This window comes from Panthera uncia, chromosome A2, assembly GCF_023721935.1.
Source record: "Panthera uncia isolate 11264 chromosome A2, Puncia_PCG_1.0, whole genome shotgun sequence".
In the NCBI taxonomy this organism is placed as follows: domain Eukaryota; kingdom Metazoa; phylum Chordata; class Mammalia; order Carnivora; family Felidae; genus Panthera; species Panthera uncia.
In genome coordinates, this window is record NC_064816.1 from 15,087,959 (window position 1) to 15,148,601 (window position 60,643).

The following is a 60,643-nucleotide window of genomic DNA, read 5'->3' on the forward strand; positions in this document are numbered from 1 at the left end:
TCCGCTCCGCCCTCCGCTCCGCCCTCCGCTCCGCCCTCCGCTCCGCCAGGCCCCGCGCGCGCCCCAGCACACTTCCGGCCAGCCGGCCGCGCCCCCTCCATACTTCCGGCCCGCCCCCAGCCTCCTCCGCCTCTCGCGCGACTCCTAGCGAGCGCCCCGCCCCCTCGTCCGCCGCCGCCGCCACCCCTAGTGGTGGACCCGGATCTTTCCTAGGGTGACAGCGAGGGGCGCGAAGCCCCGCGACTACCGTCGCCCCTTTTAGCAGCCCAAAGCCAGCACCAGGACCCCCGACTTAAATTCCAATTTCAGACAAGCAGCGAATCAACTCTTAGTTGATTACACTAACTTTAGTGTAAAATTCGCTAAGAATATCATTCGTTGTTATTGAAATTGGAAGTGCAGATCCAGACGAACCTGTGTTTCACCTGGCAGCCCCACTTGGGATCGGCGGGACCAGCGCCCAGCGAGCCGGCTGCCTTGCTGCCTGCCTGGTGCTCCACTGAGGCCGCCCTGTCTCTACACTATTTGTGGGCGCCTGGGGGGGAGGAGGGCGGGGAACTGCTGTGAGGCCTGTTACTACCAACATATTTTAAAAATAATTATTATTATTGGTGTTTGGCTCCTTTTTTCGCCATTAACAACAGAAATAAACGTGTGTTTTGAATTTTAAAAATAAGAAACTTGAAGCCCAAAGATGCTCCAGGAGGGGACAAAGAGACTGAGCAGCGAGGACCACTGCCCACCCTGGGGGTCCCCGTCCTGTGGCCAGCGTAGGCCAGGAGCCGTAGGGAGTCAGAGGCCTCACGGCCTCAAGCACCCCTGTACCCCAGCTATAGCCTGTACACCTTCTCGTCCAGCAGTTCCAGCGTGAGAGGCCTCTGCCTGGCGGGGGGGGGGGGGGGGGGGGGGGTAGGAAGCAATTCCTGTGGCCCTGCCCAGGGTTCTGAAGTCACATGGTCTCACGCTGGTTCGGGTCTGTTCATTACCTAAGCCCCGGCCCCGGGCTGTGAACCCAGGGGGGGGGTGGGGAAGTTGTGTCAGTGAACAGATAATCAGGAATGGAAACTTTTATCCTATACCAGAGAAGTCATCCTGTTGTCTTGAAGTCATGAATTCTCTGTTGAATAATAAAACCAGTGGTTCAAATGGAACTTTCAAAAGCCCCAAGAGTGAAATACAGGGATGAGGAGACTGATGAGGGTTTTCTCAATCTCTAGAGGAACTAAATTGTCTCTTAAAGGTCTGTTTTGGTTTTATTTTCTCTCTTGCATTCAGCACAGGGACAGCGCAAAATCAAAGAAAAATAGTGGAAGTCATTTTAAACTTGACTTAGCAATTTCCTTGGGGAATAAGATCGCAGAAGCCAGAGTGGTCAGGTTTGAAAGAGAAGAGAGACTTACTTTGACTAAAAAGCTGGGACTGTAAAAGAAGGGCCTCACCCTTGAAAGCATTTTGTACCTATCCCAATGCAGTACCTACACGCCCGGGGCAAGTGGGGACAGATACTAGACAACAAGGGACAGCCTGTATGCCCAGGAGCCCAGGAAATTATTCAAGTTGGCCAATCTACAGTGAGCCCCTGAAACCTAGCTAAGCCCGCCCTGCTCGCCATATACAAACTGCCCCCTACAGCTCCAGGTTATTGTTACCTTGTCCCCCCCCGGGGGGTGCAGCTCTCTGGCAACCTTCTGAACTGTAAATCACAAAAAATTCTGCCTTTCATCTGAAGGTCCTCGTGTTGTACCATCAAAAGAAACTTTAAATCATATAAAACAGATCTCATCTCAAGATACTTAATCTAATTATATCTGCAAAGACCCTTTTTCCAAATACAGTCGTATTCATAGGTGAACACTTGGGGGGGAGACACAATTCAACCCCCACTCTACCCTCCTTGAGAAACTTTATATCTCATTTCTTGGATCATCCTCCTCTTCCCAGCTCTATGCAATGGGGGTGGGGGGTGGGGGGGAGGGGGTGTCTCAGGACCGAGCCCTGTGACCTCTTCATCTCTCTGTGTCAGCACTCACTGCAGAGATAACCTCATCCACTCCCACGGCTTTAAGACTGTCTATATCTCAGTGACTCCCACGTTTGTATCTTCAGTCTTCCCGTAGCTGGGATTCCTATATCCAACCTCCTGCTTACTATTGCCACCTGGGTGTTTAATGTGCATCCCAAGCTTAGCATACCCCAAACCAAACATCTGATTTTCCCCCTGCCCATCCTGTTTTAATCCTTCAATGTCTGCAGCTCATCAAATGATACTTCCATTTCATTTTTCATTTCTGGCTCGGGCCAAAAGTCTTAAAGTATCCTAGACTCATCGTGCTCTTAACATGCTACATTCAAATCATCAACATACCTGTAGGTCCTACATCCAAAATGCATCTGGATGACCATGACCTCTGGTCATCTCCCCCATGACCACTCTGGTATACATCTCTATGGCATCTCACCTGTCCCCCTGCAGCAGCTTCCTGGGGGGGGGGGAGGGGTCTCCCTACTTTGTCCTTGACCCACTAGGCAAGTCCATTCCGTCCTCAGCTCAATGCGGAGACAGCAGAGAGCCTGAGTGGACAGGTCAGACAGCAAAGATCGCAATGGGAAATCAGGCCTTATCGCCCTCCTCCCCAAAACTCTTCAGTGGACTCCCATCACGCGTGGAATAAAATCCTACGAGTCCCTGCCGCCCTCAGCTGTGTCTCCAAATTCATGTGCGCCTTGTCTGCTCGCTTGATTCTGCCCACGCTCGTTTTCCTGCTCCTGCACAGACACACCAGGCTCACTTCTACCTCAGGGCCTTGACACTGGCTATCCCCTCTGATCTGAATGTGCCTCCCCCACATATATGCTTGGCCCAGTCCTTCACTTCCGACAGGTCTTGGTTCAAATGTCATCTCACATGGCAGCCTTCTATCACTGCCCCCTTTGAGCAGCCATCCCTCCTGCCACCCAGTCCACGCTCTTCCTCTTTCTAGCCCCTCACCCTGCTGTTTTCCTCCATAGCACTCACGGCTGCCTGACACGACCTTGCACATTTGGCTCACTGTCTGTCTCTGCGATGGCAGTCTTTGTTTTCTTTGCCACTGTACCCGTGGGGTCTAGAACACAGAAACTGACACTAATATTTTTGGAACAACGGAGGAACGCTCTAATGACGTCTGTTGGTGTCTTTTCATCTACCACATAGTGAACAAATGAGGGAGGCTCCTAGGGTGTCTGTCGGCACCTTGTGACATCACACAGAGGATTTCTTTCTTTTTTTTTTTAATGTTTATTTATGAGAGACAGAGAGAGGCAGAGTGCAAGCAGGGGAGGGGCAGAGAGAGAGGGAGACACAGAATCGGAAGCAGGCTCCAGGCCCTGAGCTGTCAGCACAGAGCCCGACGTGGGGCTCGAACTCACGGACTGTGAGATCACGACCTGAGCCAAAGTCGGACGCTTCACCGACTGAGCCACCCAGGCGCCCCACATAGATGATTTCTTGGGGGATTGAGCAGAGGTTACAGACGCTCCGCTGTTTGGGGAGAGAGCAGAGAGCGCCGCAGGGGAAATGATGATACGAGGAACTGCCAGGAGTGGCCGGACGGCCTTTGGCACAGGGCTTGGAAAGCCCTAAGCTGAGGATGGAGAGGACTTGCTTTCCTGGAATATATAAACCACCACCACCCCCCACCACCCCCCAGATTCCAGGCAATTTGGTACACTGGAGTAAAAAGAAATTGCAGTCTGAAATGGCTAGATTCAGAGTTCCCGGTGCATTCGATCAGTTACAGCCAAAGCGAGGGGTGCACCTTTGGTTAACCACCGGTTCAGAAGCCTGGCTGGTAGAAGAGTGGCACTTGGGTCTCTGGGCCTCAGACTCAGGACAGGAGCCAGCAGAGGGCCTGGAGATCCGGCAGGGGCTAATAGTAGAGCTAACTGCACGCGTCGTCAGCAACTTTCTGGACAAAAGCTGGGTACCAGGGGAGGGCAAGGCTCGGAAGTGATTTCGTTTCCCCAAAGCAGCTCCCCCCGGTAGAAGGGTGGGAGGGAAGACAAACCACGGGGTGGACAAAGAAAATGCAGCCCTTCTCGCGATTTGCCGTGGCCACAGTCCGTAAAGGTGCCCAAAACACTGGAATAGCAAATGCTGAACCATCGCTCCCAGGGGAAATACAGACTTAGGTTCCTGCCAGCGTCTAGTACCGTTTTGTTCAACTACTCAATACAGAACCTTATGTGGCTTCGGTCTAAAGACACCTTAGTTAGCAAATATTGTTAATTTATTGACACTGAACTCGCGGCCGTCGGCACGAGAACGCGTGCCCGAATGGAGCTTATCTAACACGCACATTCTCTCTGTGAGGCGCATCCCAGCCTGCTCACGCTTAGTGCACTTGAACTTAGGGGCACCAGGCAGAGCTTGGGCACTACGCTTCGTGGCCACTTCAAACCACGAAACCACCAGCCCCGAACCACAAAACTCTGGAAAACATGGCACAAGTAGACCACGAAAAGGACATTTGTGTTCAGCACGAGAGCTGGTGCAAGAAGGCAGGGTGTCGTCTTGTTCAAGGTCAGCGGAGCACATCCCAAGCTTTCCGACATGGCGGCCCCCTCCCAGCAGCAGAGCCAGGCCCCAGCCGATGGTCAGAAAGAGTGACAGCAAAGGTCCCTGACCTTTGGGACGTTGGGAGGAGAACGGCCTCTGGGTTAGAAGGTGGGTGTGAGGAGGGACGCGCCCCAGCCATTGCCCACGAGGAAGGGAGGGACAGAACCCTTGCCAGGCAGAGGCAGTGAGATGAGCTCCTGTTTATACACTTAAACCCCCGTTTCCAGAGTGGAGGGGTTTCCGTGAGAGTCACCGGCCCAAGTGAAGTCCTGGGAATTGTTTTTGTAAAGCTTCAGGGACCAGCGGTGGCTGCCTTCTGGGCCCTTCTCTGCACCAGGCATGCCTAGTATCCTTCCTCATAAAAGCCCAAAGTGACTTGTCCACCGTCACACAACCTGTCGGAGCCCCAGACCAAAGACCTGACCACCAGCGCGATTCTGTCCCCTGTCCCCTCACCTGCTTTATAAATCTCTCCAGCTGCAGTGAGCCCAGGAAGGAGGTTGCCAAAGTGGCTTCAGCAAACCCCTCTTGCCTCGCCCCTCCTACCTTTCCTTTTCCTCCTTCCCTCCCCTTCCGCTCTCCCACCCCACCCCTGCCTCCTCCCCACAGCTCAGACTGCGAGCGTCTGACCCCGCTGGTGGATGCAACCAGGCGGTCTTAGGACAGTGTTAGGCAGTCTTAGGCCTGGCTGATTCGGGCACAGCACTGGGGTGTGGGGGTGGGGGGGAAGGGGGGGCGGCGCAGGGATGGGGAAAATCTCTGCCTCTGAGTCTGCGATTGCTGGCCAGGACCTGCCCGCGTTGTCTTTCCCTTCAGCCTCCCTGTCTCCACCATAACCAGGCCTTGGAATCGCTTGAGGAGTTTTTAGAAATCTGAGGCCCAGACCAGTTCAATGAGAACTTCGGGGCTGGTCCGAGGAATGTGAATTTCTGGCTGTCTTCAGGCCTGCTCAGTTTATGTGCCTCTTCCTAGGCCTTGACACCCCGCTCCTGTCCCAGACACCCAGAATTCTCTGGAAGATCAGGTAAATGACGTTACTCACGATAGAGGGAAGACATTTAGCCTATGTTAACGTAAATGTGACAAACTTTCTCACATCATTAAATGCCTGTGTTCACATACTTATATCATTTAAGAATTCAGAATTTTCCAGTTAGAATGTTCTTATTGATGGGGCGCTGGGTAGCTCAGTGGGTTAAGCATCTGACTTCGGTTCAGGTCATGATCTCACGATTCAGGAGCATGAGCCCTGCATCGGGCTCTGCACTGACAGTGAGGAGCCTGCTTGGGGTTCTCTCTCTCCCTCTCTCTCTGCCCTTCCCCTGCTTGCGCTCTCTCTAACAGGATAAATAAAAAGAACATTTTAAAAAAATTTTTTAAATAAAATAAAATAAATACATGAATAGAATATTCTTAGTAGAGCAAGACGCCAAAGGTAATCTTCACAGGACATAGAAACACCGAGCCATCTGGGGATCTTCAAGGTCTCCTTGCACACTGGCTTTCAAGGGCAGTTTTAACAACACAGAACCACCTATGACATGTTCACACAAGACCTCATACCAGACCCAAAAGTTAAGACAGGCCATTGTCTCAATACCCTCTGGTCTCCACCTCCCTCTGAATCACCTTTGTGATGCAGAAAAGCATTTGCATTTATACAACTATCCATGGGTGAGATTTCTTTCTCGGGTGCAGCTAGGACGCTGGTGCGGGACCGGGGCGGGGGCGAGGGAAGGGGCGTGGAACACGGACCATGCACTGTTGGGCCCTGGAACTGGACCCGGGGCAGGAGCCACGTCAGCGAAGGCAGGTGCTCTGCGTGGGGTGAACGTGAGCACAGGACGCGGGGCTGGGTGGCACGGAGTGAGGGGCTGTGGCTTAAGGTGTAGGGGTGGATATGGGCTTGGGAGAGGATGGGCTGGGCAGGGCCAAGGGTAGCCTGTGAGGGCTTCAAAGGCCATGCTGAAGTGCCCTGTGCGCGTGGGGCCTTCCACTCCTCCCCCAGCTGCAATGTGGACAGTGGCTGGAGCTGCACAGAGGCACCTGGGGGGGGACACCAGGACAGAGGCTCTTGTGCCGCGAGAGGCTGAGGCCGAGGCCACGCAGGAGGATGGCCAGAGGCGGGGCTTTTCTTTTGGAAAGGAGAAAGTGACGCAGGTCAACACCAGGCTGGCCGAGGAGGGGGTCTTCCCCAGAATCTCACCCACCCTCCCTGGGCCGTTGCCTGCCCCCTGCTCCTCTGTCCTTCCTTTTCAAGCCTCTCCTCCAGGAAGTGGGGTCGGGTGTGGCCACTGGCCTCTCACCCCCTTGGGGACCTTGCAGCCTCATCTGGACACCCAGCTTTGTTTGCGTCAGCTTTGTTTTCTAATGGGGAGGAAGTCGAGCCTCAGGAGTCTCCTTGGACAGCTTGGGGGCTATGAAATCTGGTCCTATGAACGGGAAGCAAAGAGCACAGAGCAGGGATGCAGGGAGCCGGGGAGGGACACGATGGCCACGGCCCTCTTCTTTGCGGCTCTCCTCCCCAGTCGGGAGCACAGCAGCCCAATGGATAAGGCCTTTCAAGTGCTAGAACCAGAAAGAGCCCGGGGAAGCCTCTATCCATTCCAGATGAAGGGGCAGGTGCTCAGAGCCAGAGTGAGTGCACTTCTTCCAACCCAGGGTCCCGACCTTGCCTTTGGTAATATTTTGTTGGCCGAAACCATGCACGCCGTGTCTTTCGAAATTCCCTGTGGAGGCAAGCACTGTTCTCAGAACTGGGAGCCAGACTCGACTGACCTTTGACCTTGAGGCAAAGAGCTGGTCCACGGACCCAGTTCAGGTCCACAAAGGGAGAGTGGGCCCCAGCCCTTGCTCTGTAAAGCTGGAAACCTCATGTCCTGCTTCCAGATCCGGGAGAGTCCAGTCAGAGTCCAGGAGATCCTGACGTACCCGGCTCTCCACAGCAGTGGCGATGGGTGAGGACATGATGGAGGTATGGAAGCAGGTGTTCCAGGAATTAATTCAGGAGCTGAAACCATGGCACAAATGGACCTTGACACTAGACAAAGACCTTCTTCCCAACACCCTGCAGCCAGGGTGGTCACAGTACCAGCAGTGGGCCTTCGCCAGGTGAGTGGGGAACGGGAGGGGACGTATTCCAGAACATTCTTGTTTATTCGTTGCTGTGTATACTTGCTACTTTTCTTTCTTATTTATTTTTTTTAATGTTTATTTATTTTTGAGAGAGAGAGAGTCAGGGACAGAGCAAGAGCAGGGGAGGGGCAGAGAGAAAGGGAGACACAGAATCCGAAGCAGGCTCCAGGCTCTCAGCTGTCAGCACAGAGCCCGACGCGGGGCTCGAACCCACGACCCGTTAGATCACGACCTGAGCCGAAGTCGGACGCTTAACCCACTGAGCCACCCAGGTGCCCCTACTTGCTACTTTTCTTATTCCATTCTGTGCTTGCAAATTGAGCGCTACAGGAAGTAAGATGCCCATCACCCAAGAAGCTTTAGCTTCGGTGAAGGCTTTTTCCTTGCTACAGTGAACCTCACACAGTAGCAGGACTGGGCACTGGTGTAGGCAGACGCCTTGATGCAGAGAAATCAGGGGAGGGGATAGCAGTGAGGAAAACTGAGAGAGCTACGTTCCCTGCATACGCTCCCTGCCTCGGGGGACCTGGGGCTCACGACAGAGCCTAGGAGGGAGAGGCCTGAGGAGCCCCTCCGGGAGAGGACAGAGGACAGGGGTAGCTGAGGAATATGCATCTTGTCCCCTCTGCTCCAGGCTGATGGATCCTTTTAAACTAAGACCCTCAGGAGTCCATCCAAAGCCCCACCCTTTTATCCGGGTGGGAAAGCAGAGCTCCAAGGGTCAGGTGGGTGGTGTTGCCCACCTGCCAGAGGGTAGGAGCCCGGGACTCTCTCCTAGGACTGGGGCAGGGGCTCGGTCCCTGCCCACTGCCCTCCTCTCCGGGGCAGGGTCTGGGCAGAGGAAACAGAGCTCTCCTCTCCTGGTGGCCCACGGCTTCCCAAGCCAGGAGCAACTGAGCAAAATCTCAGCTTGCTTCTTTCTTTCTTCCTTCCTTCCTTCCTTCCTTCCTTCCTTCCCTACCTTCCTTCCTCCTTCCTTTCCTTTCTTTCCTTGAACTCTGAGCTGGCACGTGAGCAGAGTAGCATGACCCAGAGGGAGGGACAATGGACAGCAGCCAGAAGAGCAGAGCCCAGCGCCCCCCCCCCCCGAACCACAACTGTTGGTGATTTGACCTAACACATGGTCCCAGGGTCACCGAGGCGGAGGAAGAAGAGTGAAGCGTTTTCCAAGAGCTTCTGCACTAGATTTGGAAGTAGCCCATGTCACTGCCCATCTCCCATTGGGCAACCGGTCACATTGCCCAACCTAACTGGGCTGTGAAGCAGGAGAGAGCACACAGGCAAGCTGATCAGCATGAGACGGCCCTGCCACCCCGCAGCTTCTGTGTCTCCCATGATTCCCATCGTGGGGGCAGCCATGTGCTTCCCTGCCTCCTTCCCCTCTCTCCATCTCTCCTGCCGTGCGTGTCCAAATATCTGAGCTCAGGAAATTGCCCTCTTCCCTGTGGAGACGAGGTGTCATTCTCTTGTACCCTGAGACCAGGCACACACAGAACCCAACTGGGTTGGAGGGGCGTAAAAGGAGAGACAGCTGGACACTGTGATCTCCCTGTAATACTGGTAGATCAGGGACCCTGGGCAACAGGGCAGAACAATGTTTTTCTTAGGACACTAGACCCTCCCTGATCTGTGGGGCTATGACTTATTGCCTTAGTCTGTTTGGGCAGCTATAAAAAAAACAAAGAAAAACAAAAAGAACAGAGCAAAACGGAGGCTCCTGGGTGGCTCAGTCAGTTGAGCATCTGGCTTCGGCTCAGGTCATGATCTCGTGGTTCATGGGCTCGAGCCCCATGTCAGTCTCTGTACTGACAGGTCAGAGCCTGGAGCCTGCTTCAGATCCTGTGTCTCCCTCTCTCTCTCTGCCCCTCCCCTGCTCACGCTCTGCCTCTCTCTGTCTCTCAAAAATAACTAAACATTAAAAAAATTTAAAAAAGAAAAAACAGACTGGGCAGCTTATATGCAACAGACATGATTGCTCATGGTTCTAGGGGCCGGAAGTCCAAGGTCAGGGTGCTAGCTGGTCAGGTGAGAGCCCTCTTCTGGGTTGCTTCTGGGTTGACTCCTGTTGTATCCTCACGTGGTGGGAGGAGCTGGGGAGCTCTAAGGGATCTTTTTGATAAGAGCACTAATCCCATTCGCATGGGCTCCCCCCTATGGCCTAATCACATCCCAAAGGCCTTCTAACATCGTCCATTACCTTTGAAGGGTAGGATTCCGGCATGTGAATTGCGGGGAAGCATAAACTTTCAGAAGGTAACACTTAACCAACACCCGTTTGTACCACTGGTGGATTTTAGTTCAGGGTTCTTGGGGGCTGATTTAACGGCTGCTGTTGCACCTGTAGCTTTTTGACCCACTTCAGTCTACATTTGAAGAAGCCTTGGTTTGGGGCCAGGAGCCTGGAGGTCTAGTCCTGCTTCTTACGCCCACTGAGTCTCTGCACACGATTAGTTCCAACACGTGCCTCATCTCCAGCGTGATCGAGTTGGCCTTAGAAAATCCCCTCCAGCGCAGACACCTTGTGATTAGCCATTTTCATGACAGACACCTGTGGGTCCCAGGGCATGTTGGCAACACCATGGAGGCAGGAGTGAGGGGCTCGCTGAGTTCTCTCCCCACTCACCGCAGCCCCGGTCAAACCACATCTGTGTGTTGTTGGGTCCCCTTTCTTCCCTCTGGCCCAGTCCCCAACTCAGCCTTCCTGGGCCAAGCTGAGGGTCTCATCTTCTGTCTCCGCAGGTTCCAGTGCTCCCTGTGCTCTCGTCGTTGGGCCTCTTCCCAAGTTCAGGTCCTTTTCCACATGCACAAGAGTAAGGGGGAACCCCAGGGCCAGGTGAAGATGAGGGTCTTTGCCCAGAGATGTCGGAAGTGCTGTCAGTCTCCATTTGAGGTTCCCGAGTTCACCACAGAGAACATCTCAAGGATCCTGAATAACTTGGTGTTCCGAATTCTGAAGAAATGCTACAGAGAAGGATTTAAGTCGATGGAGGAGCTTCCTATGATCAAGGAAATCTCTCTTGAGGGGCCGCATGACAGTAACAACTGTGAGGCATGTCTACAGGGCTTTTGTGCTCAGAGTGGGGTGGGTCCAGCTGTGCAGGCACCGGTGTCCCCAGCACTTGCCTCCATAAGCTCACCTACTTTCGGGACCATCATTCCCGTGCCCTCTCTCGCAGGGAGTGGCACCACAGTGGACGCGGTGAACACCCAGGCCAACAAGGGGAAGCCTTTACCCAGACCCTCGTATGCAGGGCCCACGCAGGCTGCCAGCCTCCCCACCCACTGGAGCCCGAGAGCAAACACCTACCACCACGTGGAGAGGCGAGTTCAGGTCACCCGCTGGAGGGAGGGGCTCTGTTCCCACATAGCCCCGAATCCCAGGTGCAGGTATGGGAATGTTTGCTGTTTTTGCCTCGTTCTAGTCATCGTGGTGGTGATTATCGTAGAGACTGTTCAGTGGATCTCAAGGTGATGCCAAGTTCAAAGTCATGTAGTATGATCCCAAGGATAGGAAATTTCCAGAATAGGTAAATACAGAGACAGGGAGCAGATTGGTGACTGCCAGGGGCTGTGGGGAAGGGGATTAATCTGTACGGGGGCTTTTTTTGGGTGGGGGGAGGTGGTGAGTGGTGATGAAAATGTTTGGCCCAAGATGGAGGAGGTGGTTGTACAGCACTGTGAATGCGGTAAAGGCCATTGAATTGTTCATTTTTAAATGGTTGATTTCATGTGAGCTTTAACGGTTAATTTCATGTTAATTTCACCTCCATTCAATGTTATTTAAAAGACACTGAAATCCCGCTGGTTCTCTGTAGACCGAAACCATTATAGCCCACAGAACCATCTGGAAATCTCAGGAGACCCGTGGGTCCTCTCACCAGAGAAGCTTGCCCAGACCCTGTGACATCAGTCTGTGGAGGCACTTGCTGTGGTTTTCATTAGGCTGAAAACCTGGGTCTCAAAGCAGTGGTCTCCACAGCAGGGTCCACACAGCTCAGGGGGGACCAAGGTAGCACCACCTGTGTGGTCAAGGTAGGACCATCTACCCAGGTTGGGGCTAGAACCTGCAAACTCCATTTTTTGTTTCTTTGTCCTTTACTATTTCTTGTTGTGTGGCTTATAATGTATGTTGATGTATGAGTAGAATGGTATTGTGACACGATGTGTAAATAAACAAATACACACCCACTTGGAGCGCGTGCTCAGCTTGTCACTGACTTCTTCATTTTCAGAACTCTGTACCCATTAGACGACAACTCGCGTTTTCTCCCTCCCTCAATCCCTGCTAACCACCATTCTTCTTTCTGTCTCCGTGAATGTGACTTCCCTGAGGACCTTACATAGGCAGACTCAGACAGCGTTTGTCTTCTTGTCACTGGTTGATTTCACTTAGCGTAATATCCTCCTGTTTCCTCCACGTTGTAGCATGGGAAGGATTTCCTTCCTTTCTGACGCTGAATTATATTCCATGGTTTGTATATCCCGCATTCTGTTTATCCATCTGCAGACATCCGGGTGGCTCCCACCTCCCAAAATGCAAATGTATCAATAGCTCTTTGAGACCCTCCTTTCAACTCGTTTGGATACACACTCAGAAGTGGAAATGGTAGAACATACAGTAATTCTATTTTTAAGTTTTTGAGGAATTGCCCTGCTATTTTCCATAGCGATTCTACCGTTTTACACTCTCACCAACAGGGACAAGGGTTCCAACTTCACATCCTCACCAACACTTTACTTTCTGGGTTGTTGTTTTCTTTATAATAGCTATACCAACGGGTGTGCTAAATTTCTAGAAAATACAATTTCTTTTACCATGGAAGTTTTCTTTTTTTAAGCAAAGATCTTTTTTATTGTTTTTTTTTTAATGTTTATTTTTTATTTTTGAGAGAGAGAGCATGTGTAAACAGGGGAAGGGCAGAGAGGGAGGGAGACACAGAGTCCGAAGCAGGCTCCAGGCTCCGAGCTGTCAGCACAGAGCCTGTCACGGGGCTCAAACTCACAAACCGTGAGATCGTGACCTGAGCCGAAGTTGGACGCTTAACCGACTGAGCCACCCAGGCGCCCCAGCAAGCTTACTCTTTCAAGGCAATATCAGAAATAATATTTGTACATCTCAGCACAGACAGAAGTATTGGGAACACAAAAGAAATGTGTAGGCAAATTCTTCTGGGGCTTGCTATTTGTTTTCAAATATTTGAGCCCAGTCTGTATACCTATTCAGCAAACTCCGGAAACTTAAAATGTGATAGTGGACAAGACAGTTACAAACACATGTCTAAGGAACAAGCATACCTAGTAGCCCCGTAAACAGCTGGCAGCTGAGTGACCAGTGAGGTAGGAAGGACATGGTGGGTCGTTAATACAAAAAGGGGTTCTGGGGCACCTGGGTAGCTCAGTTGGTTAAACATCCAACTCTCGGTTTCGGCTCAGGTCATGATCTCATGGTTTTGTGAGTTCGAGCTCTGCATCAGGCTCTGTGCTGACAGTGCAGAGCCTGCTTGGGATTCTCTCTCTCTCTCTCTCTCTCTCCCCCGCCCCCCATCATGTTGTCACTGTCTCTCTCAAAATAAATAAACTTAAAAAAAAATTTTTTTTTAATTTTTAGTGGAAGGCAAGTCATAAAATGTTTAAGATGGAATCAGCCTTAGAAATTGTCTTCTCGGGGCACCTGGGTGGCTTAGTCAGTTAAGCATCCAGCTTCAGCTCAGGTCACCATCTTGCGGTTTGTGGGTTTGAGCCCCGCATCAGGCTCTCCGCTGTCAGCACAGGACCTGCTTCAGATCCTCTGTCCCCCTCTCTCGCTGTCCCTCCCCCACTTGCTCATGTTCTCTCTCTCCCTCTCTAAAATAAATAAAACTTAAAAAAATAAAGATTTATTTTACTTTTTACTTCTTGAGAGAGTCCTGGATCCCTGAGTCCCGGTGGTGACCAGATTGCAGAAGAGCCTGGAACGGGCATGTGCGTGTGAGTCCACGTTTGCACAATAAAGAGATGGCACATACAGGGAGGTGGGAAACACGTGCCGATATCCCTCCCAGAAAGACTCTACTGTATCCAAAGATAGGCGGGATGGGTGGAATGACTTAGTGTATGTCAATAAGGAAAACAAACTAGAACACAGTAGAAAACTTAGATAATGGGGACATTAAGGGAAGCGGATGTTGAACAATTTGTAAACTCACTGAAGACTAGAGTCAAGAACTTTCATTTCAAGAAGGAATTGGAAAGTACGTTAAAATCCTAAGAAGTGTTGTTACAGGATCAAAAGTTACTCTGATACCAAATATTGCTACTGACAAGTAGGGTGGGGGAAACTATTTGCTGTCCCTGTGCATCAGGAATGGAGCAGACTTAGGACACGGGAAATTAGAATCGAGTAAACCTACACCCACCACAAAACAGTACCTCGAAGTACGTTTTCCTTCCCGCTCAGAAGTAGTGAGAGACTCAAGAGACACATTGAGGTGGGAAGGAAAGGATACAGAGAAGGAAAGACAGTAACTGATTTCTGGACCTTTCTGTTTGCCATCATCACGAAGTTACCCTAAACTGGAGTTTGGCAAGCACGCCAACCGGTCATTCTAGAAAGCTCCAGTCAAGAAATGTGATGCGGACCTTGCTAGTAAGTAAAATGCACCACCGAATGATTTCACCTGAGTGTCTTTGTCCCTTTAACGTCCAATGTATGAAAACGGGTATACTAATAAGCTTTTGGAACCAGAGCATTTTTCTTCTAAGAAGTACATCTTATGCCTTTATTCATGTAGCTTTAGTGCTCATACCTATGCCCGCAATGGAAATTCCTTTTCCAAATTATGAATCAGTTCATACGCATCACATCAAATTTTCAAATCTCTAGGGTATTTCCACTAAAATACATATTCTGCGCTATAATCTGGCTGCATTTTTATACATATATGAATAGATTAAGTAGTGTCCTACAAACGTCATATTCAAACAATATATTTGGTTTGGGATATTATGTAACATGAGATAATTATATATCAGTGCAGTACTTTTTACCTTATATGTAACACCAACACAAGGTTTTTGCACAAAAGACTGGTTTTATTGAAATAAATTTTACATAAGTCATGGACAATGTTCATGAAAGCCCCATTTGCCCCCCTTTAAGATTTATTTTCTATTTGACTATCTACAACATATACCTTGGCATGAAACAAAGTCTCAAACTTATTCGAGTAGTTCAATTAATAAATTTCAGTCCCGATTTTAAGGAGGTAAAAAGAAAAATATAATTGTTTGCCGTTCACGTGAAGTGATTTCTCATTTTCCTACTCTTTTCATCTCTTAACCTACTTCTCAGAGTTTGTTTCTAACTTGAGGCAATCCTCCGCTGAAGTATTACCATGTGATTCTAGAATGCTCTACCCGTTTTGCATCTGTTGAGGATAAAATACTTGGAATTATGATTCAGTCTACCAAGACAAAATATGGGGGGGGGGGGTTAAAGTAGCCCTTCTGATAAAGAAAAAAAAAAACACCCTTCATTTCTTCCCCCAAAACCCAACTGGCTAGATGTGCATGTTCAATATGGTAGCCACCTGTGGCAATCTAAAATTAAATTTAATTAAAAATTCTAAATTACTTAAAAATTCTGCAGTTATGCCAGTCATTGTTCAAGTGGTCAAAAAGCACATGTATCTGGGGGTCACTACATTTGGACAGCACAGATATAGAACATTTCCATCACTGTAGAAAATTCTACTTAATAGCACTGAACTAGACCATGTAGGAGTTGATTCATATATAAATATATGAAATATGCACTTTTTCCTTCTTAGTCACGAGAGCTACTTGTTAAAGCTTATCTTCAACTCACAATCCTGTTGATTTTAGCTCAAGACAATGGTATAAAAATAGATATTTGTACAATTTCTCCAAATCATATGATGTGTTGTAAGAGTCCAAAGCCCTAAAATGAATCCCATCTTTGCCACCATAAAACAGTCTCATGAGCTCCCTGCGGACTGCAGCATTATGGCCATGGGCAGAGTTCTCCTGTGGTATCTGCAAGGAAGCCTTGCTAGGGGCTCCTCACCATGGTGGACTAGCCATCCCTGCTATCCTGTGCAGCCACCTTGGAAGAGGAGTCCCTGAGGGTACTACCTCTGCTCCCTGGTCTAAGGTGGGTCCCAGGACCTCCAAGGTTCCCACTCAGGGCAGGGGGACCATCCATGCAGCCCACATAAGGCTTCCTAGGACCAGCCAGGCCCCACACGGCCTCTGCTAGGGCCCCCAGTGCACCCTCTGAATGTCCTGTGCCCAATGCACGGGCAGACAATCCAGCCCTTCTTTCTACAGTCAATGCCCAAATTATATCCAAAGTCTCTCCCAAGACCCTACACTTACAAAACATCATTGAAAAATATGAAAATAGCAGTTTGTATAAGCCCAAGGAAAACTCTCCTCAGTAAAAGAAATCATACATTAAAACTCCTTCAAAATAGGGGTGCCTGGGTGGTTCAGTTGGTTAAGCGTCCGACTTCAGCTCAAGTCATGATCTCACGGTCCGTGTGTTCGAGCCCCATGTCAGACTCTGTGCTGACAGCTCAGAGCCTGGAGCCTGCTTCAGATTCTGTGTCTCTCTTCCTCTCTCTGCCCCTCCCCCATTTGCACACTCTCTCTCTCTCTGTCTCTCAAAAATAAATAAAATGTTAAAAAAAATTTTAATAAAAAAATAAAGGTAAATAAAATAAAATCTCATTTGACTAGCCCAATACAAATGTTCTTTTTACAACCCCTTTCTTTATTCCTGGATTCTTAAAATCAGTGCGATCAACTTCCTAATTTGGTCTTTGAGTTATAATTTTTAAAACGAACGCATTTTCTAAAATATTAAAGGTGGATTGTTTAGAAATAAGTATATGCAAATGAACCCTTACATATTACTTCTATAAACCCGTTTATCAACTCTCCAGCCCCCAGAGAGAAGTATTCATAAATGTGAAATTTGAAAACCATTTTTCCTAACTATGACCGTGATGTCTAGACTTTGTCCTTACGCACAAACCGTTATTCCACAACACCAAGATTGCTAGCTCCACGGGACAGGGAGATTCTGCAGTCTTCTGATGGATGGTATTAAAGCTGAAGGCTGAAAGATACTTTGGTGGTATAGCTGGGAACAGATTCTGTAACAAGAGGAACAAGTCGATTCAACCAGTCCCCATTTTATCACCAACTGTAGCTACAAGCCATGGCTTAGGTCACCACACAAGTTACTACGTCATATGTTAAGGGTAGAGATAAATGCACTCTCCTGTCCCCATTAAGGGTGACATTTGCCTTCACCAATCCTAGTCGTGCGTTAGAAACATTTACATCTAGAAGAGAATTCTTAACCCTCATTCTTTTGCAATCTCTCCAACAGACTCACACGGCGGCATCAGGATCTGGGAACCTTTATGACCCTAAAATAATACCGACTGACAAAAGAGAAATCAAAGGCCAAGGACCTGAGACCGTGGACACCAGGTAGAAGAGAAGATGGTTTGGGAGCAAAGTTGGGGCTATTCCTAAACCAAGTAGGATCTTAGGAAGTATGCCTTTTCTTAGTCTTGCTGTTGACACTGGTTACTGCCCACTCTGTCTTCACAGCCAAATTCTGTCAACGGATGGTCTAGACCAATGGCTGTCCAGGTGAGGCTCCCGGACCCAAGGCATCAACATCACCTGGGAACTTGTTAGAAATGCACGTTCTAAGCCCTACCCCGGACCTGGCGAGTCAAAATCTCGGAGGGCGGGGCCTGCAGGTGATTTTTTAGGTTCACTAATGCTTGAGGACCAGTGAGGAGTTTCACTTCCTCATCATGCTTGAATCACATGACGTTGGAGGGTCACATGTCTCACTAAAGCTACCCTTTTTTCCTTACAGCTTTGGACTCTGGGTCTGACTCAGACATTAGAGTGAAAAGGAAGGAGAGAAAAGAGGGAAGACACCACGATGAAGAAAAGAAAACAAACTTTAAAAATATGCCCAACCACATATAGGTTGAACTGTTAAGAAATTGTCATTTTTGGGGATGCCTGGGTGGCTCGGACAGTTAAGCATCCAACTTCAGCTCAGGTCATGATCTCACGGTTCATGGGTTTGAACCCCACATCGGACTCTGTGCTGACAGCTCAGAGCCTAGAGCCTGTTTCAGATTCTGTCTCTCTCTCTTTCTCTCTCTCTCTCTCTCTGCCTCTCCCCCGCTTGCGCTCTCTCTCTCTCTCTCTCTTAAAAATAAACTTTAAAAAAATTTAAAACAAAGAAATTGTCATTTTTACAGGTAAAAACCAGCTGAATATTGGCAATATCCTGTGAACCAATATAAACATATGAAGGATAGAATTATTATAATTATTTAGAAATAAATGAGTGAGTTCAAAAGCTATCATCACTAGAGGAGCCTGAGTGGCTCAGCTAGTTAAGCGTCTGACTTCGGGCTCAGGTTCTGATCTCAGGGTTCATAAGTTCAAGCCCCACGTCAGGCTCTGTGCTGACAGCCCAGGACTGGAGCCTGCTTTGGATTCTAGGTCTCTCTCTGTCTCTGCCTCTCCCCCACTCATACTCTGCCTCTCAAAAATAAATAAACATTAAAAAACTTAAAATGAAAAAAGCTATCAACACTAAAGTTAAATTTTAAAAGCAAATTATGTTATCGCTGACCAACAGATCCAAAGCTAAATACCTGTGTTCTCTAATTCTTTCTTGCATTTTTAAACAATAACTTTAAAATGCAACTATGAACAAATCAACAAAATACAACAATGAAGGTTTACCCAAGAGGAAAATTATACAACCCAAAGATAAATTTTGACAAAATAAATGGTTCTCTATTTGTTTCATGTTTCACACAAATTTCTAATTTATTTCACAATATTTGGTTTTCTCAAAGATTTTTTAGTGTTTATTTTTGAGAGAGAGAGAGAGAGAGAGAGAGAGCAAGTGGGAGAGGGGCAGAGACAGAGGGAAACAGAGGATCCGAAGTCGGCTCTGTGCTGAGAGCAGAGAGACCATTGTGGGGCTCAAACTCACGAACCGTGAGATCGTGACCTGAGCTGAGGTTGGACATTCAACCGACCAAGCCACCCAGGCGCACCTATCTCATAATATTTCAACATCCAAGATTAGGGATGACCGAATAGATCGGAGGTAAAAGTTTTAATTTGACAAATAAATGGTGTCTTTCAGTGCTGTCATGAAACCCCTGAATAGCTACATGTGATCAATCAGCTTTAGTCCATGAATGGGGGGTGGGGGGCAGGCAGCAAGCCCACATGCAAATTTTCTGAGGGTGACCGAGGTGCACATTTTCAAAGCTCTGGGGGCCAGGGCCACCTCCTCCCTAAATCCACCTGCGGGACATCTTTCTGGCAGGTCCGTACCTAACTCACAAAAACAAGGGACCTGGAAAAGTAAGAGAGAACTCTCAGGCATCCATACCCAGGAAGCAGGTGGCGATTAGAAAAACAAAGAGTGACTTATGCCTTTTTCCTGTGTTTGTGTGCTTGTGGCAGAAAGAAGGGCTTCTGACATTCCGGAAAACACTTTGGAAAACAGCCACTGGGGAGAAGGCTTCCCGCCCTTTCCTGAGGTCCTGTGACCGCCCGTGCTCCTCTGTAATATCACCAGCCGTGGGAAAACCAGAGCTAAACCAACCTAGGTACTAGTCTGCCACCTCGCGTTTCTCCTTTTGTGATTTTTATATATAAGTGGACCTTGATTTATGTAAGACCCAACTTTTCTAAAGTTGAACTTAAATGGACTTTGAAATGGAATCTTACCTTCCCATTAACTAGGATAGCCTTTTGTCAATGTCATTTAGTTAAAAACTCATATACAGTCAGTAATGCCAAGTCTGAAGTGTATGCTCCCTGGCCTGTCAAATAGTTGATGACAAGTACACTAGAAAATGTTAGTATTTTAGAGAAACTATAGATATCGGGTACCTGGAAAAATAACCAATTAGCGTGTTGTCGATGTGACTCGTGTCAAATGTGTCGCATGAGCGCACAGAATCCTGTATATTCATTTAAAAGAATTTTAAAGGTGATTGACGTACCTCTTTCTTTAAGATCTTCAATATAGGCTTTCAAAAATTCTTTATCAAAGTGTTGACGATCTTGTTCACTTTCCATCACTTCCACACCGTCTTCACACTGGGTATTATCAATAGGATTGTCCATAAGGCTTACAAATCTATTCGAGAAAATATGGACAGTATCACATTTTCACCTGTGCATTTTTAACCGCAACATTCCTCTCACATGAAGTGAAGTTTTGTGGTACCGAATCGCAAGTTCTTGGTTATCCTTGAAGGTCACAGCCGGCCACATAATATTACCATCACCAGTGGAGCTGCCCTGTGGAAAAATCTAACAGGATTATGGGAGCAGTCCTGCCTGCTCAGGGCCTGCTGGGAAAATGAGAGCTACTTAGCTGCAAAGGACAGTGGACAGGAGGCCCTGAGACAGACGCTAACACTTGCTCACAGTCAGGCCCTTTAAACTGGGTGATGTCCAATGGAATAGAATAGAAACCCCAGAACTAGACCCACAAACGTATGGCCAACTAATCTTTGACAAAGCAGGAAAGAACATCCAATGGAAAAAAGACAGTCTCTTTAACAAATGGTGCTGGGAGAACTGGACAGCAACATGCAGAAGATTGAAACTGGACCACTTTCTCACACCATTCACAAAAATAAACTCAAAATGGATAAAGGACCTGAATGTGAGACAGGAAACTATCAAAACCCTAGAGGAGAAAGCAGGAAAAGACCTCTCTGACCTCAGCCATAGCAATTTCTTACTTGACACATCCCCAAAGGCAAGGGAATTAAAAGCAAAAATGAACTACTGGGACCTTATGAAGATAAAAAGCTTCTGCACAGCAAAGGAAACAACCAACAAAACTAAAAGGCAACCAACAGAATGGGAAAAGATATTTGCAAATGACATTATCAGACAAAGGGCTAGTATCCAAAATCTATAAAGAGTTCACCAAACTCCACACCCAAAAAACAAATAATCCAGTGAAGAAATGGGCAGAAAACATGAATAGACACTTCTCTAAAGAAGACATCCGGATGGCCAACAGGCACATGAAAAGATGCTCAATGTCGCTCCTCATCAGGGAAATACAAATCAAAACCACACTCAGACATCACCTCACGCCAGTCAGAGTGGCCAAAATGAACAAATCAGGAGACTATAGATGCTGGAGAGGATGTGGAGAAACGGGAACCCTCTTGCACTGTTGGTGGGAATGCAAATTGGTGCAGCCACTCTGGAAAACAGTGTGGAGGTTCCTCAAAAAATTAAAAATAGACCTACCCTATGACCCAGCAATAGGACTGCTAGGAATTTACCCAAGGGATACAGGAGTACTGATGCATAGGGGCACTTGTACCCCAATGTTTATAGCAGCACTCTCAACAATAGCCAAATTGTGGAAAGAGCCTAAATGTCCATCAACTGATGAATGGATAAAGAAATTGTGGTTTATATACACAATGGAGTACTACGTGGCAATGAGAAAGCACGAAATATGGCCCTTTGTAGCAACGTGGATGGAACTGGAGAGTGTGATGCTAAGTGAAATAAGCCATACAGAGAAAGACAGATACCATATGGTTTCACTCTTATGTGGATCCTGAGAAACTTAACAGGAACCCATGGGGGAGGGGAAGGAAAAAAAAAAAAAAAGAGGTTAGAGTGGGAGAGAGCCAAAGCATAAGAGACTCTTAAAAACTGAGAACAAACTGAGGGTTGATGGGGGGTGGGAGGGAGGGGAGGGTGGGCGATGGGTATTGAGGAGGGCACCTTTTGGGATGAGCCCTGGGTGTCGTATGGAAACCAATTTGACATTAAACTTCATATATTGAAAAAAAAAATTTTTTTAAATAATAAACTGGGTGATGTCCTACTATGTTTGCTATGACTCCCAACTAGTGTTATCAAACTCTAAAACGAGGTGAGTTAAGTTACAGAGGACACTCAATAGACAAAATCCCCACAACGAAAAAGATGGAAAAGAAAGAAACGAAAATGGGATTTGATCTGTCTTCACAGTTTTCAAAGATGTTTTGATGTGAAAGGGGATGTTATTATTTCAATTCAAAATAGGAAATCCCTCAGGGCACCTGGGTGGCTCAGTGGGTTAAGCATCTGACTTCGGCTCAGGTCATGATCTCACCGTTCGTGGGTTCGAGCCCCGCGTCGGGCTCTGTGCTGACAGCTGGGAGCCTGGAACTTGCTTGGGATTCTGTGTCTCCCTCTCTCTCTGCCCCTCCCCCACTTGCACACACACACACTGTCTCTCTCTCAAAAATAAATAAACATTAAAACAAAATTTTTTTTAATAAAAAGAAAAAAAAAAGGAAATCCCTCAAATAGTCTTTGGTCTGTGGGCCCGGCCGGCTTGGGCGATAGCTGTTCTCATTGGTTTGTAGGAGTTCTATATACATGGAAGATAAAGCCACCCATCTATCCTATTTCAGTATACATATTCCTTAGTTCATTTCCCTTTTAACTTTAATGTCTAACGTGGAGAGAGCAACAAAGTTGTAATTTCCTTTGCAAGCTCTTTCATTGAATTAATTTTATCGCCCTTCGCTATCCAGGAAAAAAAAAAAGCCTGTAGGTTATCATTCTTCAATGTTTTATCCAAGTAATCGCTGTCTGTATTTTATTTTTTGCTGTTTGTTTATTCATTTTGAGTGACAAAGAGAACAAGAGCAGAGGGGAAGAGAGAGAGAGAGAGAGAGAGAGAGAGAGAGAGAGAGAGAAAGAGAGAAAGGGAGAGAGAGGGAATCCCAAGAAGGCTCTAGGCCATCAGCTCAGAGCCCGACACAGGGCCTGGATTCCGTGAACTGTGAGATCACGACCTGAGCTGCAATCAAGAGTCAGATGCTTCGTCGACTGAGCCACCCAAGCGCCCCTGTATGTATTTTAAAATTTGATAGGCACAAGGATACTTTTTATTGAAAGCCATAGTCTCTCACCCTGCCTCTGTCTCTCAGATCCCAGAGGCAAGCTCTTTCATCTGTGAATCATTATTTTTACTTAACCTGCCGGAAATCTCTTTTACGCAGGACAAATACTTCAATGTTGTTACATCAAGCGGAGGCATCCCTTCTCTTCCCTTCAGTTGCCCGACCCTCCCACCTCCCAGTTTTTACGATCCATACTTTCACTTTTTCAACATCCTAGTATGAAAATTTTCCAACGTTCAAAAGGGTCGAAAAAATTTTACAGTGAACACCCCCATACCCACCACCTAGGTTCCATACGTAAGATTTTATGGCTTTTGCCTTATCACACACCCAGCCGTCCTCCCTCCATCCACTCGTCAGGCCGTCTTATTTTTTGATGCATTCAAAGCACATCGCAGACATCACAGACTTTTACTTTTGCATTAACACCAACGCTGTCCGCATCCTGATCCAAAACCGTATTTAACTTTTCCATCTTGCCTGAAGTTTGATTCTAAAGTTGAAAAATTTGTATTCTTGGGACAATTATCTGGGAAGGCTTGGTGATGCCTTCCCCCTGGGGAGGCTCCAAACACAGAACTCCGGGGTCTTTCCCCCAGGGCCACCCTAGAGGAAACCTCAGGCTTTTGGCCAGGGGGCCAGACTGCGGGGGGCGGGTGAGTGGTCTGCCGGATGGAATCGAGGAGGAGATTGGAAGGTGGGGGGGGTCATCTGTTTACATGAGATTTTCCTTTATTTTTAGCACCATGTCTCAGGCGGCACCAACACGTGCCTGGAATTTCTGACCTTGAGCTTCTTCGGAGTTCTCCAGGGCAAATGGGCTCAGTTTCTTGGTTTCTAAACTTGGTTTCTAAACTTGGTTTCCATACAATTTTTATCAGTCACCACTGTTCTGTCTGCCGTTTGTCTCCCAAAGTTGTGTTATGATCTCTCATTCTGGGAAAGCCTTCTCCCGCTTTCTTGATCGTTGTCGATTGTAGGTTTTATTATTTTCCTCATCTCAGCGGGGTCTCCAGAAGGATAGGTGTTAAATACATGGTCAAGCTACCATCATTAACATCTTATTCCTTTTATAGTTTTCTTTTTATATTTAATCTGTGGCTTTCTCTATATGTCTTCCTACATGCTATATACGATATACAGCACATACATGGCTATGTGCCGTAAGCTGTCTTACACTATAAAGTGACGAACAGACTTTGTCTTTCCCTGAGTAGCCAACTTCCTTAATGGCGTATTAAGTCACTCATACCTTCCCCACTGGTTTATGAAAATCCCTGTATCATATACTAGGGTTAATTTCAGTACTACCTATTCTGTTCTAATAATTCACCTACGAATCATTGCCTAACACGACCTCATTTTAATTATTACACGCCAGTTTTTTGTTTTAAGTTTATTTATTTATTTTGAGAGAGAGAGTGAGCGTGGGAGGGACAGAGAGAGATAGAGAGAGAATCCCAAGCAGGCTCTACGTTGTCAGCATGGAGCCCGATGCGGGTTCGAACTCACAAACTGTGAGGTCATGACCTGAGCTGAAACCAAGAGTCGGACGCTTAACCCGACTGAGCCACACAGGTGCCCCGTTATTTTACCTTTTAAACCCATCATAATTCTCAGTAAGGCAAATTCTGCCCCGTCACTCTTGTTTTCCAAAGTTATCATTGCTGTTCTTAGCTTTTTGCCTTTTAGGTGTACTTTCACATCAGCTTTTCAAGTTCCAAAAAAAGAAATTCCACTGGAGTTATGGTTGGGATCATATTATACACTTAAGTATAATTTTTGGAAGAAATCATGTGTTTATAGTCTTTTCATCCAGAAAAGACAGTATGTCTTTCCAAATATTCAAGACCTCTTCGTTAGGCTTTGGGAGCACTTTTTAGTTTATTCCTTATAAAGAGCTATTTTGCTAGCATTTTGTCTAGATTTCTTTTTTAGGTTTTTATATTTTTGGCTAATACTATTACTGTCATTATTCCCTTCCACTATTTTTCTATAGGTTATTTATAGAAGTCTTAATGCAAACTTATATCTAGGGGTTTTTTTTAATTAAACTTTTAGGGGCGCCTGGGGGGCTCAGTCGGTTGAACGTCCGACTTCGGCTCAGGTCACGATCTCACGCTTCAAGGGTTCAAGCTCCTTGTCAGAGTCTGTGCTGACAGTTCAGAGCCTGAAGCCTATTTCGGATTCTGTGTCTTCCTCTCTGTCTCTGTCCCTCCCCCACTTGTGCTCTGCTTCTCTCTCTCAAAAATAAATAAACATTAAAAAAAATTTACACTTTTATTAATTCAAAGAGCTTCCATCCGGTTCTTTGAGATTTCCAAGTCCTACAATTATTATCGTTTGACATGACTTTAGTTGCCTGCACACAGGTCAGTTTTACCCTGAGCCGAAGTCTCCTGACCAGAAGTCTCCCTCCCGTGCATCCTTGGTTGAGAAGCTGTCACGCCTGCTCCCAGCTGGCTGAATGTGGAAGGGGCTTAAGGGTGGGTCCTGCCAGCCCTCTCACCAGGGGGCCCCTTCTCGTCCAGAAGACATTCCTGGGACAGCCAAGGACAGGGGAGGACCCATTCCAGTGGAAAGAGTATGGTGGGGCAGTGGGGAGATGTCATACCCCATTCATCTTGTGATTACACAGTGATGGATGTAGTCTCTCTCTTTGCAGTTGTCAACTTCTTTACTTCTGTCTGCTATGCATCTTATTGCCAGGATTGGAAGACGAGGAAGATTTATGCTGATAGTGAGCATTTACCACTGGAAGAATTGGGCGCCCCTGGGAAAGAGCCCCTTGAATGATGGTCTTAGCCAACAACTGGTACTCAAGGCAGGGGGACACTCTGGACACAGTGATAAAATGACTGTCACTGGAGTGGCCTCGTGTAAAGCTTCCTGGAATGGGTCAAAATGGGCTCAGGAGAGAGGTGATGGGGGGACCCCCAAAGCCTCAAATTCTGGCAGCCGGGAGCCGAGGGGATGTGCCCTGGGGTCAGCTTCAGGGGAGGGTGGAGCGGGGGGCTTTTCAAGTCCACTGCCAAGGTAAGAAAGACCGTTCAGTGTCTCACGCCAGATTGGAATCTGTTTGGGTCACATTTGCATGGATGGTTTTTCTGAGTTTGGGGTGGTTTACACATACCTTTAAGGAAACCAGAGAGTGAGGCAACCAGGAAACATTCAAAGCCACTGACCCTCCAGGCTCAACAACAGACCAGGGAGCCCTGGGCAACTGCCCTGTCATGCTTCAAACAGCGGTAGCATTTGCCCAGAAATCCTCTGAGTTCTACCTCCCCATGCCAGTGGCCAAAACCTTCAAAATCCTGTAAAAAGGCATCGGAACCTCTGTGAACCTCTGTGAACAGGGATCAGGTCCTCAGAGCCCAAGAACCACCTAACCTGGTTCCTGAAACAGGCGGGCGCCCAGGCTCCAGGCTCCAGGCACTCCTTACCTTGTGTCTGACTGTCTCTACTGGGATCTACTCACTTTAAAGGTGTGGACGAGTCACACAGGGCCGTGGGGAGCTCCACCAAATGGTCCCCACTGACGACTAACAAGGCCAGCTTCTTTAGGTTAAGCAAGGCATACGGAAGATAGGTCAGCTTGTTCTTATACAAGATAAAGGTCTGCAGCTCTTCTAGCCTGAGAAGGAGCAAAAGGCAATAAAATACGAGGACTGACGTCACAGCTGAAAAACCAAAGCAAATGACACATCAATTCTGGTATGAAATCCCTATAGGCGACCCCTGCGAGAATAAGCTGACTTCAAAATTTAAATAGAGTCATGCCAGGTGACGTGAATTTTAAGTTTTCGCTGGCTTAATTGCCAGCCGAAGACCCAAAGAGAGCAGCGGGATAAGCAAACTGCACAATGTGCACGAGGCCGAGAGGGGGCCTGACACCCGGTCATCCCTCCAAGGAGCCGTCGCATTCCCCGGGGTCAGCGGGGCGTGGGAAAGGACCCGCCCTGGAGCTGGGCTGAGAACGAACAGATTTGGGCAACATATTGCCTTGTGCACATCTGGAAAGCACAGTATTCCTCCCCCGTCATATTTCCTATCTTTGAAATGGAAAAGCAACCCGCAGAATGAACAGGAAACGAGCAAACTACGCTCCAGCTGTGTTTCACTTCTTTCCCATTTTATTCTAACTCAGTGACACCCCCCCCTCCAGCTTTTTCTTTCATTCACTTGCAAAACCTTGACTGATCCCACAAATATTTCACAGAGTTCCCCTTGTGTTTCAAAGTGGAGCAATTCTCACTTAGTCTCACAACCTGGGAAGCACCGATGCATTACAGGTGGCCAAGAGTACAGAAAGGTCATATGAGTGACCTTCAGAACTGAGCCAGTTTTGGCCTCTGTGTCATAACAGCTTACTTATTATTATATATGTCAAGTATACTTAGAGTAGTAAGTATTACTTACTTATTACTATTTTGTTATAATGAAGACTGTGGATTTAAAACCATGTTAAACTCTGGACCAGCCATGTAGGAGCCTAATACTATTGGTGGAATGAATGAATGAATGAATGAATCTTACATGATCCAGTGTAATTTTTTTTTTTTTTTAAGTAAGCTCTACACTCAACGTGGGGCTTGAACTACGACCCTGAGATCAGGACTCGCATATTCTACTGACTGAGCCAGCCAGGCACCCCAGTGTGATTATTTTTTTAAAAATGACATACAAGTATATAATTGGAAAAAACTTACTAACCGTATCAATTTCGTTTGAAAGATTTGGTACAATAAACCAGTAAATGAAACCAATAAAAATGATCCTTACTGATACTATGAACAGAGTGGTAATATGTATAAAAACACAGGGTGATAGGTTTCCATTCCATAGATAATAAGCATGCTTTTCCATTTCTGTGGAATAAAAGAAAGCTAATGATAGCATTCTATTGAGGACAGAAGTAAATTAAAGTTCACCAAGACCAAGAAGGTGTGTTCAAATGCACATTTATGTGCACACACACGTACGACACAGACTGGAAATTGTCTTATTATTTCCCACAGACACATCTCCCGGAAACAACAAACTCTTGGAAGATGCGTTGATTTTGAAGACCATTCATGGGTTACACATGTTTAAAGTGGCAACGGTGTTTAAGGCGTTAGTAACTAATGCATACACACCTCACCTTCAGAACGCGAGTAGCTACCTGTCTATATCTTGGGGCAGGTCGGTCAGGCTATTGTTGCTGATATCCAACCACTGCAAATTAGACATCCTCAGGACACAGATCGGGACACTGGCAAACTTGTTTGCCGCGATATCTACGAATGTCACTTGCTTCAAGTTACTTAACTAGAAAGGAATAACAACATGTATACTCTAATTACTTTTCTAGAATGAAGTTCGACTAATAATTTTTAGGTGATGTTTCTTCTCAAAGGCACCTCTAGAAATCTACGCAACACAGACCCATATAACATGAATTTTGGAGCACCTACGGATGTGCTCCATGCTAGGGGTACTAAGATCGACGGCACATAGAGGCTGCCCTCAAGGAGTTCACACTTTCCAAAATAAGCAATGCAATTTTTATGTAGCAAGAACTAACGTGAAGAAGGTTTCAACTGGCAGTGTTCGGTAACACAGACATAAGTGGCTAATATGCCAACGTCAAGGTGGAGTAAGGGTCAGGGGTCAGGAAAGATTTCATGGAGAATGGAGTATTTGCACTGGGTCCTGAGGTTCCTCGACAGGTGGGAAGACAGGGAAGGCAACTCCAGGTGGGGAACAGCCTGTGCAAAATCTCAGAAAACAAAAAAGCACAAGCTTTCGAGAATAGAATGACTTGAAGACAGCCAAAGGAGTTCCAACAAATCTTAAAAAGACTCAGAAAGGGACAAGGCAAATGATCAGAGATCTCTACTATTTCAGGGTTTTTTAAAAATATAATTTTGATCTCTACTATTTATGTCTTATCTCCATAATCTGTGTTTTTAACATGGTGACTGAATCCGTAAGGGAATATACCTTTTTCAGTTTATTTACTTATTCTGGGAGAGAAAGTATGAGTGGGGGAGGGGCAGAGAGAGAGAGGAAAAGAGAGAGAATCCCAAGCAAGCCCCATGCTGTCTACGCAGAGCCCAGCACGGGATTCAAATCCACAACCATGAGCTCATGACCTGAGCTGAAATCAAGAGTCGGACGCCCAACCGACAGAGCCACCCAGGCGCCCTGGGAAATATACTTTTTTTCTTTCAAATGCAAATCTATGAACAGCGAATAAAGCAGGAAAATGTCTCTCATGTTTGGGTTTGATTTTGTAAATCAGGTCGTGACTATGAAATACATAATAAGGAGCTACCTTTTACTGGCTTATTCTGAGAGTCCACAAATAAAACTTGAGCTGCCTCTCAGAATACATTTTCAAAATGGTTCCACAATATGGAGCCAACTGGACCAATAGGGGGAATTACTGAAAAGTAGAGAAGAAAGAAGCAGTAGGTTTATGCCTCTATTTACCTGAATATAATACCTAATTCCATATTGCCAAATTTGCCCAAGCGAGGCACGGTCCAAAGTGGTCCTATTGAATGGGCACATCCTAATTTTGCTCTTGTTTTGAATTCATAAAAAGAAATGTGAAGGGCCGCCTGGGTGTCTCAGTTGGTTGAGGGACTAACTCCTGATTTCAGCTCAGATCATGATCTCACAGTTCGTGAGTCTGAGCCCCACATCGGGCTCTGCGCTGACAGTGCGGAGGCTGCTTGGGATTCTCTCTCTCTCTCCCTCTCTCTGCCCCTCCTCCCCTCCTCTTGAAAAAATAAAATGTGCAAGGTATCAGAAAAGGATTTGGGGAGCACCTTAAAAAAATGAGCATGAAGACAGGAATGTGACAGTCAAAGAAGATGCTTTGGGTGCCCACGATTCAGTCTGAACTTCCTGACTGTGTGGCCAAGGTTATCAGATCAGCAGAAAAATCAAGACTGAACTATCCTCGGTCTCTCGTCTTTCTTCTTTTTACGATAAATGTAGAAAGTGCATTTTTTGGACTGTAAAATAAATTACTGGGGATATTTAAAGGAAATAACGTAAGACGTTTGTGAAAATTAGAATAAGGAAAATCACAGCGGTATTCAACTAGCAAGGAGACAGAAGGCCCAGATCTAGCCATTCCCCACCAGCTACTTTCATCAAGGGCAAAGCAAAACACTCACAAACTCTTTTGAAAGGTATTCTATTTGTCTGAAAATTCCAGTGTTGTCCAGATAAAAATCTGACGTTCAGTCATAATAAATACAACACGCATTAACACAGAAGTTTCATTATCTTTACCTTTGTCTCAAAATTCCTGACGGTTCCTTCCCGTAACTTTCTATACATCATTTATTCTACTCGCTGTCTATTTGAATTTGAATTCAGGATTAGGTCAATTATTTGTGAGAGAAGCATCCTCGTGAAGACAGGGCACAACAATGTGACGGCATTGAACCCTACTGAACCATACACTTAAAAATGGTCACGATGGGGGCACCTGGGTGGCTCAGTCGGTTAAGCATCTGACTATTGATTTTGGCTCAGGTCATGATCTCACAGTTTGTGGGTTCCAGCCCCACGTCAGGCTCTATGCTGACAGCTCAGAGCCTGGAGCCTCTTCGGATTCTGTGTCTCCCTCTCTCTCTGCCCCTCCCCTGCTTGTGCTCGCTCACTCTCTCTCCCTCAAAAGTAAAAAATGAACATGAAAGAGAATTTTTAAAAAATAATAAAAATGGTCACGATGGTAAACATAATGTTAGTTTTTTAACCAATAAAATTTTTTTTTTTTAATGCTAGCATTTGGATATGGCATCCGGGCAAACAGTGGTTTCCTGAGTCTGTAGACATCAGAACCTGGGGTGCTGTGTGCTTCCATTGGGTAAATACAAGTTGGACACGTGAGGCTGAGAGGCCCTCACAGATGACACTCCCTTTAACATGACCGTGCAGCCTGTCTTCAGGTATATGGTTTTTCATCTATCTTGAATAAACCACAGTTTGAACAGATAGTTGAAAACGATGGCCACTGAGAACCATTCAGGACTGAATTCGCGAAGTTATAGATAGGAAGAATCAGTGAACTATGAGAACGCAGCCAACTGGGGAAGCATAACAAATACTGTGCATTTATGGAATCCCATTCAAAGCAAAGAGCCTAAAAAATCTATATCCAGAGACCATTTGCTCCCGCGGGTGTCAATATAGTTTAGGTGAACCAGGTGAAAAACAACAACCCAAATGGTGATTGCCTGGTGCTGCCTGATATGCCAGCTCATGGGGATTAACTGAGAGGAGGCAAGACAGAATTTCGAGGGCGAGATCAAAATATCCTACAAGTGAATTCGGTGGATCGTACACTTACAATGGCTGAATTGGGGGCCGTATGAATTATATTTCAACCAAGCGGGGAGGCGAAGAGAAGGGACAGAGAAGCAAGTCTAGGAGGCTAGGTCAGGTGACGGACAACACGGGCTTGGACTAGGGTGTTGGTGGCAAGGTGCTGGGTGGGGGTCAGATACAGAATATATTCTAAAGGGCATGCTCAACAGGACTTATTTACAGAGTGGTTACAGGACGTGGGAGCAACAGAGGTCAAGTTGACTTGGCTTGCTTCCAGCCTGGACAACCGAGAGAAGACTGGGTCCCTTTCTTTCTTCCTTTCTTCCTTCCTTCCTTCCTTTCTTTCTTTCTTTCTTTCTTTCTTTCTTCTTTAATGTTTATTTATTTTTGAGAGAGAGACAACAGCACAAGTGGGGAGAGGGCAGAGACAGAGGGGAAGATGCAGAACCCAAAGCAGGCTCCAGGCTCTGAGCTGTCAGCACAGAGCCCGACGCGGGGCTCGAACTCACAAACCGTGAGATCATGACCTGAGCCGAAGTCGGACGCTCAACCGACTGAGCCACCCAGGTGCCCAGAGCCATTTTCTAAACTAAGGATGCTTGGGGAATGAGCAGTCTTATGAAGGGGGTCACGCCCTTGGGGGGGCACACCTCACCTGGACCACTGTCGGGCATTTCCTGGGGCGACAGTAGAAGCGACTACTTCCTCCCACCCAGAAGTTTCCAGGCAAGGACCATAACACCCCATCTAGGACTATAATCAGTGGGTGTTGGCAGGACCACATGAGCACTACTGTTTCCGGTGTGTTCATTACCAGTTAGTTACCATGAGATCCATATCTCCCTTCAGCATAAGAAGCCTGTTGAGTTTTATTTGGCAATAAACTCTGCTCCCTTTCAGCTGTTCCATTTTATCAGAATATGATGTTAAATCATGAATGAATACAGACCAAAAGTAATGAACTTAATTCATTTGATTTCAATTAATGAACTTTTAAAATCCTATCTGTAAGACGATTTTTGTTACCTCTAAGTTTTTATGAATATATAAACTTTAAAAAAATCTTACCCCCTTTATTCCCATTTCTGATGTATTTCACAATTGCAGATAAGCATTACAGACAACAGGAATCTTACATTAAATAGGCATTAAATAAAAATATCCTCTGTGAAAATAGGACATTTTGCCTAGTTTTGTGTAGCTTTTTATTTGTTTTGTTTCTTTTAAGTTTATTTATTTTTGAGAGAGAGACAGAGAGAGTGAGCAGGGGAGGGGCAGAGAGAGAGGGAGAGAGAGAACCCCAGCAGGCTCCACGCTGCCAGTGCAGAGCCCAATGTGGGGCTCAAACCCACAAACCGTGAGATCGTAACATGAAGCGAAACCAAGAGTCGGACACTTAACCAACCGAGCCACCCAGGCGCCCCAGTGTTTGTTTTTGTTTTGTTTTGATGGCTTTTCCGAACTTAAATTCAGCTCCTGGTCTAGTGTAAGAACACTTTAAAGGACCTTCCAATTGCTGGTATAGTGATTGACATGTCAAGAAACTGTGATATAAGAAAGATGGATTTCATCTTGTAAAACATCTTCCCCACGTTATAGATCATCCCACGTCATAAGTCAAATAAAAGTAACTCATAGTGCAAACGTGATTGCTTTCTTACTTCAAAGGGGAGCTCAGTTAATTCCAGATTTCCGGAACAATCCAGTTTCTCGAGATTTTCGCAGTCCCCCAGCTCCGGAGGGATGCTCTTCAGATGGTTGAAACTCACATTGAGTTCTCTCAGGTTCTTCAAACAACCTGTCATCAGAACAAATGAACATCCATGGGGTAGATCCCTTATGGTTTTTTAATGGCAAAAGCAAGACAAAGATACAACACGTTTGTACAAATGGTGGGGGGGGGGGGGAGACAGGAAACATAATTTTGTATTTGTTTTTTTAAGCACTTCACTAAATGCCAGCTCGTCTTTCATCCTGAGCGTGTTGGTCCTTGATCAGAGCGTTTTTTGCTTATTCTCTGTTTAATCCTTCATCCAACTAGGCAGCCGCAGACCTTCACCTCTCACACCCCAAGAGAAGGAGAAGCAGTAGTGATCATCCGGTCTTCATTTTCAGCTACTGATGGAAATTTATCAAATGTTGATCAAAATGACCTACCAGGCTACACGAAACTCATCAACGGACTAATATCCGGGACCGACTATTGAGGTTTATGTTTACAGTGAACATGCCATTGCACGTTCGTCCTTCTAAAACTGAAAGAAAATAGACACAAAGCTCCCAAACACGGCACTGCTCACTCGTGACACTTCTAGCTTCTTCTGCGCAACTGGCCCACGTCTGCCTGTGCCGAGTTCCGCAGGCGGGACGGTGGCGTCGCTGCCCCAAGGGGACACTGCAAGCAAGCCAGCGGCTCTGGGAACACAGGCAACAGCCCCGTCCAAGCAGACTCCCGGAGGGCCATGCTGCCTGCTTCCCAGACCAGAACACCGAAGGCTCCCGCTGGGGAACATACCAATTTCAGCCGGAAGATGGGAGATTTGGTTTTTTGGCAGATCCAGAATTCTCATCGCTTGAAACAGCTCGATATAGGTAGGAATGATTTGAATCAGGGTATTGCTAATGTGCCATTCTTTCAGGTGTGTCTGCTCCTTCAACGAATCCGGGAGCTCCTGAAACAAAATGAACCACGTCAGTCACAACAAGTTCCTCAGCGTGTTGGGGCCGAGGGGCAGCGTGCACAAAGCCGCATACATCGGGGCATCGATGTAGAAGACGAGAGAGCACTCGGGAGAGCTTCAGGCCTGACCTTCGCCAGCTCGACAGCCACTTCATGAAGCCACTTTTAAGACTGTGTAGGGGCGCCCGGGGGGCTCAGTCGGTTAAGCGTCCGACTCTTGATTTCGGCTCAGGTCACGATCTCACGGTTCGTGGGTTCGAGCCCCACGTCGGGCTCAGCCCTGACAGCGCAGAGCCTACTTGGAATTCTCTCTTTCCCTCTCTCTCTCTCTCTGCCCCTCCCTGCTCTCTCGCTTCCTTGCTCTGTCTCTCTCACAAAATAAATAAACATTAAAAAAAAAAAAAAAGAAAAGAAATCCAGACAAGAACCCAGTACCCACGGATCTCAATGATAGGGGCTCAGGAGAAAGAACACTAGAGGCCATACAGTGATCATCTCTCCCAGCATCAGAGGGCAGTGCAGCTAAGAAATCGGTGTCAGAAAATATCCACTCATTTGGTCGCCGCAACAGCCCTCGCGGGGGCCGACACAAGCATTAGCACCATCTTACTGGGGGGAAGACAAAATATATAAATGTGGGGTAAACTGCCCCAGGTCACATGGCCAATAAAGGACGGCCCCAGGATCACCCCCCAAAATTTAGTCTCTCGGCCCAGAGCCCCTTCAGCTAGAAGTTGGGGGGATAAAAAGAGATGAAGGGTAGGTCCCAGAGAGCCCTGTCCCCCAGAAAGGGACCACAGCCCAGGTTCACCTGCCCACAGCACAGCAGGTGCCGCTTCCACGAGTAAACCTCGGATCACAGGGCAAGCCCTGGAGGTGCCTCTCCAAGCAAAGCAGCAGGTCAGGGGCGGAGGGAGCAGGAAGCCAATGTAAACACCGGAGGAAAGAAAGGAGGCATCTTTGTCCTGGCCTCAGAATCTCAGAGGAAAAGCAGCTAAAGGGTCTGCCGAAATTCCTTTACTGCTCTGCACACCCTGACGCTTCAGCAAAGTCACCACCACCCGCTGGGAAATGTTCGGTGAAAGTCACAGTTCATTTAAAAAAAAAAAAAACAAAAAACCAGAAACAAAAAAAGGCAGGAGCGCCTGGGTGGCTCAGTGGGCTAAGCGGCTAAGCCACTGACTCAGGTCGTGATCTCGTGGTTTGAGCCCCAGAGATTGGCTCTGGGCTGACAGCTCAGAGCCTGGAGCCTGCTTCGGATTCGGTGTCGCCCTCTCTCTCTGACCCTCTTCCGCCTGCATTTTCTCTCTCTCTCAAAAATAAATAAACATTAAAAAAAATTTTTTTTAAGGCAAAGTGATTTTAACGTCTGGGGGAGAGACGGCAGGATTAAGCATTTAAAGGCTGCGCCATTCTGGGGCGGGCCCACTCCCCCCTCCCCTCCCCCCCAGGTCCCAGCCCCTGCCAGCCTCGGAGGGATCCAAGGGGATCCTGCTGCCCCCTCCCGCAGGACGACAGGGTCTTACACAGAGGGAGGGATGTGAAAACCCGGTTCGGTTCGAAGCAGGCAACAGCCTCCTCCCCATCCAGGGGAAAGCTCTCTAGAGGCAGGAGCGCTCTCTGGGTCAGGGCCAAGGCCAAGGCCAGTGCCCTGAGCTCAGCTCAGCAGCGCTCACCGGGCATCCCCTCACTACACTCACCGTCCACTGCTCCCCCGAAAGTTCAAACACAAACGCACTCCTCCGTTTGTCTCTCTCCTTGGAAAGTAAACTCTGCCTGGTGAGAGAGTTCCTTTCGATCTTTTCCAGAAGCCTCACGCTGGTGTCTACGAAGCCATTCTTGCAGTACGCAGCCTGGGGGATGCCTTTCCTCCTGCACTCGGCCACGAAATTCCACTCTTCCTTTATCCTAGACGGGCAGCAGAAGCCACAGTCACTCTCCTGGGGAACCGCCCTCACCTCCCTGGAGCAGCGGGCAGGTCAGCCTGGAGCCGGCACAGTCCCTCCCCAGGCCCCTCGGCCCCAGCCCCCAGCCCCCAGCCCCCAGCCTAGGGGGACTTAAGCACCCACCCAACCCTCAGCCCTCCCAGCTGAGCCTCCTCCCTCATTTCCTCTGCTGCGGGAACATAGGGGGACCTTAAACCCTCAGAGACGGGAATTAGCAACTCTGACTTAAAAAGTAGACAACGTGGGTGGCATGGAAATCTTGCCCAAAATTTCTACCACGTTTACCTATGCATTTGATTAATTACAATTTCCTTGGATATTATGTGACGCTAGCCCAAGTTTTTTGTTTTCGTTCTGTTTTTTTTTTTAACGCAGGGCGAAAAGAACATGCTGATCTTTCAAGGCCATCTGATTTGAACGACACAGGCAGCCCCGGTTCTCCAGATACCTGACAGGCTTTGACAACTCTGTAGAGACCAAGGTGAACTTGTAGAAAACCGACAGCAACACAAATACTTCTCGAAGATGGCAGGCACACAAATCGATTCTGTCCGGTGGACGGACGGCCCTCCTCCACCTCTGGAGACAGTCTGTTCCGGGCGCGGGTGCGTTTCAATTTTCCTGCCACCTAAATGTGTGTGTCCTCTGGGCTCCCCTTGGACCTGGTTGTAACACCTTACTGCTCGTCCTTTTGTGCAACCGTGAGAAAAAGGGGATTTTTAACACACATTCCTTTTATATCTATGGCAGCGCGAGGACTTCACCTTTTTTAAAAGATGAACCTTTATCACAAGGTGGGTGTCCTCTGAGCGCTCGGGGTTTCAAAGGCTGGGCAGGGGTGCGGTGAGGCGAGAAGAGGAAGCCCAGACCTCTTCCCCTCATTCCTCCTCGGACTGGGACCGGCAGGGCCCAGAGAGTCGCGATCACCTCCTCATTTATGTAGTTTCAGCCGCTTTCTGTCCTGCCTGGCTTTTGTTTGACCCACCAGGCATTCTGTATTGGTTCTTTACTTCACACGATCCTAACTGCCCGCTCCTGACTAAATGCGATGTGCAGACCCGAGAGGATGAGCAAGCAGGGAAACCACGGGCAAAGGCGCGGCGACGGCGCAGAACTGGCAAAAGAGCCCTGACTCAGGGCTGGGACCACGCTTTTTAAGGAATCGCATGTGTTGAAATACCCTAGTAGGTGCTTCACAGACTCTTTCCTCCAGTCAAATGTTAGGAGTGTTAGCAGAGCAGGTCTAGTGTGTCATTAAATGTCAGTAATCCCCGGGGCGCCTGGGTGGCTCAGTCCGTTAAGCGTCCAACTTCGGCTCAGGTCATGATCTCACTGCCTGTGGGTTCGAGCCCCGAGTCAGGCTCTGTGCTGACAGCTCAGAGCCCGGAGCCTGCTTTGGATTCTGTGTCTCCCTCTCTCTCTGCCCCTCCCCAGCTTGTGCTCTGTTTCTCTCCCTCTCAAAAATAAATGAAAACATTAAAAAAAAAAACAAAACCCTCAGTGTGATTAGCCTGAATGAAAGAATCCAGACCAAAAAAGGGAATGATTCCATTTATAGACAGTGATTCCATTTGTATGGAATATAATAAATGCAAAATAATCTTCCGTGGCAGGAAGGAGTGACTGCATGGGCACTGGGGGCGGGAAGTGAGAGGAAGGAGTCACCAAGAGTGAGAAAGGGGCTTGTAAGGTGGCGGATAGGATCCTATCTGGATTGCGGGGATGGTTTTACAGATGTATACCTGGGCCAGACTTTTCAAATTATCTACTTTAAATGCGTACAGTTTATTGGGTGTCAGGTATTCTCATCAATAAAGCTTTTATAAAATAAATGTCATGGGCCTCGTTTTAATCGCCTCCTGCATCCCTCCTCGACCCCCTTGCCCCTCTCTTGCTCCCTACTGTGCACTTGGACAAAGCTCAAGGGGGTACCCGCTGCTCCCCTGCTCCGCGCCTACGCCCACCCGGTACTCGGGCTCGGGGGAAAATTCGCAGCCTTGCAAACTGGCCTCGCTTCGACCCTCACTCCCTTCGGGGCTAAACCCAGCCCTCCAAGACTCAAGGACTTTCTGCAGGGGCTCTCTCTCTCCTCAGTGTTTCGCTTTGGGAGACCATTCCCATCAGCGCATGAGCACGCGGTTACCTCTCCCCGCTTAAAGGGCACCCCCCCTCCACCCCCGCAACCTCACGTCTCCCATGGGGCCCGCTTCTCTGCTCCACCTTCCAGTCAACCCTACGAAAGAGCTGTGCTGGCTCACACCCACAATCCTTCTTTCCCACTCCACCCCACCCCCGTTCTCTGTTGAACCCCCTTCACTCGCCATCACGGTTCTTTAGAAACTATTCCCAAGGTCATCATGACCTCCATTTTGCCAGACCCAGCGGTCAAATCCAGTCCTCATCTTCGCGGACCCATCTGCAACATTTGACACAGCCCTTCCTCCCCGGTGAAGCCTGACTGTCATTTGGCTCCCAGGACCCCTCTCTCTGCTGACTCCACTCCTGCCTCTCCAGTGACTGGGCTGCCTCCCCCCACCCCCCATCTCTTCCCAACCTCCAAATCTCCAAGGGCCCAACACCCAGCCCTTGGGCCTCTTCTCATCTCTCTCTACACTCATTCTTTGGCTGTCTTTCAGTCTCATGGCTTTAAATATATCTGTATGCTATTGATGATCAGTTCTGTTTCTCTAGCCAAGACTTCCTCCCTGAATCCAGCCTCTTTGCCTCCCCTGGAGCTTCACCTGTATGTCTAAAAGGCGTCCTGCAATCAACATGTTCCAGACCAAACTCCCAATCCTCACCCTAAAACCTGCCTGTGCCCCATTAAAGCTGTAAAACCCTTCCAGAGACTCTGGCTAAAAACCTCAGGGCTCATCATTGGCTCTGTGCTTTTTTCATACCTCGTAGCAAATCCGTCAAGGGATGTGATCGGTTCTACGAGAATCCGCACGCCTCACCGCCTTCCCTGCTTCCATTCTTGCCCATGTCACCATCATCTCCTTGCAGGCACCACTGTTGTCCCCTCTACGGTCCAAATGCACCCAGCGGTTCGAGTAAGCCCATCACAATGTCCCCGATTCCTCATCTCACACAGCAAAGCAATGTCCTACCGCACCGACAAGGCCCTGCAGGTCTGTGCCGTCACCTTGCCTGTCTGGCCACTGCACAGTCACTTGCTTTTTCTGGCCCGCACGCTGGCCCCCTTGCTCTCCCTTGAACACCCACGCCAACGCATGCCTCAGTATTCACATTGCTGTTGTGTCTGCCTGGAACATTCGTTCCTGGATTTCTGCAGAGCTGGATCCCCAGGTTTCTGTGCAGACTTTTTGGTCTTTCAAAACCTCTTTGGGTATCATTGGAGTTTCCAACTTGCCATTAAGCTGAGAGAAAGGGGAGTGTTTGAGAAAAGTATTTCGCCGATGGCCCTGGCTGGCCCTGCTGCCACCCTACCCAGGTCCTAGTCACTGAGCTGAGCTGAGGATAAGCACTCAGCAACCAAGTAGGTAGGGCTTCAGGTTCTACAAAGAAGTCTATACATAATGCAATAAAAGCAACAAACTTAAAAATACCCGCACATGGAGAGAGATGAATTTAATCCTGGGGGAAAGTGATGGGATTGGCTTGGGATTGTTACTTTTCATGATTAGCTCTTCTGTATAATGTAAATATTTTAATACCTGTGATAAAAAGAAATGCAAATACCTGCCCACAGATTTAGATCTGATTGTAGCAGTCAGGGATGTGGGGCAGACCCTGGGTCTAAGACATGCTCCCTGAACGAATAGAAGAAATTGCCCGAATTGCCAACGAGCAATAGTACAGCCATCGCCAGGTCTTGGGTTCACCAAGTACTTTTCAGGCTAATGCCTCCAGCTTTTCTACCCTCATTTCTTAGACCAAACCTGAAGGGATGCCCTGCCAATGTAATGAAATGATGCCCGTTAAGCCCTACAGAATACACCCTTCCTATATTACACATTACAAACCAACGTAAGTAGCTCACATATTTTGGTACAGGCAACATAAAAAGGAGAAAAAAGGATATCAGACAGATTTCATTAAAAATAATCATTTACCATGGGGCGCCTGGGTGGCTCAGTCGGTTAAGCATCCAGCTCTTGATTTCAGCTCAGGTCATGATCTCATGGTTTGTGAGTTCCAGCCCCATGTCGGGCTCTGTGCTGACAGTGGGGAGCCTGCTTGGGACTCTCTCTCTCTCTTGCTCTCTCTCTGTTCCTCCCCTGCTTGTGCGCGTGCTCTCTCTCTCTCTCTCTCTCTCTCGCTCTCAGAATAAATAAACAGACTTTAAAAAGTAAGCATATACCAAATCTTTTTTGGATTTCTTTTTATTTTTTTTTAATTTTTTTAAAATGTTTATTTATTGTTGAGAGAGAAAGAGAGAGATAATGCAAGCAGGGGAAGGGCAGAGAGAGAGAGGGAGACCCAGAATCCAAAACAGGCTCCAGGCTCTGAGCCGTCAGCACAGAGCCCGATGCAGGGCTCGAACCCACGAACCGTGAGATCATGGCCTGACCCAAAGTCGGACACTTAACTGACTGAGCCACCCAGGTGCCCCATTTGGACTTCTTTTTAAATATTTTATGTCTCATTCCCTCCAAAACCTCATAAGAATATGAGCCCTTGTTTAGTGAGAGTCAAGGTGAACATATAAACCTTTTTTAATTCCATTCCCTTCCTTGAGAGTAATTCAAATAAGTAAGCTGTCTAGCATAATATATAGAGTTGTCGAATCACTATGTCATACACCTGAAGCTAATGTGACATAGCGTGCCAGTTACACTTCAATAATAAAAAAAAATCCGATGGGGAAAAAAGATCAAATGAGATCAATAAACTGTCATTGTCTTTACACTTTATCACCCATATAATTGAATAACCTTCCCCCTGAATCAATTTTAATAGAACGTCAAATAAGAGCCAAACACATTAAACAATGCCCTTAGGGTCCTACTAATTAAATCGATCACGTGCAAACAAAATGTTGCAAGGAGCCTCGTTGGATGAGGAAATCATCCCTCGGAGCCTGACAGCGACTCCTCTCTTTCTCTCCATCAGTGATTGGATTTCATTCAGGTAGTGATATTCTGTATTACGTCTCTACTTATAACTTCTAAGTTTTGATACATGCTTCATGGAACAAATCCAGTCTTACAAAATAAAGTACCATGAAGGGAGGTCACAGAGCAAGCCGCAGGGTTTGGCCTGTTTTCGTGAAATTAAATTAACCAGATAATTGCCTCTTACGATAAGGCATTCATCAGTTTTTCGACGTGTTAACGTCCCCGCAGGAAACAGATCTTGAGAGACTCAAGATTAACCTTCAGATAGTATTAATAATCACAGTATGAATCATATGATGGAAACTCAGCTACCTGCATAAAAAGGTAAATTTACCACCTGTTTTGCAGGTCTTGGGAAACCAAGAAGCTTCCTCCTTGAACATCTACGTTCCTCCCTCCACCATCTCCACTTCCCCCTCACCTGCCCAGCCAGTTGGATGGCTCTTTTTCTTATCTTGAGCTAGAAAAGCCTAACAAATCCCTAAAAGGTTTTCTGTTCTTAGGACAAGATAGGACACAGCACAAGCCCAATGACCCCAAGCCCAATTCAAGGCCTACCTGGGGCACAAGAGACATGCGCACCTGTTCATGAAGGCATTTAGCACCACAATGAACGACAGAGTCCAAGAGGCAAACACCACTCCAAAGCAACTGGGAGAAGACTCTGTGGACCCCAGCTCTCTGAAGATGGTTCCTGCTCCCTTAGAATCCTCGGGGGGGGGGGGTTACATCAGCTACAGACACTTTCCCCAAAACCCCCAGGGCTTGGGTCCCCATTCAGCAAGTTGTCCTACCCTAGGGTAACCCCAGATGCTAGGAGGGAGGAGGAGGGAGGAGAAAAACAGAGCTGAGAGTCACTCTGGGCTCACAGGCCCCTCGTGTAATTCGTGCTAGTGTAGATAATTCGTGCTAGTGTAGAATAGCTCAGACCCATTGATGCCTACTCTGAGGTTCCCGTTCTTAAATTCAAGATTCACATCATATTGGATAACCTCAGACGAGTGCAAGTGAAAAGAACATCCCAACTCTCTGGGATTACAGCACGATGCAGGGGGAAGAGCTTGGCCAAATCCTCCCCTTACCAGCTGTATCAACTCGGGCAAAGTCACTCAGGCCCCAACCACCTCGTCTTCAGACTGGGGATAATGATATCCCCCTGGGACAGCGGTGAGGCTTACAGCCACAGCAGAATTATCAAGCATGGTCAGAACAGGTATTTGTTGTGTCCAAATAGTTCAGAAAAATGGAGAGCCCAGGATAGAGAGACATTGACACCTTACGCATTTTGTTTTTTAGCTTCAGCTGCCAACTTGAGACAGGGTCATGGACCTCCCCCGAAAATGGGTCTGCCCGTCGGAATCCCATTCTGCCTTTCTTAGGTAAGTCACATCCTTAACGCATCAGCCAGGAGCACCGGTTTGGGTTCCTCCGTAGGAAATAAAAAGTACAGACATGCAAATCCACCCACATGCAATCTTTCCAGCTTGTCATACTCAGACTTGCGCAGTGCAGAGTCCATTGTGTGGCTCATATTTTTTGTAAATGTAGTTTTTTCCAAAGCATTCGACTTAATTTCATAGACAAGTAACTCTCTTTCCCTCAGACTTCATGAGTCGACACGAATAGTTAGTCCAATCACATCATCTCAATCGGAGTAAAAAATGCATTGATACAGGGACTCTTATGCAGCCTTCAGTTCAATAGGTGAGGGCTGAGATGGATGAAGGGGAGTGGTCTTGAGCTGCCCCGGGGCATTGTCACAGGGGCCGCCCAGGTGTGGAGAGCATCAGATGGCCTAGTGAGGCCAGCCTGGCAGCCTTCCACCAAGTTCCCTGTGTCGTCCTGGTGCCCAGTACCTCGCCTGGAAGGTATGTGGGTCCTTACGACACTGGGGGTGACTGTTACAGGAATCGAACGTTCACTAGCCAGGCAACAGCGTGACAGCTCTGAGGTCCCATGAGCAAGAGTCACTGACTGAGAAATCCCAGAAGAAAGGCATCCCCCTCCACTATGCTGCCTGCCAAGCCCCCGTGTCCCCGAGAAGCCACAGGCAAGTACAGAAAACACATACTTTTCCAAAGCGCTTTTCTCAAGCCTTTCTGCCTCCTTCTTCTGCCAGGCTTTGTGCTTCTTGACACGAGTTTCCCACAAGGCTCTGACAACAGAAATGTCGAATATGACCACTTTGTGTCCCATTTCGGGCGTGTGAAATTACCTATTTAAGAAACATACGTTATGTCAGCTTTGTACACACACAGAGAAGAAAACAGTTGTAGCATGAACTTTAAAACAAAACACGAGGCGTGCCTGGGTGGCTCCGTCGGTTCAGCATCCAACTCTGGATTTCAGCCCAGGTTATGATCCCAGGGTCATGGGATTGAGCCCCACATTGGATGTGGAGTCCGCTTGAGATTCTCTGTCTCTGTCTGTCTCTGTCTCTCTTGTCTCCCTCTGTCCCTCTCCCCCGTTCACACACACACACTCTCTCTAAAATTAAAAAAAAATTTTTTTAATGAATGAATCAATTCTCTTAAGCAATGATGAAATGCCTGTTACTTCCAGGATGGCAGTTTGCTAATGTTCTTAAAGCCTGATCATACTCTGGGAAAGTCAAGTTCAACATCACCCTTCAAGCATCTCTTCTAGAAGTTCACACTTCTGCCCTTGCCTCTCAGCTGAATTGTGGGTTCCCAGAGCCCCCTGGGCATTCCTTCCTCAAGCCTCATGGTTCTGCCTTCTACTGAATTTCTAGCAACTAATCTTCCCACAGGTTGGAACATACTCAAAGGGAAGTTCGTGAGTTAATCAGAACACACACACACACACACACACACACACACACACACAGCGTGTCAGCTGGCCAATAGCAGGGCTGTTGAATACTCTCTGCTCCAGTTCCAGATGCTTCTAAATGGCAGTCAGTGGGGATACAACACCAAATATTTAATCTTCTGACTCAGCTGTTTCCTCGCCATAAATGGCCTGCCAGTCCGGGGGCGGGGGTGGGGACGCAGCTTTCGTCTGTGCAGCCGAGCTCTGAGGAGCCGTAATTTCTGTCTAACGAGCTGAAAATGCTGGCCCCAATTTATTTCCATCTTTCCCTTCATTTCTGGCATCTGGGACTGTCTTTGGTCTCCCTTAAAACTCTTTTACCTACAGGAGATTTCTGATTCACGTGCAAACGGTGCACGTCTTTGTACGGACATGTTTTCGGTTCTCTTGGGTAACTACGTGGGAGCGGCTTTTGGAGGGTCGTCTGATAACTAACTGTGTGTTTAACCTTTTTAGGAACCGCGGGACTCTTTTCCAAAGCAGCTTCATCATCTTACGGCCCCAGCAGCCTTGCTTGGGGCTCCAGGGTCTTCACATCCTCTCCACACTCGTTCTTCTGTTTTCTTCCATCAGAGCCGTCCCAGTGGATGGGAAGTGCTATCTAGTTGTTTTGATCTGCATTTGCCTGACAGCTAATGATGTTGATCGAACACCTTTCTATGTGCCTGTTGGCTCTCATTATACCTTCCTGGGACAAATGTCTCTTCAGATCCTTTGCCAATTTTTCAATTGGGCCATTTGTCTTTTTATTGTTGACTTGTCATAAATACTTCTTTATATATTCTAAACGCAGGTCCTTCGTCACATAGATGATTTGCAAAACTTTTCTCCTGTGTTCGGAGTTGTTTTTTCAGTTTCTCAATTCCATCCTTTTACTTTTAACCTAAGTACGTATATGGTTATATTTGATGTGAGATTTTGCAGCTAGAATCTTTTGTTTTTGTTTTCTGTTTTTTGTTGGTAGGCTGCATACCCAATGTGGGGCTCGAACTCACAACCCTGAGATCAAGAGTCGCATGCTCCACCGACTGAGCCAGCCAGGCTCCCCTGTAGACAGAATCTTGTCGGATCATTTATTTAGACACACTCCAACAGTGTCTTTTAATTGGTGTGTTTGGGCAATTTACATTTAATATAATGCCCGATACTTTGCGTTTAGGTCTACATTCGTTTATTACCCGATTTCTGCATGACCCCTCCTTTGTTTTCCTCTTTACACCTTGCTGCCTTCTTTTGTGTTTCACGCCTTCTAGTATTCAATTTAGCTTCTCTACTGTGTTTTTGACTATGTTTCTCTGTGTCCTTCCTCTTCGTTTTCATGGTTGCCCTCCGGAGGATCAACTCTGGCTTCACTTCTTATCTCGGTCTATCAGAAACAACATTTCACCACTGATAGCGAACCATAGACACCTGACTCCCACCAAGGTTCCCCTAGGCTCTCTCGCCTTTGTGCTGCGGTTTTCCCATGCACCGAACCTGTCAGTGTTCTATTTTTGGCTTCCAATCATGAAACTTATGTTAAAGAATGCACAAGGAGGACGCGAGCCCATCACGTCTACCCTGATATGTACCATATCTGTTGTTCCTCCCACATTCCTGTGGTCCCATGTCCCCTCAGACAGGGGATGTCTGCTGATAAATGTTCCGTCCTCCCCCATCTGAATATCTCGTTTTCACCTTTACCCTGAAGATTGTGTTGGCTGCCTCTGGAACCCTGAGATAATGCTTTTTCTTCAGCACCGTATAGACACTGTGCCTGTGTCTTCCGGCCTCCGTGGTTTCCCAGGAGAAATGTGCAGTTGTTGGAACCATAATTCTCACCAAGGTGACACATCATCATTCTCTCACAACTTTTCTAGAGCTTTCCCTTGTCTTGGGTTTTCCTCGGTTTAATTATGATGAATCCGGGCATGGATTTCTTTGAGTTTATCCCGTGTGGGATTTGCCTTGCTCCTCTGGTCAGGAGGTTTGATCTGTTGCCAAACTGGGGGATTTTCAGATCTGTCCCAAACTGGGGGATCTGTTGCCAAACTGGGGGAAAATCTTCAAAGATTTTCTTCTGCCCTGCCCTCTTTCTCCCTTCCTTCTGAGACTCCGGCAACACAAATATGAGCCCTTTCACTATCGTTTCGTGGATTCTTGAGGCCGTTCATTCTTTATAAATTTCTTTCCCCCTTTTTTCTCAGGTTGGTATTATCCAGCAACCCATCTTCAAACGTCCCACCTCTTCCCTATATCATATCATCTCCAATTACGTTTATGAGCCTATCCAGGGAATATTTTATTTCAGTGATGGCCTATTTTATTTCTCAAGGTTCCATTTGGTTCTCTATAGCTTCTGTGTCTTTGCTGATACTTTCTACCTCTCCATTCACACCAGAGGGCAGAGGGAGAGTACCCCAGAAAGGGCAAAACTTGGAAGGGCTTCAGACCTCGCTTTCGTTGTCGAAAGCAATGAAAGTTTTCTCCACCCTCTGGGGCCTGTAACTCCTCTGATCAGAATGGAAGGATCCCCTTTCTCCAAGCTTTGGGTGACCGAGGTCCTCTGCTATCAACCTTCCCTGTCCCTCCTGTTACTGCAGAATCCTTTGGGGGCTGAGACGTGACAGGATGGGGAAAAGAAGAACAGGGATTTGCCCCCACTCTCTGAGCACTGGGAGTCCCCTTTTCTATTCCTGGAGCACGACTAGGAACCGTTGTGCCCAATTCTGGGCTCCAGGCTGCCTTGGGTCCAGGCTGCGGAACACTGGAGGGGAAAATGGGAAACACACCTCAGGTTCCTGGTACTTGGAATTCTGGTGTCTTTCTCTGATCCTCTTGCAATCAGTTACTTTTCAGAGTCTTCATATTCCATGTATTCCGTCTGGGTTTTATGGAGCTGCCTTTGGTGGGAGAGACACAGCAGAGTATGCCTAACTCCATCTCACCCAGAACCAGAAACCGCTGCATTTAATTTGTCTTCTATCAGTTTCCTTACTGTCATCTTCAGGTCCGGAGCGCCTAAGCTACCAAGGGCTTAAGGTTTTGGTTTTTGACAAAAAAAAAAAAAAAAAAAGTTTCCATTAAAACATGCGAGGCACCAGCCTACAAACGAGAGCAAAGGCCCCCTCCTGAAACGGAGAAAAATTCAAAAGAGAGAAAGAACCAGATAGACTTTGAGGCGATCTCTACACATAAACCAAGTCTACACGGAAAAACAAAGCAAAAAGGGGGTGCCTGGGTGGCTCAGTTGGTTGAGCGTCCGACTTCAGCTCAGGTCATGATCTCATGGTTTGTGAGTTTGAGCCCCGCGTCGGGCTCTGTGCTGACAGCTCCGAGCCTGGAGCCTGCTTCAGATTCTGCGTCTCCTCTCTCTCCGCTCCTCCCCCACTCATGCCCTGTCTCTGTCTCAAAACTAAAAATAAAACATTAAAAAAATATATTAAAAGCAAAGCAAAAACCAAAGTAAAGGGAACTTTCTGAGCAGCGTGGACAGCCCAGGCAGTCAAGGGTACTTAAAGCTGAAGGACAGCGTGTGTGCTCTAGATCAACCAGCCGTGACTCGGCCTCTATTGCTGAGTGTCTGTCATTTTCTTAGACCAGCAAATCCTTGGGGAGTAGCCAGATCTGTACCTTAATTGCCCATGCATTAAAACACAAAACCAAGAACCATTGCTCGTTAGTTTCCATGCATTCATTTGGAGAAATATGATTCAAATTTGCGTCTTAGAGGAATGGTCTCTTCTTGATCCTTTGGGTTCTATTTTTAAATGGTTGTAAATCAGTGTTAGCGTCAGTGTTTTGGTGGGAAAGAGTATATCCTGTCTGCCATCCAACCACGTTCCCCATTTCCCCTGCGTCTTGCAAAGCAGTGAAGGACGTTCTAGTCTTCAGTTAAGAGGGTTTTGAATGTGCCGGGATTTTAGGTCAAGATCTTGCCGGTGAGACGTTCTGTTTGCAAATGCGTGTGACAAAATGTGGAAGCTCTAAGAATAGTAAGAGATGACCACATTCGCTAGGGGTCTACACATAATGTGAAATCCGGGGAAGCTAAGAAATACCAACGCCTGAAGGACGTGTCCAGCCCAGCCCCTGGTGTCCTGTGCGGGCCAGGGCAGCACGGAGGCCTCCCTAAACAACCGGACAGGTTCAAAGTTAACCCTTCAGAGACTAGCTCTACGGATGGGTGCCAGATCCAAGAAGCGGTTTTACAACACAGCCCATGAGTCATTGAAGGACAGGTAGGAGACCCTCCATCCAGGGACAAAGCCACTTTGGGGGGGCAGAAAGCAGGCAGATGTCAGGGACCCATGCAGGTGACAGTCACTCAGCAGGTTCAGGAAAGAGAGCCGGTCTCAGGAAAGAGAGACAAAGCTAATCTCTTCTTTGTAGCATGAGTTCTAGTCAACACAACCTTTCCTGCAAATACGTAAAATGTAATTTCCTGAGCATTAACTTTCTCCAGAACTATAGAAATAGCACCATGGTAAACTCTACCAAAACTGGAGTACAGACAAAAATTCACCTCTACAGGATCCAGTCTGAGAGACCCTCCTTTCAAAGAAAGCAATATCCTCCTAGAGAAATCTCCACATCCGAGTAGACTGTCCTGAGGCACCATAAGAAACACAGGGCTTTAGCGTGAGCCCTCACTGAGTTTTACAGCAAAGATTCACGAATCCAAGAAGACGCCTGATCCCAGTTCCCTGCTGGAGATCTGGCTTTGCATGGTTACAGCAGAATCATAAGGGAACACAGATCCCTAGATTTGGGCTACATGGTCCGCAGCCACAGGGCATCTTCCCGACAAGAAACCACATGGGACTAGAAGAGAGCAGAGGATAACCATGACGTCACTCATGGCAACAGAAAGGACACTGGGACAGAGTGTCGTCAGGCTCATTTGTGTACCTCTCTTGGTGTCCCGGGTCCTGAGCAAAAACGTCAACAATCAGAGACTCTCCAAGTTTGGATTCCTAGTGGAAAGGAAAATTCCTCCCGAAAAATCTTTCGCTTTGCTCTAGGGGTCAGCAAACCTTTTCAGGAAAGGGCAAGAGAGTAAATGCTATAGGCTTCACGGGCCAACCGGCAAAATGGAAAATATTATGTAGGCGCTTACATAACAAAAGAGAAAGCTCCTGGCCTGCCCCTCCCGGCTGACTTGGCCGTGGGCTCCCCGGAGCCTTGAGCTTGCTTCCATGTTTTGTGATCAGTTGCCACCTGCTGGAGACATACTCAGGACAAGAGCCACTGGCCCAAGAGGGAAAGGCCCCAGCAGGCCAGCACGCGGAAGGACAGGGAACAGGGACCTGCTGTGCTCAGTTTCCCTTCCGGCCCCTGTGACGCCCAGATGCTGGTCTGTCCTTCTCTCCTCTGTGTCAGCTCAGGTTGGGTAGCTGGCTGGAGGCTAGATGGACTTGCTAAGTCACCAGCCCCTGAGCAGAGATTCCATTGCTTGGTGCCTGGCAGTTGCAACCACAGCGGAGTCTCCAACATGTAGGTGGCAACCAGCGTGGGCTTCGGGCAGACGCAAGATACAGCGGGCCAGGCAGACAGGCACTGAGAATGAGGGGAAAGGGGGGGGGGGGGGGGGGGGGGGGGGGGGGACTCCAGCTCGGTCTCCATGGCTCGCAGCACCAGCCCCCTCCAGCAGTGCCCGAACGCCATACAAAAACGTGTGCCAGCCCTGTTTGTGCTTCCCGGCTTCGGTGAACAATAAAATGTATTTTGTTTTGTGGATGTGATGGCTTGCAATTGTACCCACAAATTCCTTGACATTCTTTCCTGTAGAAGGGTGGAGCTTGGGGCGCCTGGGTGGCTCAGTCGTTGAGCATCCGACTTCAGCTCAGGTCACGATCTTGAGGTCTGTGAGTTGGAGCCCCGCGTCGGGCTCTGGGCCGACGGCTGGGAGCCTGGGGCCTGCTTCGGATTCTGAGTCTCCCTGTCTCTCTGCCCCTCCCCTGCTTGTGTTCTGTCTCTGTCTCTGTCTCTCTCTCAAAAATAAAAAATAAACATGAAAAAAATATTTTAAAGGGTAGGGCTTGGGGCCCCTGGGTGGCTCAGTCCATCCGACTGTTGATCTCAGCTCAGGTCGTGATCTCATGGTTCGTGAGTTCAAGCCGCATATCGGGCTCTGCACTGATAGCATGGAGCCTGCTTTGGATTCTTTCTCTCTCTCTCTGCCCCTCCCCTGCTTGTACTCCCTCTTGCTCTCTAAAAAGGGGGGTAGAGTTTCATTCCTCCCCCCGCCCCCCGAGCGTGGGTTGGATTCAGTGACTCGTTTCTAATGAATAAAATGTGGTCAAAGTGATGGCGTGCAGCTTCTGAGACTAAGTCCCACCGGGCACTGCTCTCTCTATCTCTTGGGTCACGCGCTCTGGGGGAAGTCAGCCACCATGTCATGAGGATGTTGAAGCGGCCGAATAGAGAAGCTTCCTACGGGAAGGAGCAGAGGCCCCCTGCCAGCAGCCATGTGAGCAGAAGCTGTCTAAAAGCAGGTCCACCAGCCCCAGTTGAGCCATCAGATAGCAGCAGCCCCAGAAGACATCTTAAGTGCAACTTCACGACAGACCCTGAGCCAGGACCGCTCAGCTAAGCCATTCCTGACCCTCTCAGAGAGAGAGATAATCCGTTTTTTGTACTAAGCTGTTAAGTGTCGGGGCAATTTCTTATGCGGCGATAAATAATGAATACAGCGGACAGTGAAATAAGAGCCACTTAAAAGAACCGGTCTCAATCTACAGCGACCTCTAGGGCCTGGATCGCACCGCTTCCTTGACATATCCCCCTGGATGTCTCCCACATTTCTCGAAGAAACACAACTCCTTTCCAGAGTTACTCACTTGGAATCTATCCGTCCCCGGCCGCCTTAATTCCTCACCTTGACTCCACCGTTACCTGGAGGTCACTCCTTTACGCCTTCTGTGTCCTCACCCCTCCCGCCTTGTGGGCATGAACTCATACACAAACACACACATTCATTCACGCGTCCGATCTATCACCCAAGCCTTAGAGGGCAGGCATTTCTCACCACCGATTAGTGTCACAGCTGGCCCCGGTCGTGCAAAAGCCTTACAGCTGGCGCCCCGACTTCCCACTCACCCACGTCCAATCCATTTGTCACCCAACAGCGAGAGCCATTTTCCGACGAGGGTGAGATCACGCGGCCACCTGGCTCAAGTGCTCCAGAGACTTTCCTTTGGGATGAAGGGGACATCCCAGCCCCTCACAGGGCCCTGGCATGTCCACCCTCGACTGCTCTCCTCCTCAGTGCCTCGGCCTGGACCCCTTCCCTCGTCCACGGAGCTCCCCTGCACCCCATGCCCTGAACTCGGTGTTCTCTCCTTGGCGTGGCCTCTTCCTCTAAGCCAGAGCCCCCTGTTACTTTCTCCCTCAGACTGTTGCTTGTTTACCTCACGGCACACAAGGCAAGTTGAATTGCCCGCTGGTTGGTTGAATTTCGCTTTGTCCGTAGACCGCGCTGAGAAGGACCCCGGTTTGCTGATGGGAGCAGCCCCCTGAGAGGCCCCAGAGGTGGGTTCCGAGTCAGGCGCGTGCCCCGAGAGGTCACCGGGTGAATGATGGTAGCCCTGGGGGGGGGGGGGTGCAGCCAGGGTCCGGCTCCTTGACCTCAATACAGAAACCCTGCATATTGGGCCAGTTCCTTTGCTGTGCATTTCTGTCCTTCGATTCCTGGGAACCCCAAGTAACTGACGTTTGGGGGCGCTTGTCAAATGCAGAAGGGTGAATGTCCCTGCGTCAGAGCTCTCCCCCTGGAGAGGGGAACAGAGGCTCAGAGAGACGGATTTCAGCGCGGCGTGGGGATTTGACGAGGGCGGCTGGATAGACGCTGTGGAGGCGGGTTAGGAGGGAGGCCCTCAAGCGCGCGTGGAGAGTGGGGCTAGGGGAAACGCCACGGGACCCTGAGGAAGGGGAAGGGGACTATCCGTGCAGGTTTGCTTGAGTAATTGTCCACGCTCCCTCTGCAAGCCAGGCACATGAGAATCACTTCGCAGAACCACCCACCGTCCGAGCCAGAGGGCATGACTGGAAAAAACACGTCCCCTAGCACCAGAGCACAAGTCCCCACTCAGAAGACGTATGCCAGCGTTCCAGGTGGGAGGGGGGTGCTTTCTGGTCACCTAGTCCCCTCCCTTCTTGTCAAACAGCAGTCTGGACAGAGAGGGGGCAGGGGGTGGGTAGAGGGCTCACATCTCTGAGAATCTAAGGTGCAGAGGCCGCGGGGGAAGAGACCCCGCAAAGCCCACAGTGCAGGTGCCCAGCCATTCTGGGTGCCAGGCTGGGGGAGGGACAGCGGCAAGTGCGGGGAGGTGGGGAGACAGGGACGGAGCTGAGGTCAGGAGGTCAGCTGAACAGCCATGGGGAGAGGGGCCTGGCCCCTCACCCCGACCTACTCTTCAAACCCCCAGGCCCCCTCTTTCCCTTGGGCAGACCAGCTCCAGACCCTCCACAGCATTCTTCCCAGTGTATCTACCTCGGGAAAAAGACACCTGCCTCAGCCTCACCAGAGCTCAGGGAACAGCCACAACCAGTGGGAATTCTTGGCAACCCCAACGCACGGAAGAGGCAGTAACGTGGCCAACAAGGGGCTTCAGCGTCGCACAAATCCCGTTCTAGGCTTACATAAGACTACTGCCTGGACCCCAGAGCTGACACCCAGAGTGAGTTTTCGGCTAGAAACAGTAGGGCTATGAAGGGCTAAGTGCTCAAGTGAGGTCAGTACCGTCAGGATAGTTCAGCCAAATTCTGAATTAAATGACATCTTACGTCACAGGGTCAGAGTTTCCCTGGGAGCACCCATTGTTTTCCTGGTAACTTGTTACCAGAAAATCCAAGCAGGGAGACAGAGGCCACCGGGCATGGGATTAAGAGGAGTCAGCCTGCTTGGGCTGGGTCCCGCCTCCTCCATTTATGGCTCCGCGCCCCTGAGACAGTCACCTAACCCCTCTGCGCCCCGGTGTACTTCTCTGAACATGGGTTGACAGGGGCACCCAGCTCACGGGACTGGCGACTGGAGCGCATGTGATCATTTCGGTCAAGTGCATAAGAGAGTATTTGGCACCCAGTAAAGCTCCAAAAATGTCAGTGATTTAAAGGAAAAAAAAGAGAAGAGTTGAAGACAGACATCATCCCTTATTAAACATAAGACACAAACCAGGGGTCCGTGAGCACCCGTGGATTCTTGTGCCCAGGGCATGGTCAGCGGAGGTTTTCTGGGAGACGGCCCCAGCCCCTGAGTTTCCAGAGAGGATTTGGTGGAGAAGAGCCGCCAGCACAGCTGAGCCGCTCACAAAGCCAGATGGTTTTCCTCTGGGTCTCCGATCCCTTTCCCACCCTTGCCCTCTCTCTCTGGAGAGCGGGGAGCCAATCCCCAGAAGGAAAGTGTACCCCCCACCCCCAGATGTCAATCATCCCTTTCAGGGCACCGAAGACACAAACAAAGTTGATTTATCTCCCCCTAGACAGCACTTTGGACCGGAACATTTTGAGCTCAGCCGCGGGCACCAGGGCAGTTTCCTGGGAAAGACTCACAAACCAGGAGCAGGAATCTTGGGGACCCCCCCCCCGCCACAGCGGCAGCCTTTCCGGGCACAACCCACCTCTGCCACAGTCTCTCCTTCTCCATTCAGTTCCATTTCTTGCCCTAAAATGCAGATAAATTGCTAATCCACACCCCCCCACCATGTTCCACTGGGGATGTTTGCCAGGGTCCTGCCATGCACGGCACAGTGGGAAAGACATAAACAAGGAGGCACTGCCCCCCAGCCTCCCACCAGCAGGTGCACAAGCCCCCTCGTTCCCATTTCCCCCCACGTCCCCACGCCCACGACGGCCACCTACCCGTGAGAGCGCCGCAGTCCCGGCCCCTGCCCGCTGCCTGCCAGGTGAAATCCGGGCTGTGGAGTATTGTTGACACCCACAGCAGCCACACACACTGGAGCCTCCGGCCTGTGCGCTAACGGGCTATATTTGTCAGTCGAGAATATGATCTGTAGGACATGTGCTGATAAACTATCTATCTATTCTATGTGACTCAGCCCGGCATGAGACAAAACACAGTTCAGAGGGGAGGGCTTGGCCCAGAGCAAACGACGAGCCGGCCAATTCGAGCCCTGTAACCCAGGGTTACCGCGCCTCCCGTACAGACCGTACGGCCTTTTGTACGCTAGCCATCCTGGAGTGCATCGAGCCCAAGAGGCCAGAGAAACAGGGAAGGGGCCCCGTGCTCTTAGCACTCCAAGCTAAGAACCGAACAAAACGGGGGATCAGAAAGGGATAGGAAGGACCCAGGGAAGGTAAAACTGTTTTCCGTGTTTGAAGCCACAGATATCAGAGATCTGGAGTTCCCCTTTTTTTCTTTTAAATTTCCTAAAACAGGGGTGCCTCAGTGGCTCAGTCGGTTAAGCGCCCGAGTCTTGGTTTCGGCTCAGGTCACGATCGTACGATTCGTGAGTTCAAGCCCCGTGTTGGGCTCCACGTTGATGGTGTGGAGCCTGCTTGGGATTCTCTCTCTCTCTCTCTCTCTCTCTGTCCCCCTCTCTCTCTGCCCCTCCCCTGCTCGTGCACTCTCTCTCTCTCTCTCTCTCTCTCTCTCTCAAAATAAATAAATAAACTTAAAAAAATAAATAAATAAATTTCCTAAAACATGTGAATTTGGGTTCTCTTTGGTGATCTTACTAATTGGACAAAGATGCTTTGCTAAGAACCAACACTGTGACAATTTGACAATAAGTTCATCAGGAATTGCTCTCACCTTACTGCATCCCCCACCCCCACATCCCCCCGCCCAGCCCCTACCCCTGCCTGTTCCAAGAGGTCCATATAACCCCCACTTCATGGCCACAGACTCCTCATACACTATCATCCGAAACAGAAAAACACCTTTTGCCTACTATAGACAAGATAATTACAAAATAGTTGGGTTTTGAAAGGACTATTTTCTGTGTGCAACATCTTCTATTTGTTGGCATTTATAATTAAATTATCATTTTATTGGAGTGCCTGGGCGGCTTAGTTGGTTAAGGGTCCGACTTCAGCTCAGGTCATGATCTCACAGTTCGTGAGTTTGAGCCCCTCATCAAGCTCTGTGCTGCCAGCTCAGAGCCTGGAGCCTGCTTCAGATTCTGTGTCTCCCTCTCTCTGCCCCTCCCCTGCTCACACCCTGTCTGTCTCTCAAAAACAAATAAACATTAAACAATTTTTAATTATCATTTTATTAATGCAATCCCTATCCAAATACCAACAGCATTTTTCACAGAATGAGAGCAAACAATCTTAAAATGTGTACGGAAACACAAAAGACCCCAAATAGCCAAAGCAATCTTGACAATGAAGAGCAAAGCTGGAGGCATCACAATTCCAGACTTCGAGTTATCGTACAAAGCTATGCTCATCGAAACAGTATGGTGCTGACACAAAAGCAGACACCTAGATCAATGGAACAGAATAGAAAGACCAGAAACAAGCCCCCAGTTATATGGGCAATTAATCTTTGACAAAGCAAGAAAGAATATGCAATGGGAAAAATACAGTGTCTTCAACAAGTGGGGCTGGAAAACTGGACAGCGACATGCAGGAGAATGAACCTGGACCACTTGCTACACCACTTGCTACACAAAAATAAACTCAAAATGGGTTAAAGACCTACATGCGAGACCTGAAACCATAAAAATCCTAGAGGACAGCACAGGCAGTAATTTCTCTGACATCAGCCCTGGCAACATTTTTCTAGAAAAGGAAGGGAAGGGAAACAAGGGAGGCAAGGGCAACAAAAGCAAAAATAAACTATCGGCATCTCATCAAAATAAAAGCTTCTACACCATGAAGGAAATGACCAAAAAATAAAAGGCAACCTATAAAATGGGAGCAAATATTTGCAAATGACATATCCAATAATGGGTCAGTATTCAAAATATATATAAAAAAACTGATACAACTCAACACCCCCGAAAACCAAATAATCCAATTAAAAACAGGCAGAAGACAAGAACAGACATTTTCCAAAGAAGACAACCAGATGGCCAACAGACACATGAAAAGATGCTCAACATCACTGATCATCAGGGAAATACAAACCAAAGCCACAGTGAGAGACCACCTCACACCTGTCTTAATGGCTAAAATCTAAAACACAAAAAAACAACGAGCGTTGGTGAGGATGCAAAGAAAAGGGAACCCTCATGCGCTGTTGGTGGGAATGCAAACTGGTGCAGCCACTCTGGAGAACAGCGTGGAGGTTCCTCAAAGCATTAACAATAGAACTACCCTACGGTCCAGTAATCACACTACTGGGTATTTACCCAAAAAATACAAAAACACGACTTCAAAGGGATACATGCACCCGCTATGTTCACAGCAGCATTATTTACAATAGCCAAATTATGGAAGCAGCCCAAGTATCCCTGGAGAGATGAACAGACAAAGAAGCAGTGGTGTATATATATATAATGGAATATTATTTAGCCATAAAAAAGAATGAAATCTTGCCATTTGCAATGACATGGAAAGAGCTAGAGAGTATCACGCAAAGAGAAGCCAGTCAACCAGAGAAAGACAAATAGCATTATCATTTCACTCATATGTGGAATTTAAGAAACAAAACAAATGAGCAAAGGGAAAAGAGAGAGAGAGAGACAGAAACCAAGAAACAGACTCTTGTCACTGGAATCTACTCCTGAAATCATTATGGCACTATATGCTAACTAACTTGGATGTAAATTAAAATATAAATAAATAAATAAATAAATAAATAAATAAATAAAATTTTTACACGTGATCTTAGCCAAAAGGCCGAGAAGCAATAATAAATAAAATTTTTTAAAAAAAGAGGGGCGCCTGGGTGGCTCAGTCAGTTAAGCATCCGACTTCAGCTCAGGTCGCAATCTCGCGGTCCGTGAGTTCGAGCCCCGCGTCGGGCTCTGGGCTGATGGCTCAGAGCCTGGAGCCTGCTTCCGATTCTGTGTCTCCCTCTCTCTCTGCCCCTCCCCCGTTCATGCTCTGTCTCTCTCTGTCTCAAAAATAAATAAACATTAAAAAAAAATTAAAAAAAAAAAAAGAAATAGACTCTTAACGATAGAGAACACACTGATGGTTAACCAGAGGGGAGGCACATGGAGGGGATGGGTGAAATAGGTGATAGGGATTATGAGGACACTTATGGGACGCCTGGGTGGCTCAGTCGGTTGAGCGTCGGACTTTGGTTCAGGTCATGATCTCGCGGTTTGTGAGTTTGAGCCCCACGTCGGGCTCATCATAAGTGTACTCTTTTCTTTTTTAATTTTTAAATGTTTATTTATTTTGAGAGAGAGAGCACAAGTGGGGTAGGGGCAGAGAGGGAGGGAGACACAGAATCCGAAGCAGGTTCCAGGCTCTGAGCTGTCAGCAGAGTCCGTCTCGGGGCTCAAACCTAAGAAATCTGAGATCATGACCTGAGCCAAAGTCAGACGCTTAACTGACTGAGCCACCCAGGTGCCCCAATAAATTATCCTTTTAAATTGTATACCAAGTTGATGAGAATCAGATAAATCTTTGCAACAATATACCTTTTTAATGTTTTATTTATTTTTGAGAGAGAGAGCAGGTGAACAAGGGAGGGGCAGAGAGAGAGGGAGACAGAGGATCTAAAGTGGGCTCTGGGCTGACAGCAGAGAACCCAGTTCAGGGCTGGAACCCACAAACCACGAGATCATGACCCGAGGCAAAGTCAGACGCTTAACGAACTGAGCCACCCAGGTGCCCCAAATCCTTGGGACAACATTAAATCATACCAATCACGTGTTGGATGTGCTTCTCATTACTTAGAATTTGTACGGTATCTTTCTCCTTTGATACATAATGTAAGTTACCTAGTTAGTAATGGTTTCATTTGGTTTTTTGTTTTGTTTATGATATCCTGAACCAAAGAATATAAATTGAAAAAGGTAGTTGCAGTTCAAACACTGCTTAAATACTTTTTCAATTTATAAGAGGGCTACATATTCAAAAGCTCGATCATATTTAAAGGGAAAAATATTGCCCCCACCCCCAAACACATTCAAATACAATGGGCTTCCTTTATGATGCCAGAGTTAGAGAAGCAGGCCACTGTTTAGCCCAGGCTCCTTAGTCTATAATGTGCACCCAACTAGGACTCAGGAATTTAGCAAATAAAAATACTTTCAAGTTACATTTGAATTTTGGACACACCACAAGTCATTTTTTCATATGAGTATGTTTCTAATGCTGCATGAGTCATACTTAAAAATTATTTGTGGTTTGTCTGAAATTTAAATATGACTGGGTGTCCTGTATTTTATCTGGCAACCCTCCACCCAAACCACCTAGGATCTTACCGAAACGCAGAGTCTGACGCAGGAGGCCAGAGAAGGGCCGAGAGTCCGTCTCTCTAATAAGCCGCAGGCGATGCCAAAGCTGCTGGTCTGGGAGGACCACACCACAAGTGGCCCTAAGGACGTGGAATTAGCACAGTCTGGTGCAGTGGTACCTGGGACTGGCTCCTTGGGGGCTTGGCCTGGGTGGACCCTTCCCCGCTGGGAGGTTCTGACTCGGCAAGTCTGGGGTGAGGTCCAGCGGTCCATATCCCAGCATGTTCCACAGAGCCTCTCATTCACAGGTAGCGATATGAACCAGGAAGTATTTTAAAGCACAAAGTGCACTTCTGTTAATACAAGGAATTGTTATTATTGTATTGCACTCACCGTGTGCAGATGGCCGCATCTCTCGGCTGTGTCCAGAAAGCATTTCCACCTTCTGAGCTTCCCGGGGGCAGCACGTAAGACTGTGGCCTGTGGTCTTCACCCGCCAGTGTCCCCCTGAGTCCCTGACTCTCGCATGGTCTTTGTTTTGGTTTTTTTAAATGTCTTTTATTTATTTTTGAGACAGAGACAGAGCGTGAGCAGGGGAGGGGCAGAGAGAGAGGGAGACACAGAATCTGAAGCGGGCTCCAGGCTCTGAGCTGTCAGTACAGAGCCCCACGTGGGGCTCGAACTCACGGACCGTGAGATCATGACCTGAGCAAAGTCGGACGTTTAACCGACTGAACCACCCAGGCGCCCCAAGTTTTCTTTTTTTTAATGTTTATTTATATTTGAGAGAGAGTGAGAGAGTGAGTGGGGGAGGGGCAGAGAGAGAGACACACACGCAGAATCCGAAGCAGGCTCCAGGCTCTGAGCTGTCAGCACAGAGCCTGACCCGGGGCTTGAACCCATGAACCAAGAGATTATGACCTGAGCCGATGTCAGACGCTCAACCAACTGAGCCACCAGACGCTTGTTCGTGCAATTCAGCCCCCGGGGGCCTGGGAGCCTCTCACGACATCCACAGACCGCAGCATCTCCAGGGGAGGCCTACATCTCTGCCTCGTGTGTGAGGGGGTCCCACACGCAAGCACACCCCGGCACCCCCAGGGACCAAGTGCTTTCCTCACCCACATTCTGTGGGGACACTGAGTCACACGTACCGCGAAGCCTTCTTCCAAGGAAACCTCTGGTGTCACAAGCCTGTCATTCCCGTTTCGTGACACAATGATAGAAGGATGAAAAACCCCAAAGGGTATAAACTGTTTCATTCTACTTCGGCGACCGTTGCAAAATGCTTCCCACTCATGTAGGGGCGCGCGGTGAGGGCCCAATTCACCTGCCCCGGCCCTAGAAGCCTCAAGCACGGCGCCCCGAGCTGAGGAAGGCTTCCCTGGCCCTCATCTTATAGTAAATCATACTAACTAAGTGATCAAATGCTACTTTCTGGGGTCAATTGGGCTAAATTAAAATATATTATGGAAGATAATTTTTTTTAAATGTGTATTTATTTATTTTGAGAGACAGAAAGAGAGAGAACGAGCGAGGGAGGGAGGGGCAGAAAGAGAGGGAGAGAGAGAGTCCCAAGCCGGCTCTGCGCTGACAGCGGGGCTCGATCTCACGAAACATGAGAGCATGGCTTGAGCTGAAATCAAGAGTCGGATGCTCAACCGACTGAGCCACCCAGGCTCCCCGTGAAAGTTAATTTCACCCGATTCTCTGCACTTTGCCGAGGTGGCTAGCCAGAAAAGTGCAAATCCCACGTGAGGCTGGCATGACATTTCTATTGGGCTGCACGCCCCAAAGAACAGAGCCTAGACCCGGGTGACCCCAGCGGGCCATCCTGACGGCCGCTCCCCTCACCACCAGCATGGGCCACAGAGAGCGCTGAGAACCCAGGATCGGAAAGTGGCACCCTCTCGAAGACTTTCACGGGGTTAGTGTTCCTCTGGGAGGAGGCCAAACCTCTTCACAAATACAATTATTCAACGGCAAGAGGCCAGAACTCAGATCTGTGCCAGGTCCACCGCAGGGAGTCACGTCATCTGTCATCTGTACCTCTGACGAGAACAAACAGCCCTGTGGTCCGCCGGCAGTCAGTGTTGCTGACCAGCGCCCCCTGGAGGAGAACTTTGCCAATGCATCGGCTCTCTAGAAACTCAGGGATGCTTCGGTGGTTCCCACTCAGCCGATCTGTAATTATCAAGAACGCCAGGGGCGCCTGGGTGGCTCAGTCGGTTAAGCGGCCGACTTCAGCCCAGGTCATGATCTTGCGGTCCGTGAGTTCGAGCCCCGTGTCAGGCTCTGGGCTGACCGTTCAGAGCCTGGAGCCTGCTTCGGATTCTGTGTCTCCCTCTCTCTCTGACCCTCCCCCGACCGTTCATGCTCTGTCTCTGTCTCAAAAATTTAAAAAAAAAAAAAAAAAAAAAGAGGAAACACAAAGTCAAGACAAAACGACAAAACACACACAAATAATTGCTCACACTCTTGGGTGCCTACTATAGGCCAGGCACAGTTCTAGGTGCTTTATAACATATCTAACCTTGGAAAATACCAAAAAAACAGGAGATAAAATGTACTGCTGGCCTTAACGTGGCTGAATCAGAAATGACATTCAGCGTTTTCTGTTCTCTGGTCACATGCTGGCCACGACACTGGCAGAGAAGCACTACTCCATTCATTTCGCTGACCAAGCTCCGAGGCCCAAGGATTCCCTGTTCTCAGGTGGACACGGGCCCC

General features: G+C 48.1%; 2 protein-coding genes across 3 annotated transcripts; one reads left to right on the forward strand and one right to left on the reverse strand.

The window, feature by feature from the left end:
* The first annotated feature begins 7,469 nt into the window (after positions 1–7,469).
* On the forward strand, positions 7,470–13,221 carry RTP3 (receptor transporter protein 3). The gene is made up of 2 exons (XM_049640340.1): positions 7,470–7,708; positions 10,472–13,221. The coding sequence occupies exons 1-2, from the start codon at positions 7,551–7,553 to the stop codon at positions 11,202–11,204; spliced, it is 891 nt and encodes a 296-aa protein (XP_049496297.1). The 5' UTR covers positions 7,470–7,550; the 3' UTR covers positions 11,205–13,221.
* A 1,742-nt stretch (positions 13,222–14,963) lies between these two features.
* On the reverse strand, positions 14,964–53,616 carry LRRC2 (leucine rich repeat containing 2). Of its 2 annotated transcripts, XM_049640331.1 has the most exons (9): positions 53,451–53,612; positions 42,850–42,993; positions 35,452–35,659; positions 33,587–33,743; positions 32,733–32,869; positions 27,905–28,050; positions 26,219–26,374; positions 19,807–19,943; positions 14,964–16,890 (listed from the first exon to the last, which is right to left on the reverse strand). In XM_049640331.1, the coding sequence occupies exons 2-9, from the start codon at positions 42,972–42,974 to the stop codon at positions 16,841–16,843; spliced, it is 1,116 nt and encodes a 371-aa protein (XP_049496288.1). In that variant the 5' UTR covers positions 42,975–42,993; positions 53,451–53,612; the 3' UTR covers positions 14,964–16,840. The 2 variants fall into 2 exon arrangements, with proteins under 2 accessions (XP_049496288.1, XP_049496287.1); XM_049640330.1 differs by lacking the exon at positions 14,964–16,890 and having other exon boundaries at positions 18,685–19,943; positions 53,451–53,616.
* Positions 53,617–60,643: the final 7,027 nt, after the last annotated feature.

What these genes read in the sequence shown, in the direction of transcription:
- LRRC2 (XM_049640330.1), bottom strand. Translation starts at nt 42,974, where the DNA reads ATGGGACACAAAGTGGTCATATTCGACATTTCTGTTGTCAGAGCCTTG. An exon ending in TTTCGGGGGAGCAGTGGACG is followed by an intron (nt 33,744 to 35,451) that starts GTGAGTGTAGTG and finishes ATTTTGTTTCAG; the next exon opens with GAGCTCCCGGATTCGTTGAA. An exon ending in TAACTGAGCTCCCCTTTGAA is followed by an intron (nt 28,051 to 32,732) that starts GTAAGAAAGCAA and finishes ATTCCTTTCTAG; the next exon opens with TTAAGTAACTTGAAGCAAGT.
- RTP3 (XM_049640340.1), top strand. Translation starts at nt 7,551, where the DNA reads ATGGGTGAGGACATGATGGAGGTATGGAAGCAGGTGTTCCAGGAATTA. An exon ending in CAGCAGTGGGCCTTCGCCAG is followed by an intron (nt 7,709 to 10,471) that starts GTGAGTGGGGAA and finishes CTGTCTCCGCAG; the next exon opens with GTTCCAGTGCTCCCTGTGCT.